Here is a 65,693-nt window from a genome sequence, read left to right on the forward strand (position 1 = left end):
TGCTCCCACTCTCTGCTCCTGCAAAAGGTCACATGGAAACTGGAGTCTTCAAGGATCCATCCTTCCTAGGCAAGCAGTTCCAGCGAAGACGGACAGCAAATTCAGACATCAGCTGAGCTTAGTACTGCCAGCCAGCTTCCCCCCTCCTCCATGCCCCACAACCTTTCCCTAATTCCCCTAACAGAAAGCAAGTTCTAGGGACTGCCCATCAGAATATGTGCAATTGAGTCACCTGCATTGTCCCTACCACACCTCTCGTGCAAGAAATTAGTACAGGACTGAGTGTCTTGATAATCTTCATAGGCTACCACCATTTTAAAAGTTACCTGGCTAAACAATATTGTGGGGAGAGGGAGAAGAAAGGTGCATAAAACAAAGCTGTTCCACTCACACTGGATATTCTACGTTTGGTGCACGATTTCAAAACATGAGGTGGGAGGAACTGGGAATGAACAACCCTGGGGTATGTGAAGGTGTGTGCTCAAAAAACAACAAAAACAGAAGTTCATTTAGGTCATGAGGACTAGCAGCATCCATCAGCAATTGATTAATTTAAGCACTGCCTGCAACATCAGGAAAAAAAGAGTTCATATTTTAGAACAAATGAATAAGCAGGGAGGCATCTGCGGAAACAGGACCAACACCAGTGAATACTGGGAAAGGGGTAAATGATTCCTTGTGGGGGGGAAAATTAATGGACATTAACCTTGGAGTTACATTTACCTACAGATTAAAGTAGATAAGGGTCCCTGCAGCTCAGGTTTGCTAGCAAAACATCTTGTGTGCAATTATATCATTTCTGCAGCAAAGGGCCCAGGCATCTGGGCTCAGCAGCACCCACAGCTGCAGCTGATTGCCTAGATTTGGGGCAGATCTTCTGTTTCAGCAGCTCCACCTGAAGAAGAGAGAGAGAGGGATCCTGGCTCCAAATATGACCAGAGGGGCCTCCTCTTCTCTAGCTACTCTTCCCACAAGAGAAACATGTCCAGACAGCTCCAGGGAGATCATCCATCAGATCCTAAGGCAATGAAACAAATGAGAGAACATGCACCAGGCAGGAACACAGACAATGGAGGCACCTCTGCCACTGCTAGGTTGCTGGGAACTCTGCACTGCCCCCCCCCCCACACGCTCCAATGTCACATTGAGTGCTGCCACCTGTACTGAGGTCCCAAGGGTTGACCTGGCCAGGTGGGCCCTCCAATGCCACTCCTGATACTGGCTCAGCCAACATAGCCACCCAAGACCACTCGGTGCTCTGTGAAAACAAGAACCATATCTAGAAAAGGAGGGTGAGGTTGAGGGAGGATGCCTGGCATAACCCAAGGAGTTGCCTCTGGTAACAACTTTGCCAGTTTGGGCTGGAAAGCAGTGTATGAATTTAACACACAATTCATACAAATGTGAGCAAATAGCGATGGGGTCACTGCTGAGTAACCTCTTGTTACAACAGTCTGCTTTCTTAATTGTTCAGGTACCATTTGTGTAAGACACTCACAACTCCTCCCCTTTCAGGACACTGAGGAGTCATAGATTCATTTAGGATTCACTTGAGTGATGTGTATTCAGTAAATCCCCAAGCTGCATCCTAGAGGTTTCTCTGGAAATTGGAATGGCTCTGCTATCGCAACTGTGTGAAAGCACCAGAACAGCCAGATTGCACCAGATTATAAATTAGATGTCCATAAATTGGGGACCCAAGTCTACTTCTTCCAGTCTCAAAGCATTTCATTTTCATCTATATGTTATGGAGTTAGAGGGCAGGAGGTCTGGAGTTATGTCAAAGAGTTAGAGGGCAGGAGCTCTTAGACACCAAGAGGGCAGGAGGTCTGGTCTAGAGGGTAGAGCCTCCGTTAGCCCGAAGATAACATCAGAAGGTTGCCAATTCGAGGACACCAGCAGCTCCCTGAAGGGCTGAGAATGGTGAGACCTTGAAGCAGCTGACAAGCCCAGCTGAGTGATTCCACCTGTTCTTGGTGTGAGCAAGAAGCGTCTTGGCTGCCCTCCATGTGCCCTCCATGTGCCAGCCTGCGTGGGAGAACTGGAGGCCAGAAGTGAGACCAAACCAGGAAGATCCATTCTGAAATGTTGTTGGTTCTTGAAAGAGAGAACCTCTACGATTGTAAAAATCCCCTTGAGGGATTCAGAAACGCCTGCCTATGTAAACCACCTTGAATAAGGTCAGAGGAGTAATCCAATGACCAGAAAGGTGGTCTATAAATACTGACTTTATTATTATTATTATTATTATTATTATTTATTAGCTGAAATGGCCTCTTGGCACTAGGAGGCTTCTTTGCTAGGTTACTCACATAACAAAGGCTCCTGACTAGGGTTGCCATATTACCTGGCTTGGCAGATGGATTTTAGGCATCCCACCTGGTGCACATTTTGCTCAGGATTGCCAGCTTCCATTCTTATATTAAAAAAAACAAACCAAGCTTCTCTAGCTACTCTGGAAGCTGAGATTCAAGCCAGCACAAGCAGGCAATATTCTGCAAACACCACCTGCTTCCTGCTGCAGTATCTGCCCACTTCTTCCCTCCTCCAAAAACGTAGTTAAAAGGATAGGAGTTTAATGCTCTTTTCAATTCTGGTCTTATTTCATACTTTAAAATCTGATATTTTAAAGTTAGTTCTCGAACATCCCAAAGTGCATGTGATGTCCTGTATGTGTGCCAGGCAGCAGAGCACAAGGTTTCTGCACGCAGCCTGAAAAGGGGCAGGAGGGGGCACTGGAAGCAGAAGGAGCTTTGCTGCAACTTGGAAGGGGTTCTGTGGGGCTTATTTAGGACTCATGGGGGCCCATCAACAGGGATGGTGACTCGACTGTGATGGCACTTCCAGGTTTGTGCCACTGCTGACTAAGTAAAGGGAGTTTGGACTTACCCGTTTGCGGTGGTGCCGAGAACCTGGGTTTTGAGGGGTCTCCAGCTGCTGCTGCTGCAGGCAGGCAAGTCTGAACACCCCCTTTTTATTTAGTTGACAGTGGTGCAAACCCAGAAGTCACCACTGTCCTACCCACCGCAGCCAGGTAGCTCCTTGAATACAGTGTCTCCTGCTGTGCTGGGGGGTTCTGACCCCCAGGTTGGGAAAAACTGGCTAAGGAAAACCTACAGGAATAACCTTCACTTCCCCCCCTTCTAACCCCAGAGCTTAGTGTGATCCTGAACCCAAGCCCACCCTTTTCTGTAGTCCTCAGTCTTAGCTCTTCATTCCCAGTGTATGAGGGAGAACAAACAGGCTCCAGAGTGGGGAGAGAACATTTGTGTGAAATTTACTGGTGTTTGTGTTTACAACAGTGTCAGCGCATACATCTAACAGTTGCTGTTTACACCAAGGACAGTCCCTGTTTTCTATCTCCTCACCCTGGAAAATCAGTGTCCCTATTGCTATTTCTTGAGGACACCTGGTTAATGCTTGTTGCCGGTAGAGGTGCTGTTCTCTGGAAGTGAAACCTGTGACAATGCAATCCTGTGCTTGCTTATCCAGAAGCAGGAGACTATGGGATTCATTACTGTGTTAAGTGCGCACAGCCTGAGCAGGGAAGGAATGTGCTCTGTCCAGTGAACATGCAGGTAAATGCAGGCACAGGAACAGCAAGGCAGTATGCCAGTGTTTCTCAAACTGTGAATCGGGACCCATTAGGTGGGTCACAAACCAATTTCAGGTGGGTCCCCATTCATTTCAATATTTTATTTTTAATGTATTAGACTTGATGCTACCATAGTATGGACTGCATTTGGGGAAATGTTACAGACCTGTACTTTTAACAAGCTACTATGTATATTCTTTTAGCAATTGTAGTAAATGGGTCTTACTCCTGGGTAAGTGTGAGTAGGATTGCAGCCTAGGATTGTTAACAATTGTCCTGCTTGATGATGTCACTTCCGGTCATGACATCACTTCCGGTGGGTCCTGACAGATTCTCATTCAAAAAGTGGGTCCCGCTGCTAAATGTGTGAGAACCACTGCACTATGCTATTTCACACAATGCTGCTGCTATATTTTCAAACTGTCGATAATACATTTATTCATATGTTTTTTGTAGCATTGCCCCTGGGTTTTAAACAGACTATGGCAGGAAGATGGACTACTGCGGGGTAAATGAACAATAGTCCAGAATAGGGGAAGGAGTGGGCTTGCAAACATAAGAACATAAGAACAGCCCCACTGGATCAGGCCATAGGCCCATCTAGTCCAGCTTCCTGTATCTCGCAGCGGCCCACCAAATGTCCCAGGGAGCACACCAGATAACAAGAGACCTCATCCTGGTGCCCTCCTTTGCATCTGGCATTCTGACATAACCCATTTCTAAAATCAGGAGGTTGCGCATACACATCATGGCTTGTACCCCATAATGGATTTTTCCTCCAGAAACTTGTCCAATCCCCTTTTAAAGGCGTCTAGGCTAGACGCCAGCACCACATCCTGTGGCAAGGAGTTCCACAGACCGACCACACGCTGAGTAAAGAAATATTTTCTTTTGTCTGTCCTAACCTGCCCAACACTCAATTTTAGTGGATGTCCCCTGGTTCTGGTATTATGTGAGAGTGTAAAGAGCATCTCCCTATCCACTCTGTCCATCCCCTGCATAATTTTGTATGTCTCAATCATGTCCCCCCTCAGGTGTCTCTTTTCTAGGCTGAAGAGGCCCAAACGCCATAGCCTTTCCTCATAAGGAAGGTGCCCCAGCCCCGAAATCATCTTAGTCGCTCTAAAGTGGGCATGAGTTTAAGAACAGGGGTATTACAAACATCTTTGAAATGGAGAAGGGTACAGGTATAACATAATTATCCGTGGCTTTTTCACTCAATATGGGGAGAAGCATCCTTTAACAAATAGCCTTGCTTAACATTGTAATGCAGGAGACTGGCAGGAGGCAGACAATCAATCAGTCTCTCTCCAAGTACTTAGAATGGCAAGTGACCCCCTGGAGCACATGAAAGAATGCAAAGGGAAGTGATTATCCCCTCTGATTAGCATTCTATTTGCATTCTTTCCCTGCCTTGGAGTGAAACCTTTCTAAGCCCCTGGGGAGAGATTGATTTATTGTCTGCCTGCTGCTGTCCCATATGAAGTTAAATGAAATCCATTTAAAAACCAATGTCCCTTTGCTCAGCAGTTCAAAAATAGCCTGCTGTAAGCAAGACAATTTTTAAATCACTGAGCAAAGGGACATTATTTTCTAAGGGTACAATCTTAATCAACTTTCCAGCAGTGAGGTGAGGGCAGTGCAGCTCCGAGGTAAGGGAACAAACATCCCCTTACCTTGAGGAGGCCTCCATGACTGCCCCCCAAATGCAGAATGCAGCACATGCCCCATTGGTACAGAAGTCAGGGAGGGAACGTTGGTTAGGATTTGACCTAAACAGATTTCATTTAATGTGATTTTTTACATCCGCGGGGGTTCTGGGAACCGAACCCTTGTACATTCCGAGATAAAAGTGCCACTTAAAAGTATTTGCACGAAACTGGACACAGCAATAAACTAGTTGTAATGGCAATTCCTTACAAAATGGGTAAAAAAAACAAAAGCAGGATGTGAGGCATACCATGAGTAAATTGAGTTAAAAGTTAAATTACAGCACAATTGTATGCATTAAATTCAATAGGCTTACTTCCAGGGAAGTGTAAATAAAACTGCAGCCCTTGCCTGCAATCCTATACACTGGGTTACCTGAGAATGTGTCCCCCTGAACTCAGTGGAACTTACTGCTGAGTAGACATGCCTAGGACTGCGCTGTAAGATAGTGTCCCTGTAGTTTTTTATTTAGCCTTTGACGATTCAACTTCTATTGCAAATTGCCTTGAAGTCATTTGATGGCAAAAGGCTAGATCAAAATGCCACAGTAAACAAGTTTACATGCAGCATCATGCAAACCAGCCAACCAAATAAAAAAACCGAATGGATCATTGTGTCTTGCCACAAAGCACCATTGGGAGGTGGCAATTTGGAAAGGAAAAGCAGCAGTGATGCTTAACCTCTTCTAATCTGCCATTCAATTTACAAATGATTTGCATGGTAGTCAAATTACAGCTGGATGGCAGATGGCAACCCTACCCCAGGCTGCTATTGCCAAAGTGCACCAAAATTATTCTGAGATATTGCAATAAGGGAACCTACATGGCAAGCCCAAGACCTCCTGAAGCTTGAGGTGGCCTGCCCAATGCTGCTTCTTAACCCAATGCTGTACCAGCCACTTCTCCTCCCACTCTGAAATGTTGTAGCTGAGCACTCTCCTCTCCTCTAGAATTCCTCTCTGTCCCCCTCCTTTTTACAATCCAGGGAGTGGCAGGAGGAGAAACCGTATTGGAGGAAGGTAGCTGCTGGACAGAGATAGGCACCCATCCTTCCCATCAATCTGCTGCTTGATGCAACAGTTTCAGTTGGCCTCATGGGTGGGCTAGCACTGGTGACCTCAACAGATGATACTTAAATATGTAACTTCTTTTTCTCCCATTTAAATGCACCCAACACCAGGTCACTGAACTGGCTAGGAATCTTGCCTCTCCTCCCCACCACTACTTAAACTCTGACATTCAGACTTCAGTAGAGGCGGCCATTTCCTGTCTAGACGGAACACATTCTGCAAACATCCAGAGTGCTCCTCAACTCTGTTTATCACAGCACAAGCAGCTGTATGCTGTGGGGTGGACCTGGAGAAGGGGAAGGAGGAGCATTGCTCTTTAGCACAGGAGCAAGGTCTAAATTTGCCCCCATCAGCAATAAGGCAGAAGGTGATTTTTTGCACTACCTACATCCCAGGAGATGGAAGGCAGGCTTGCAGCAAGTTTTCTGCATAAACACCTTGTTTTTCCCATTGATTTCAATGGAAGCCCACTCCACCTTCTGTTGTCTATGTCTTTGGCGCTTTCCACCAATTGCATTGCTATTTCAGGTCCTGTATCACACTCTTAAGGCAAAATATCTGAATAGTTTCAGAGAGATTAGAGCAAGGAATTCATTTTACAGGGCATTTTAACAGGTGCACACAGGTGTTTCATTGATTTCAGTGAAACAGGTCAGTAGTTATTGAGCTGCTTGCAATTTCCCATCTTATTACCGTGAGATGTCCAGGTTTTCTACTACTCCCTTAAGGCATTATATCTGACAACTATACAGAGCAAAGGTCTTACAGGCAATCAAAATAAAGCACACAGCCAGAATATGCTTTTCGCCGATTTCCATGGGAAAGACCACACATCTGCGGCTTCCCACGCCTGTGCTACGTGTGGTACTAGCATGGCACTTCTATATTTGTAGACCTTACTCATTGCAGATGGTAGCAAAACATTTTTGGCACCACGGCTCTCATGTACTGCCTGGTATTTTCACACAGATGAATAGCACGGGAGTTCTAAGTTTGAATTTTATGCGTACATTTTTCCTTTTTGTGCACCAACAAACTGCAGAACAAGGAAAGCTGTCTTCTGTCTACTAAGTAGACCTGCATGATTTTTCCTCACTTTGTATGCTTATAGTGTGACCCTGGTATCCAGAATCAGCGGATCTGACTCACCACAGATACCCAGGGAAAGCCAGTACCGGTTTGCTTGTCAAACTGGAAGTGGTTTTCCAAGGCCTCCGGCATGCCTTCTGAGGCCTGCAAAACCCCATGGAGGCCTGCTGGAGGCCCCCCAAAACTACTTCCAGTTTGCTCATCAGTCACAAATGTGCAGAAGAGAATGACCAAAATGATAACTGGGTGGGGACATCTCCCTTACGAGGAAAGGCTACAGCGTTTGGGGCTCTTCAGTCTAGAAAAAAAGTGCCTGAGGGGGGACATGACTGAGATGTACAAAATTATGCAGGACATGGATAGAGCGGATAGAGGGATATTCTTTTCCCTCTCACCAGATCCAGGGGACATCCACTAAAATTGAGTGGCAGGAGAGTTAGAACAGGCAAAAGAATACATTTGTTCTGGGTAATGACCCAAAAGTTTATCCAGCATATCATTAATCAGTGGAACCCCTTGCCACAGGATGCCATGATGGCATCTGGCCTAGATGCCTTTAAAAAGGTATTGGACAGATTTCCGGAGGAAAAGTTCATCACAGGTTACAAGCCATGATGGGTATGTGCAACCTCCTGATTTTGGAAGTAGGCTACCTCAGACTGACAGGTGCAAGGGACTGGCAATAGGATACAGGAGTCTTGTACCCACCCTGAGGCATCTGCTGGACCATTGTGAGACACAGGAAGCCGGATAAGATGGGCCTTTGTTCTGATCCAGTGGAGATTTGTTCTTAGAGATTAGTTTAGTGCTCCCTTTGCATTTAGGAGCTACTGGAGAGGAAGTTGGAATGCTGAGAATAGGCAGATACCCATCCAATATCTCTTCATGCACTCACAGGCCTCGTGCGCAGCAAACTTCTAAGCAGCTGGCAAATGGCTCCCAAAGGCAAGAATCCACCCCCTCCATGCTACAGCTTTTGGCAGTCACCACCAGGATAAATCAGACTGCCTCATCCTTGCCCCAAGCAGACACCCCACACACAGCTCATCTGGCCCACGCCTGTAAAGATGCATCACTGTTTTGCTGGAATCCCTGGCCAGGAGAGTCTCAAACCTCTCACTGAGTTCCAACCAACAAAATCACACTGCACAAGGAATTGCCCGACAGCACCATCATCCCTGGAGGAATCAAACTCCTGCAAGCTTTAATAGAGAATTCAGGATCAGAAGTTTTTGCCCCACACGGTATACAGCATTCATCTAGCCTCCACCCCCCCCCCCATCCCCAGGAAGGCTCCAGAACCACAAAAACCACACTGCAACACAAGAGAGGCACAGCAAGAACACAGCAAGAATTCATTCTTCAGCTGGTGGGAGCAAAAAACATAACTAGATGGCTAGCACCCACTGCTTCACTGGGGGCGTGTGGGCTTTAGCATTGGTGGGGAGGGGGAAGAGGAGATTGAGGAGAACAAGAAGAGACAGGGAAGGATTGCCACTCTCTCAGGCTTGCCTACTGCCAGATTCTCCAGTTGGCACTTCTGCCAGGCGGTGAGGAAGGAACTGATAGCTGCTCACTTGGACAGACAAATGCAAAAGGTTTCATGGCTCACTTTCTAAGGCACACTCAGACAGGTGGGCAAAAAAACACTGCCTGCTGTGCTGGCATGCTTGGAAGCAACAGTGCCACTCAAATGAGTTAGGCTGCAATCCTATAAGCACTTACCTGGGAGCAAGTTCCACTGAGCTCATGGGACTTACTTCTGAGCAGACATGCCCAAGACTGCACTGGAACTAAGGGAGTTTGAAATGGCTATTTTCCCCGTTCAGGTTGATGTCAGTCTCCCACGTGGTGACCCCATACCCTATTCCCAGTCCCACTATTAGACCAAACCAAATAGTTGTTTGCGGTGAGGTTGGGGAAGGAAACCCTTTTGCTTCTGGAAAATTTGAAGGTCAAGAGGTAGCACAAGATGAAAATGCACCTCTTGGGCAGTAGTCAGAGGGGGCAAAAAGCTACGCTTTGCAGAGAGCCTCCCTGCAGTGTGCAAGTGGCCCCTCCCCCTCGCGGCCATTCTGGGCGGTGGGAGCAAAATGGAGGTATTTGTCTCCAAAGGGGAGGGGCCACTCGCATGCTGCAGTGAGGCTCCCTGCAAAACTTGGCACTTCATACCCCCTCTAGCTATGCCACTGCTCTTGGGTATTAAGCAGGATGCAAAAGATGGAACCAGGGGGGGGGAACTGGCCATTTTCTAATAAATGCTGTGAACAGAGGGTTGAGAACCCCTTTTCTTAGTCACTGATAGACGTCATTAGAGGCTGATGAATGTTTGACTCATTCTTGACATCATAAATTTGGCCTTAAGAGTCTATTCCACAGAGCTTCACCAGTTAAAAAGATACATTTGCCAGGACTCCAAATATACTGTGGATTAGATACAGGAGCTTCTCAAATTCCCATCAATTTAAGAACATGGGGTTGTAAAAAAGGCTGTCATGATAAAGCAATGCTGAATCAATGAGATAAGTCAGTTGTGATGAACTTAAGTCCCTTTACAGCAATTTCAATGGACTGAGGAATCTTGACCTTCTAACAACCAATGTTTTCCTTTTTCTTTTTTAAAAATTTTTTTAACAGGGCTTGTGCGGAGCCTGATTGGGGGCAGTTCCAGAGCACTCAGCGATGACATCATTATAATTGCGAGCTCTGGAGTCCCTGATTCATTCTTTTGCAAAACACTGCAGTGTTTTGCTCAAGTTTGTTTTTGCTCAATGCTCAATGAACTAAAATAGAATGCCATCTTGGAGTTGAGTTAAGCTGGTGCAAGTCCCTTGAGCCCACTTCTGGGTGCTGTGAATGTGCTGAAAAGCATGTTTGAACCATCGTCGGAGTCAGGAAGGCCGGCACAAGGATGCATGCTGGCATTCCTATGCCAGCTCCGGCAGAGGCAAGTTTGCACTGGCAGAAGGCAAGCAGCACAGGGGTTTGGGGAGGACCTGGAAGGGTGGGCCACTAGGTGGAGTGGGACCTGCTTCTGGCACTTAGGCCAGATCTGAACCTCCCTCCCGAGCAGTCCAGCCTTACATCAGGCTGCATGGATCTGTGCCAGAGATTTAGCTGGCGCAGATCTGAATAGTTCCATGGAAGTGGCTGGGGCATTACTCGGGGTAAGGGGATTTAAGTCCAGCTGGCCTGCCTGTTCCAGCGCAGGTTAGGATTGGGCTGCCCATGTATCATCCTTCTTTACCTTCTGCTACAGCTGGGGGGCGGGGGTCATAGGGCCCAATCCTATCCAACTTTCCAGCACCGGTACAGCCACAATACAGCTCTGAGGAAAGGGAACAAATGCTCACATATCTTGAGGAGGCATCTGGACTGTCGTGCACTGCACGATGCAGCGCAGGCCCCATTGATACAGCTGCACCGACCCTAGAAAATTGGATAGAATTGGGCCTACTACTTTTCTCCTAAAGCAGCTATTTCTCAGTTGACAGCTATTAAAAACCAAGCACAGAGAAAGAGTGAGAGAGCGGCAAAGCCAGCCGGGAACAGAATTTGGGAGTTGCCATGGTGACCCTGCAGCACTGTAGTTGTATCAGTCTATGGAAAACTTACTTTCTCAGCCAAGTCACAGGGAAACTAGACTAAGGGTGCAGTCCTAACCAACTTTCCAGCACTGACCTAACTGTGCCAATGTGGCTTGCATTGTATCCTGCAGTGGGGAGGCAGTCAAGGGGGTCTGCTCAAGGTGAGGGCATGTTTGATCCCTTACCTGGGGACTGCATTTTGGCTAGGTCAGTGCTGGAAAGCTGGTTAGGATTGCATCATAAGGTTTAGATGGAGTGCCATTCCAGGAGGAGAGGGGCCTCGTCTGAGAGCAAGGGTGCAAAAAGGGCACTTTATAGGACTGGGAATCTCACTGCACATCACATCCTCCTGTTCTGAATTCTATCCACTTCCCCAACAGGCAAAGAGAGCCAGAGAGAAAAGCATGGAGACGAAACAGCCAGCTGATACTTGCAGTCTGTTCTGTCGTTTCACCGTCTCCTAGCTATCAGGAGAACTGATCCCTGCATCTCTCTAGTAGACAGAGAAAGGCAGGCTTGCAAGTTCCCTTCTGCTGCGTGTCTAATTTTTGTCCCCTCTCGCTTTTGCTGCCTGTTGGAAGACCTTCAGCATTTTCAACAGGCTACACTTGCAAGTGGCAGGGCAGCCCCTCATGGAAGTAAGACAGGTAACCAGGCTCCCAAGGCAGCACATGGAGTGGAGATGGTCCCCAGCCATGCCTGCATAGCTCATCTCCAGTCCTCATCCCTGCGCTTGGGGAGGCTGGCCATTTTGCTTAACCAAAAACACACACGGAAAGGATAAGGGTACAGCACATTGTTCACAGTTGTTGCCAACTCAGAACGAACACCAGAGGGAAGGAGAAGGATAGAGTTAAGCCTAGACAAAGGGTCAGTTTATGCATCCACGAGTGGATCCATAAGCGGTGAGGGTTTTCTTGGAGTGCACCCCTTCGGGTTGCAGAAGAATGTTGCATGTTTGAACATTGTTCCCCCTTCCCCCTCCCAAGAAATAATCCTTGCACATGGAAGCATCAAGGAGTTCAGTCTTGCTTTCTCCTATGACATGCCATCTCTCCAAGTGCAGGGAAGAATATTCAAAAATGCAACACCTTGAACCTGCAAGTCAATATTCTGTAGTTCAGAAAGGAAAGGGCCACAGGGGAGGCCACTGCATGTATGAGGACTAGCCCACAGTCCTTCCCGAATCCAAGGAAAGAACACCACTTGGGGGAAAAAAAAAGATCAGAGGTTTTCCTTGGTTCAAAGGCAGCCCATTACTGTCCGCTGCTTTCTCACACAGAGCTACACCTACTGGTTCTCCTCTCTGTCGACAGGCAGCGTCCAAGGGAGATACAAAAAACAAGAGGCGGGGAATTGGGAACATGACATTAGTGACAATATTAGACACACAACCATCCCTCTTAAAACACCACAAAATACATGTCTTTTTGGCTGTGGGTGGGGAAGCCCCCCTTGCTCTAGGAGGGAAGATTTGCCTTGATAATGGTGGCAGAAAAGGAATGGAAATAGGGTCAGAAAAGCAAGATTAAGAGTCTAGGAGAGGAGGCAGGATTATGACCACAAGAGGAGGACTATAGGTAGAGTTAGAATCAAGGGATCAGGTTCATGCATATTGGGCCTGACTGGGACTAAATGAGAATGGTTCAAAACTGAAAGAGCTTCCTTGTTACTGCAACACTGATGGGGAAAGCTGCACCTGTTGAATACCTGTCTCCCTCCAAATTCTGAAGCAAATCCTTTTTGGAATATGGTCCACCCAGACTTAAGAGTGTCCACCCAACACAAAAACAGGGAGACAAAGCCGGACTGCTAGAGAACAGACTTGGCAGAGAGCAGGGGCTGCCTGGTTGACATCAACCCACACTGGCCCCATGCAGTTGCTCTCCCCACTGGCAGGCTGCCTGCCCAAGCTCCCCTGAAGCCAGTGCGCAGTTCTGATCTAGGACTCAGCATGAATGTGCACACATGTGGTAGCAGTTGAAATCTCAGTTGGGGTTTTTGCACGACTGTAGCTAGTGCAGTTAAGCCCTGGCAGTCCTCAATAGCTAGGCTCATGGGCCAGTTCTGCCAGATTGCATTTGGAGAAGAGCCATCTGCTCAAGGAGATCTGAAAAACTGGGAAGGCAGGCCAGCAGGCCTCAAATTCGACATCTCATGCAGTTAAAAAAGAAAGCACATTTCATGATTTGGATAAAGGCTTACACTTATTTATCTTGTCTCAATTTAATCCTCTGTGCTCCTAGATAGCCCATTCCCAGAAGTCCCACTGGTCTCTCTGGGATAAACCAAGTAAGACCAGGGCAATGGAACTCACTAAGACACAGACAGCAGTTTGCAGAGGGAAATTTGACCATTTTCCTGCTCTGATATATTTTTCTTTAAGTATAGTTGGCCCTCATTATCCATAGGGTCCTATTTCAGGAACTGCCTATGGATAAGGAAAACAGTGGATAAACATAGGGAATCCATGGTTTTCCAGCTAAAACCAAACCCTAGAAGACTGCAGAGGCTACACGTGTACACCTGCTGCCTCTGCGGGCTTCTGAATGAAGCCTGGAGGCCTTTAAACTTCAGGTTTTCGGTAAAAACCAGAAGTCGCATTTAAAGACCTCTGGCTTCATTCTAAAGTCCACAAAGGCCATGGGTGGATTCGTGTGGCCTAAGCGGGCTTCAGAAATCCTCCAGACCCAACCAGAGCACAGAGCTGCAGACCCCGGGCTCAGAGTGCTTGGGGGCCCCGATTTGGCACCCACGGAGGATGAAATCCACAGATGCCAAATTTGGGGGTAACTGGGGCCACAAAGTTTTTTGCACTTCAGAAAAAAATGAATCTTTTAGGGCCCACGGCAATCTATTAAATTTTGCCAAAAACAGAAAAAAATAAAATAAAATGTTGACCTATTTCAAGTTATATCAAAAATAAATTTTTATATTGATATTATTATGGTGGGAGGGGCCCAAGAAGTCAAAAGTGCCCAGGGCCCACGGAAGTCATAATGCGGAAGGAAAAGGAGAAAGAGCAGATTGATAGAAAGAGGAGCCAGCAGGTGACTGAGAAGACCCACTGGAGAGATAGAGGAGAAGAAGCAACAGCAGCTGCAGAGGTCCAGATGATAAACCCAATGATTGCTGCACCCATGAGAAGACAGCGGACCCTTCCAGAACGCTTAAAATGGCCTTCACATTGACACAACCCTGCACATAGCAGGGATGTCAAGCTCTTGGGTTTATGGATGGCTATATATATATATACACACACACACACACACACACACACACACACACACACACACACACACACACAATGTGTTTGCAACAGGAAGGAAGAAAGGTACAAGTCCTGTTGAGATGGACATTCAACACAGATTGGTAGCAGATGCACACCTCCTGTTCTGGGGGAGGAATTCAAAGCTACAATTTGCTCCAAAGTAGCAGGCAGTATAAATTTACCCCCTGAACCTTTTTTTGTTTTTAAACACCCCACTACCAAGCATCCAACTCATGGTACTCTTTTAAAGTTCCTGAGACCTGGTTCATGTGAACCATGCTTTTTGTGACATGGGGTGGGAGTAGGAAGGAGGAGAAAAGCATAGAAAATAAAGAGTTACAGACAAGTTTTGAAAGGAAGGAAGGTGTGGAGCTCTACAAAAGACGGCAAATCTCTCCTCAGAGGAAAGGAGCCTTGGAATGATCAATACCGAGCATCGTATGGTTGTAAAATGCAAAGAAGAGATGGAAACTGAGTGTGGGGACAAACGTCTAATGTATGTGAGAATTGCATGTAGTTCTATTTCTGTGTTTTGGGTGTGAAGGTTGACCTGACTTGCTTCATCCCCCATACACAAAAACAACAGCTGTGTTAAAAAGGCACAGCCTGAACAGTCATTTTGAGAAGACGCCATTCAAGATGTGTCATGAAGTCAGAATGTTCGTGCCCTACAGCAGTGGTTCCCAAACTGTGGGTTGATTTTTGGTGGGTTGCCAAAGGGTGATGGAAAAATCAGATAACCAATTGCCTCAAGCCCCTGAGGTTACTGAAAAATCAGATACGGTAGCTGCTGACTGCTCTGCTAAGAGCTCAGCTCCTGCAGTTTGCAAGATAGGCGCTGACTGTCCTGCAAAGAGCTCAGCTCCTGCAGTTTGCAAGGTAGGCGCTGATGTTTGTAAGCATGTGCAAATATAGAGAGATACAGTTTGAGGGTTTTTTTCTGGTTATTATTACTTAAAATAAATAAATCTCTCTCTCTCTCTTTTAAATTCTCATAAAGCTAGTTGGGTCCTGACAGAGCGATGTTTTAAAAAGTGGGTCCTAGTGCTAAAATGTTTGGGAACCACTGCCCTACATAATTCTGGGTGAAGCCAGCCATGGCTCCCCTTCTCCTCAGCCACAAGATAGCTCCTTAACTGCCATGGTCCAGGCAACTCTTTTTGGCACCAATTGAATTGTTGCCACTCCCCTTTCCCATTCTCAGAGGTCACCCCCTCCCCCTCCCATCTTTCTTTCCAGCAGCCTAGGCAAGGAACTTACAGTGTCTGGTAGGTGCTGTCCTTTGATCGGAGAAACTTCACAACGAAAAATATGACAGTCTGGATGCTGAGAACAAGGACAATCCCACCAATGAAGCTGGCTGAATCAAAGCCTGGAGGGTGGAACTCAGGAGAGGCAGTGAGTGGAGGGCTGGCTGTTGTACCTACCCGGACAGAAAGCAGAGGAATTGCAATGGTGTCAGACAAAAGCTTCTCTCCCTCTCTCTCTCCCCCCACCTCTCCATTAATTCACAATATCTGCCCTTTCTTAAACACACACACACACACACACACACACACACACACACACACACACACACACACACACAGAGTACAGCCCACATCACCACTCTTAGATTTTTACACTGAAGTAACACAAGTTGTGGCAAGTAAAGCCAAACACATATTCAGCACCTTGAATAAAAGTATAGACTATATCCATCATCTAGCAACCTGCATTCACCTCCAGACTCTTGCAGCTCCTACCGTAATGAAACCAATGGTCAGGAAACCAATGGTCAGCTCCTGATTTTGATGAGCTCTGGGCACCACACTCCATGGGCATCCCATAACAAGGAAATAAGGTGAAGCCTTTGGAAGGAATTAATTCCTAATTCCCGTCTTAAATTGTAAGCAAGTCAAGTATAGACAAGGGCATCTCTTCATACTCAGCCTTTGATTTTTGGGGGTTTTTTTTTTTTGCTTTTTAAATTTTTTTCTCTCCCAATGCGATTGGACAGCCACTATAGCATACAGCAGTGGTTCCCAAATTCTCCAAAAGTTTAGGAACTGGATAAGTGCTTGCAAGGAAGGGGTGAAGGCAGCAATGTGATAGCTGCAATTGCATCATTGCTGGGGACAAAAGAATTTTTTTTTTTATTGACTTACCCAGGCAGTGCCAGCCTTCCAGATGGTGCAGGGAGCCTGCAGACCCCTCTGCAGAGCTCATCATGTCTCAGAACAACAACAAAAAAAAGGGATCACGACCCACATCAGGTTTGCTATCACTATTTTTAGCTTTTTTGAAGCCTGGGGAGCCCTAAAAAGGAGTGTGAGGACTCCCTGCATTGTGTGGACGGAAGATGCTGTCAGGAATAAGTTTTAAAAAATGAAACCATTTTGACCCCAGCAATCATGGTGATCAAGTCACTGTCTTCACCACTGCCTCACCCCCTAAGGGGGCAGAGCTTCCCTGGCTGAGGTGCCATGACACCCCAGTCTGGGAATTTCTGGCGTAAAGAGTAGGACAGAGGACAGGCAAGTTCAAACCCTACTCATCAATGATGTCCGCTGGGTGAATTTGGCAGCCAATCATTACTTCTGAGCCTAACGGGGAGAACCTTGTGCCCTAAGCTCCTTAGAGGAAGAATAGTGCAGGATAAAAATGCAATAATTTTCTTTGTAATGTTGGTAATATAGTACTCTCTCTGTATCCACGGGGATCCATTCCCTGACCCCCCACGGATACGGACAGCTGTGGATATAGGGGTCTGTGTTAAAAACATTTTTTAACAGTTTAAAAAGAATGTTCCTTTGTCATGAATATGTGCCGTTCAGGCCTAGTAGCATTGCAAAGCCTGAACCAAAGTAACCCAGTAACATAGAAGTGGCTTGCATCCTAGCTGCAAGGAATTTACAACTCATGGAAGGTGATAAATGTAGCACCTCAGTAGCCAGAGAGGCGCCCAGGAGTCTCCAGTGGGGAGGGGGAGAACTAGGAGGACTAGCATCCAGCCCCACTTCGAGAAGATTCTGACCTCAAGGGTTTCTCATTGGACAGTTTAAAATGAGTACAGAGTCAACCCATCCTGGTAGCCTGTGAAGTATAAAAAACAAAGCCCAAAGGGGTGTCTTTTTTTCTCTTCATCTTGGGTCTTTGTCTCTTGGTGAGATAGGTGGTGGGTGCACATCCTGCCCCACCAGGACCATGTGGCCCATAGGTAACTGGGGCTGAGGATCTACAAAAGAAGCTGACCCAGGTGAGAGTTAGAGAATAATAGTTAGCCAGTTAGCTTTATTATTTTATGCTGATATGTTTCCTAGAAGTTTTTATGCCTCTAGCATTTGCTGCCTTTTGTAACTTTTTGTAACCCTATGTACTTAATAAAGTAAAAATCTTTTTACCATGTTGGTTCATTGTCTGTTGGGGACAAAGGTTCAAGCTACCAAAAATCCTCATTGTGGACTAGTAACTTGAGGACTGAGACTTTAAGTAAAGAAAGTGCTCAGTGCCTACAAGGGATATAGTTAAGCCTAGAGGGTCTCAGTGTCCCTGGACTGAGACACTGGCTCTTACAGCGTGGTGGCAGTACTACTGAACAGGGATCTTTGAGGGCTCTAGGGTTCAGAACCAACAACTCTGAGCACCCCAAAACCCTGGGAGTGTGATGAAGTATACAACATCCTTGTCTTAGCACCACAAACCATGCCAGCTGCATGGTAGTGTATGGAACTCCCAGAAGCCACTTCCAGGTCAGGCTGAGGCCCACAACCCTCTGCCTTGGTGCTCCTCAGAATGAATGAAGTGTTTCCCAAATGCTTCCACAATGCATTCTTGCGCCAGTGCCAAGAGACAGGTTATGGGCCTCGGCATGACCCAGAAGTGGCTTCTGGGGGCTCCACATACTGCCCCAAGGCCGGCATTGTTTGCAGCGTTAACGTAAGGAATGCTTTTAATCAACTTTTAAAATTTTTTTAAAGGGAATACTTTTGGGGGGGGATCTGGCGTGACCTAGAAGTGGCATCTGGGAGAGCTAGAGACTGCCCTCTCCATCTGCAGATGGTCAAATCCGTAGATGGCAAGGGACCACTGTTGCACAAACCAAGCTTATTCTGTTCCTGACCGCCCCACCCAGGGCAACCATATGTCATAACCACAAAAGAGGACAAGGCACCCCAAAATATAGGACATCCAAGAAAAACGTAGGACATGACAAAATAAAAGCTAAAATCACTTGTATATTGATTTTATGTGCTTAAACAATATATTACTTATTAAATTTAAAACTACATTATGTATACTGTAGTTTATTAATTATAAGAAGACTATGCGCTGCCTGCAAAAGGAGGGCATTTAAGTTCTTGGGAAATGAGGCTAAAAAAGAGAACATGTCCCGAAAGAAGAGGACATCTGGTCACCCTGTCCCTATCCCAACTAAGCCCCATAAGAGACCAAAACCCACATTCATCCCTTGTTAGCTTTGTCTCCCTTCCCTTCTTTGTCTTTCCCACCCATAGAACCTCCTTCTAAGAAGCTGTCATTTTTTTTTTTTTGGCCTGGGAAATCCTTGCATAACACACATGGATGGTGCTACTTAAGTCATTAGCATCCTCCTCCCCATCATCATCTGGTACCCAGAAACCCCACCTACATAAGCAGGCTCCATTTCTTGCTTTCAGTTCTGAATCCTCATTCCCTGTATGAACAACAGCCCCCCAAGGAACCACTCCAGCCCTCCAGTGGTGGAAGGGTCCGGGGGCGGGCAGGCAGCAAGCAAAAAGCCTGACACACTGCTTCCTGGCCAAACAACTGCTTCGGTAAAGATCATTACAAAGACTCTACTAGAAATTAACCCTTTTCGGTACTCTGGCATGCTCAACATCCAGCCCATTCTCTCCCCTCCCCCTTCAGAAGACCAGCTATTCAATGCAGTAGCTAAAGGCTGCTCTTGGAAAAAGCAGAGGGGGCAAGGACTTGTACTGGATAGTGTGTGTGTGTGTGGGGGGGTGCACTCACAAGCAAAGTTGGGGGGGAGAGCAACCAGAGAGGAAGAGCTGAAGCAATTAAATACAGGACAGGAAGGCTGGTGTGGAAGCAAAGAGAAACCTTCGCTTGCAGAGATAAACAAGCACGCCACTGCCCATCGGGAGCCTGTGCCGGATCAATAATTCAGAAGCCTTTGGGATAGAGTTACTCACTTTAATTAGCCCACAGCTCTTCAATTCCTGGTCGTCTTTTCCGCAGGCAGATTCATTCTTCCCCAGAGCAAAACACACGCATCTCTCTCGTTCTCATTCCCCAGCTTCTTTATTAACCAGACTTTGCCCTCCACATTCCTCTGGCCTACCTTGTTAAGCTTTTACACTTGAGCAGCACAGGTTCAGCAAAGCTTACCATGCCACTTCTATTTAAGTCCCTTCATTTCCTTCTTAGAAAGACCAGAAGTGTATTTCTAGGGCGTCTGGCAAAACTTCTGAGACCTGGGGAAGCCTCCCCATGCCTCAGACCACCTCCTGCACGCTCCCAGTGGGAGTTATGGGCATCTGCCTGCTGGTAGGAGGGTGTTAAAATTCTTTATTGCCCCAAGGTGGCAATTCTTTATTGCCCCTTAGCTACGCTACTGTCCAGAGGAAGCTGGAGAAAGCGGCTTAAGGAGAGGGACCCAAGGGGACATTAACCCCCTTTTCCTCAAGCAGAGGAAAGTTGAGCAGTTTGGGAGATGGACACTCCCACCCCCAAAAGCGAGTGCCATTCTGTCAAAGGAGGGCAATTTCCATATTTGGGGGGGGGGCTACCAAGGGCACCTTGCCAGAAGACACTCCCTACAAAAGCTGGAGCCAGCACTCTTCAGCAACTAGATTTAAAACGCTGGAAAAATGCAAGCATTTGCCGCACTGGGAGGGCTTGTGAAAGGGAACAACATCAAGCAGACTGGTCTCCTCCCCTCTCAGTGGCTATACAACCACAAACTTAGTGAGGAGGAGGAGGAGAAAAAAAGAAGCACTATTCTCCTTCCCTCTTCTGTTTTAATTATTTCCCATTGTTTGATTTTTATGTCACCTGCTCTGAAAGCTTTCTTGGTCGGAGTGGGAGAGTGACAGGCAAACACGACCTTTCTTTCTCTTTCATGCTTTCACTAATAAAAGTCTTGTGGACTATGCACCCACTCATCAGCTTCAAGAGGACTTTGCATTTCCTGTACAGCACATGCATTGTCTTCAGAGGTGCTCGTTACACAGCGACGGTGAAGCACCACCCACCTTTCCTACGCCAGGTCCCTTGAGACATCCGCTCCTTCCAGCGCTCCCTCCCCTCTGCTCTGACGTGCCAAAAACAACCAAGGCCACTTACCAGGTGTGTGTATCTCTGGCTCCTTAGTGGACAGCCTGGGAGGCTCCTTGGTGGTTGGGTGTGTTGGTTCTTTGGTGGTCATTTTTGGTGCTAGGAAAAGGACAACAAGCAACTAAACACTTGATTGCACAGCCGAGAAATTGCCTGACATATCCGAATAAGGCAGGATAACTAAGAAAGTTTGCAAATGTACGTGCAGTCTCTCTCTTTGCCAGGCAGTGATGGGGGTGTGGACCGCAACGGGTGACATGCACAGGTGGGGGGAGGGGGGAATGATTAACTAACATTTTTAAAATATTGATACTTTCAAATAATATCATCATGTTTTATATAATTCGATGCATATTTTCATGCTGAATGCAACAAACTGCATTGCGAAGTCTCTATTCTATCAAAAGTTATAGCCAAAAAACCAGCAGGTGGCAGGGTGGTGGCACATCACCATACCCACTGCCCAGGGCATTGCCCCATCCACTGCATGGGAGGAGATCCATCTTGGGGTGACGAATTGGCCTCCTACCCTAGTGACACCACTGTGGCAGGATCCATGCAATATCCATCCAGGAGCATCATTAAAGCTGAAGCAAATAAAGAAACATTATACCCTTTTCTACTATTAGTAATTATAATATTCTCTTGATTACACAGCAGAAACACAGATCATTTCACCTGCAAATCCCAGAAGTCTCATTGACGCACTGCGAAGCTCCACATTACATGGGTCCCTTTGATCAAAGGGGTTGCTCTCATGCTTGCATTGCACCTCTGTAGGAAGCACTGATGCTGGCACAGGAAGCATGGATGGGATCCCAGCAACAGCATAATGTGAAGCATCAGGCCGCGCTACGGCAAACATGGGAGCAAAACCCAGAAGAACAGCACTCCCATGCCACAATGGCAATTCATACATTAGACCTCAGAAGGGGGCAAGATAGTAACTTGCAAATGATGCCGAGACTGGAAAGAGCACAGTCATTCTCTCTGGAGGCAATCAATGAAACAGAAAGGAAGCCAGTTCAGGGCATCCTAATGTAAGTGTTTCTTCACACAATGGGTTAAACTAGCTTGTCCAGGTCCTTGCCACAATATACGATGACGATCACTAGCAAATATGGTTTTAAATGAAGATAACTCTATCTGGCTGTTAACCTCAGCAGAATGAAAGCTCCATGATTCTAGGCAGTATCCCCCAATTATTAGATGCTGGGGATGACCTGCCAGTGGACTCCAAGACAGACTTAGGGCGCAATCCTAACCCCTTATGTCAGTGCTTTCCAGCACTGACTTCAGGGCAATGCAGCTCTGAGGTATGGAAACAAACATTCCCTTACTTTGAGGAGGCCTCTGCGAGTGCCACCGAACTGCAGGATGCAGCACACGGCCCATTAGCACCACTATGCCAGTGCTGGAAAGTACTGACATAAGGGGTTAGGATTGCACCCTTAACTCAGTTACCTTGACCAAACAAGGTAATTCTTGCCTCCTTATAATTTATTAGGATGTTGATGATGTTTTAAGAGGATTAGACAGGGTTCATACTAGGCAGGCAGGGGCCAATCCCCAACATTGCCATTTAAAATGTCTCAGGTGGCAGTGATGGAAGAGCCACTGCAGAGCCCCAGTCTGAGACCCGGGACTGGGAGCAGCCTTCCAGACTAAACAATCCTGGGCTATTTGCAGAGCTGACCCATCCATGTGGCCGACTGCCATGTGGTTAGCAGGTTGGCCCACCTCAATCTGCCCACTTGCCCCCAGCTCTTTTTTCATGGTTCCCTGGTTCAGAAAAGAAAAAAGAACAGACCAGAAGAGGAAGCATGGAGGAGAGTGATGCTCTAGGGCACTCTTCTAGTCTAGTGGTCTAGTGGGCCACTTTTCTCTCCTTCACATATCCTCTTCTGCTCTGTCCTCTTCTTTCTTTTCCAATCCAGGAAGTGGGTGAAGCAGAGGTTGGGGCAGACGAAGTAAGGAAGGGGCAGCATTTGGCATGCCATCCAAGGAGGTCATGGGCTAGTACTGGCCTTTCGGACAAGAGGTCTAGTCCCTTTGAATAAGGGACAAAGGAAAATAGCCACCTCTCTATAAGGCCTCCTCAGCCTTCAGCATCCTGGGGAGCCATCAGCCACTCTACAAACTAAACACTGTGCCCCAAGGAAGACAATAATGACTTTTGCAAGATCTTCTGTCGAAGTTTTTTAGAAGTAAAGATTTACCTTTACACATGGCAGAGGTATTGTAAAAGGAACACTTCTCCTTGCTATGTTCTCCTTTCCCCACACAGCTTCCAGCACCTAAACATGAGAGGACAGGAAGCAACAAAGTTTTAAAGCAAGGCATGCAGATGGAGAACACTTCCTTCAAGTTCTTTACCCTTAGATCGGTTACACAATCAGGGTCTATGGAAGAATCACAATGCATATCATATAACACAGGAATACAAAATAGGCCGGCTTGTTTAACCAGGAAAGAGCATGGGGGGGCAGGGACATGAACTGGATCCTTTTTTACAAGAGGACTCAACATGGAGCTTAGTGGCCAGGAGATATTGGTGTTCTATAAAACCCTTCCCCTAAAGGCATCTAATTTGAAAAGCAGTAGTTTGGAAGTAGGAGGTGTATTTGCCAAATCAAAGCTCCCTCTCTGATTCAATTCCTTGCAATTCACCAAGAGCATTAAATTCTCCCAGTCTCAGAGATTCAGTCTTTGATAGGTTCCTATGGCATCTCCGAGGACTTCAAGAGTTCCAAGAGGCCTTCTTTGGGAGAGGAGAAATGAAACAATTGAGGAAGACAACACAGGAAGTCAGGAGACCACCATAGGTTCCCCCCTTCCAGGAGCTGCTTTTCTGCGCATGCTCAGTGCCTAGTATGGAAGGGGGATAAAGAGGGGGCCTGTTATTGAGCTATGGTTCTCTTTAAATGATTCTCTAATGTGAGTGAGCCAAATGGCACTGTAGTCCTGCATGCTGGAGCAGCACAGTCCCTGTCCCCCCATACACTTACTGCATATGATTGACCCAAACTGGAAGGAGGTGATCTGCTGAATGTGCATTGTGTACAGCCAGGACAAACACGAGGCTTCCTTTCCAGGTGTGTTTCAGTGCCCAGGGAATTCTACCCTCTGCAAATAAACACCACCTCAAAAATGAGGCCACAAAATTTTGCGACGAAAGGAAGCCAAGCTGGAGAATGGCAATTAAAATAACTGGTTCTGTTGGTCAACAGGCCATTTGGTTCATTGGACCAGCCCAAGCCAACACGGCACCCAAATCCTACCCCCTTTTTATGGTTTTGGTCATTTGACCTCCATATCAACAAGAGTGTGCCTCGTCCCACCCTCGCCACCACTTCCTTCTCATCTTCGCCTCTGCTTCTCCAATACAGACTGGGCAGGGAGAATTCTTACAGCAGAGCTTCTACCACTCCCAGAATCCTCCCAGCCTGGCCTGTTTTGAAGTAGGGACAGACAGCAGGAGGTCACGATCACGCTGTCTCTGAATGCTTTCCTTCCAGGAGAACTATCAGAAATAAGAACATAGTAACTGCTACCTCCTCCACTAGCTGCAGAACCTTCCTTAAAGGCACTGGAGGAAGAGGCAGGACCAGTGGCATCGCTAGGGGAGTGCAGGGGGTGCGAGCTGCACTGGGTCACATGCACAGGGTGTGTGTGATACCACTATACTGTACTTGCCAAATTTTTAAAAATCTTGGTATTTTCAAATAATACCATCATGTTATACATCAATTTATGTGTAATTCCATGCAGAATGCAATGAAACAAACCATGTTGAAATATTTCTATTCTATTAAAAGTTATAGCCAAAAAACCATTAGGTGAGTTGATGCTCTTCATGCCCACCGTGTGGGGCACTGCCCCGCCCCCTGCATGAGAAGAGGTCCATCATAGGGGTGACACGCTGGCATCCCGCACCAGGTGGCACAAACCCTAGTGACGACACTGGGTTGGACACGGTCTCCCCTCCTCTTGCACACCAGGAGCCGAGCTGTGCTCATTCTCCAAGCAAGAGAAGAGGATGGTGCAGTAGCAGAGTAGAGAAGCTGGGGGCAGTGGACAGGTGTAGGGCAGACCACAGCCACTCAAAACAGCTGATTCACCTGGCCCCATGGGTGAGCTGGTCATGCATAGGACATTGGCCTTTTCCTGGGAACATTTGCATAGGGATGTTGCAAACTCCCCCCTGCTGTGCTACCAATGCTACAGAGGTCCCTCGGGATAACTGCCTCTCTCTACAATTAAGTTGCCACGCACAGGCAGCTTAATTGTGTTGAGCAGGCTGGAGTGGCATTCATTAGAGGTCACGCCTTATACCTGTTTATCATGCAACTCCCCAGCGCTTTCCCCTGAAAAGGTCAAGTGTGATATGAAAACATGAACATGCCTCCACCCTTAAGGACTTGCTGGTTTCTGGAGGGCAAAACAGAACCCACCACAGAACAAGTCAAATATCAGTACCAGGATGGTACAGTGGTTTGGGAGTTGGACTTAGATCTGCAAGATCCAGGTTCAAATCCCGACTCGACCACGAAGCCTCCTGGGTAACTTTGGGCCAGTCACTATCTCACAGCCTCACCTACCTCACAAGGTTGTTGTGAGAACAGAAGGTGGGAAGAAGCCATGTACACCACCTGAGCTCTTTGGAGGAAGGGAGGTATAAAAATGTGATAAATAAAATAATTATTATTTTCAAATAGGATATGTTTTTATTTTAGGACCAATCTGTGTTTAGGTGCTTACCACTGTCCCTCTTGCTCCAAGAAGCATGGAAATTGCAAAGTGTGGTGGTCACAATTTCCATGCCATTTTACACAGCAAAAGATTTTATAAGGTTCTTCTCTGATGCTGGATTTACAGATTAGGCTTCATGCACCCAAACTTTGCTTTGGTCTTCCGGGTCAACCCTGGGCTGGAGATGGATATGTGCATGCAGAAATTTCAACTGATGAAGCTTCCCCACTCACTTGCTAGAGACATGCCGGATTAATACCTGCCTGATGCACCCTTTTTTTAGTGTGAATTTTGAATTGTCCTGGGTGGGGTTAAAAAATTGTCAGGCAACCAGTTACAAATTTCTCTCCAAAACCCTAGAGTTAAAAAAGACCAGGAAAGGCCATTTTGTTCACAATTCCCTCCAAAAAGGGTAACTGAAAGGGAGAAGAGTTAAGTAGCCCTAAAGGGCATATAAAAATCATCTCCTAGCCATTCTGGGTGGGATGCTGGAATCAGAAGCGCTAAATCACTGCTGGAATGTCATGTAAAAGAAATCCAGTTTCTTTTCGAAGAGCCGCATTGAGTCTGCTTTCATTCCTGGTTGGCTGTTCTCACCAAAGGATAAGCTGAACTAGGGTACTAAGAACCCAAAAGGGAGACACCCCTACGCCCTCTTGGAAAGTGGAGCCCTGTCACGCCAAGGACTGGCGACAACAGTAACAACAGAATGACCAGGCAGGCTGGGCTCAGCATCTCAGGATCCCATTGGTGACAGCACTATGCTTGGTTTTCCGACACACTTATCTCTATTATTCATGTATTACAAATATTTATATGCTGCATTTCAACAAAGGAAAAGTTCACAAGGAAAACTTTAAATAAATGAATGAATGAATGAATGAATGAATGAATGAATGAATAGGGCCCTCCTTATCTGCAGGTTCAGCATGGATTTGACTCAAAGGCACTTCTAGTTTGCCAGCAGGCCACCCCTGCTGCATGTGCCCGCCCGCCCCCCCACTGGGCGGGGATTTTACTATCCACTGATTTTGGTATCCACAAGCTGGATCCTGGAACAGATCCCCTGGGAATATCGAGGGCCTGGTGTCAGGGCCTCTGAGAGGAATTTTATCAGGGGGTGCAGAGTTTCTTTGGGACCCCTTTGCAAAGGGGGAAGGGTGAAACAGAGCGGGGGAGAGTGGTGATGGGCGAGCAGAATGCGGACAGGGAGGTGCAAAACAGGGTGGGGGAAGAGTAGAGATAGCTGGAAAAGTCTTTGGAGCTCAGGTCTACCCAACCATGTGGCATCAGCAGCTAGATACAGTAATATGGAAAATCAAACACACTCCTAAGCATATATGGCTTGCCAGTAGCTGCAGCTGCATGCTTGTGATACTGTCCCCAACATCCCATGCAGACAACAAGTCTGAACAGGTAGGAAAATGTCAGATACTGGGAAATTTCTGGGCCCCCTCCTTTGGCTCCTGGGCCCCCTTTTTGACCCTGGACACAAATTACCCCCCTTCCCCCCCTCTCCTAGGCCCTGCCTGATGTACTCCTTTTCAAATAAAATAGAAAAACACAAAGTGGAAATCTTCAGGAGATGTCCTGTCTGTGTTGAACAGCTAATCGCCGTCACTGCCACTCCTTCAAAGTGCTTTTTTTTGGGGTGTTCACATACATCATCTCTGCAACTGCTACAACTGCTTTGTGAAGTAGGTTGCAATGCTGAAGACTCCCCAAGATGCCACCCCCCACCCCCGGACACACATTGATCTGTCGTGTTACCCTAATGTACCCCTTTCCAAACGTAAAGTGCCCTTTTGCTGTTCTCCGATCTCCACAATGCTTTCACCAGCCACATGGGGAGAAACATCACTTGTTGCCAGAACCAGTTAGTTTTCTTTGAATTTGTTCCTGCCACAAAAGTAGAGATCTCCTGCCATCTAATCAGAAAAAGCGTGGATATCATTAATTGGGGGAGAGGAAACAATGAGAAAGACAGACAGGGCACGAATTTGAACTTAACACATTAAAAATATTTGTATAATATTTGTTTTACACACCAAGTTTGCTTTCCTTACTGATGTGTTTAGAACTAATTGAGCCCTAGGATTCTTAATGCATGTTTTCCTACAGTAATGAATTTTAGAGTTACATACCAATAGATATGTAGCCAAAATGGGTCCGCTCTCCCACAAACTAAATGTTTTGCCATGGGGGTGGAGAAGAGGTAGGACCCAAGGCACATTACTTGCAGTGTTAACCTCCCACAGTAAGCAAACTCCCCTCCAAAAGGTTTTTAACTGAGTACACTTTTCCATGTGCATTCTGCTCAGGTGGGCACGGAGAAGGAGAAAGGCCTGACGAGTTTCTTTAAAGATTTTTTTAAACACAGATTGAAAAATATGAAGATGCAAACAGAGGGAAGATGGCATGTCACCTTTCAGCTCCAACTGAATCCTTCTCTGTCTGACCTGGAGACTGATCTCCAAGAAGTGAGCAAACCAGAGAAACAAGCTGATTTGCTCATCAGTCAAGAGATGAGCCACAAGTTAAGACAATTTCTCCACCTTTTCTCCAAGCAAGGCGAAGGAAGGAGACAGAATAAGAGTACAGGTGTACACCACTTAAAGATGGGGATAAGTTCTCCTGTCCCCAATGTTATGCAATTAGGTCATTAAGTGAACATTCAGCCCAATCCATTGCCTTTGTTATGTAAATAGACACTCCCTGCCAGATAATAACTGGCTGCATAGGCTACTGCAGACAGTTTGCCTCTTCTTAGTTTGTGGGAGAGGGGACCCAACAGAGCCTCTCTGTTGTGTAAACAGACATTCTGCTGCAGGCTAAGGGAGACCGGATTGCCTCATTAAGAGCATCTTTATTGTGCTTTGACCACCATCATATATGTGGTCCATGATTAAGTGAATGGTTGTTAAGCGGCGCATATCTGTACAAGCATGCCAACCTTTCCTGAGCAAAGCAAGTAATGAGAGAGAAGAGCTTCAGAAGTCAGTCAAAGGTGATGCTTCTCACCTGTCACCCCATGGCCTCTGCAACTCAAAGCAAAACAGAAACAGGGAGCCCTCTCGCTCAGGTGGGGGGGAATACACAACCCACAGCAACATGTGGTTGCTGGTTCCACTTGCAGAGGTACCACTACCCAAGACAGAGCCATCATGCCTCCATCCACAACTTACATTATCGCTGCCACTGCTAATCAAAGCAGAGGCTTAAACGATGGAACGGTATTCGCTTGTGATGGACTGGCCAAAGGCTTTAAAGATCCAGGCAGAATGGCCTCTCTGACCCAAGCAAATACCCAGCTACAGCCAAGAGAACAAAGAATCTGCAAGGCTTCCAAAAATTTCCACCCAGTATAATGCAGACTCATGCCAAAAATGAGACCAGAGAAAGAACGCATGACTCAGAGAAAGGGACACAGGCGGTGGGGGGAGGGTGGAATAGTCACAGGGTCATCAGTCTATTTGCCACTGATTTCAGGCTGCAGTTTTCACCAGGGAGTCAAACTGAACCCTAATCCACACCCCAAAGCTGGGTGGATTACAGAAAATCACACACAGAAAGAGTGAGTTTACATAAAATGTGCTCATGGAGCAGAGACCCTGTAAAGCTTCTCCCTTCTTTGTAAAAGCCAGGCAGCCGTTTTTGGTAATTGCCGGTTTCTCACTCACCAGACTGCCCCTCCAGCTCTTTGCAGGACATCCACACACAGTCTGTGATGTTCAGGGTATAATTCCCTTCAACGCATTTCTCACAGGTTCCCAGTTCTTTGCACTCTCCTGTGGGGGAGAAAAAAAAAAAAGGAGCTGAGTTTTCCAGGTCCCAAGTACAGCACCGATACTGACACACTTGGACAGACAACAAAAAGTTGGGCAATAACACTGCAACGAATGACACCGTCACCCCGGCAACCTGGCACCTTTTGCTCAGCAATTTCCATTCTGTTCCCTTCTCCGCTTTTCCAACAGTCTGCTTGCACTCCAGCTGTGTGCACCAGCAGCCACTGTGGCCGGAACTAACTTTGTAAGACACCAAGAAGCTCAAAACCATCACCTGAGCTCAAGTACCCCTCAACATGGTAATGAGTAAGAACTAAAACACACACAGCTGCCAGCACACACCCCCTGCAAGCCTGTTCTTCTGCACTCCATAGTTCTTTGATCAGGACCCACCAGAATTCCAGGAATACAATCACCAAACCAAGCTTGTCCTACAGAGCTCTTCGTCAGGCTCGATCAGGCGGAGGAAGGGGAGCGTGCTGGCTGTGCCCCAACAACCTGCTATTTCCAAACTCCAAAAGGTGGACTTTAATGCAGATTTGGATCAGCCTCTAAAAAGTACGAGGCAGTTTCAATACATCGTTGAGGACACAGTGGCAGACCTCCCATTAAAGTCTATGGGGCAAATACCTTGGGCTTGATGCTTCGCACACACTTAGGACCCTACGGAAGCCTCTGAGGCTCCCAACTGGGTCAAAAAGTGTGCTTCTGTTTTTCTGGAAGTATAGTTTAAAGCATTGGGGAAGACTCAAGAAGGTTCCCCGACGCAGTCTGCAGTCGTCCGAGGCTCCGTGAACTTCTGGTAAGTGAGGGGAGTGAAATTGCGTGCGGGGTGTGTGTGTGGCAGCAGCCTATAGGGGGCGCCATCGCAGACCTTTGCTCCAGAGCGCAGGCCGGGGAGGTCTGCCACTGGGTTGACAGTTTGGGGGGAGTGTGCGTGGACTGAGTAAACATTCAGATTCTGTGGGTTCCAAAACATGGTCATACTGTCATATACAGGTCCAACCTATTTATACACTGATTTTTTATACACGGATTTGACTCAACACAAATGGCCACTGCAAAAGGGAAGGAATGTGCTGATCCCTGGAGAAGGGGAAAAATGCATCCCTTTAAAATCAGTTTAAAAAAGGGAACAGTCCTTTAACAATAGCCTCCTTAATAAGAGAGAGAGAGAGAGGGCAGCTGGCTGACAATCCATCAATCCTTCTCTCTCCATGGGACCCCTCCCTTGCCCCTGAGCACACTTTGCATTGGTGAAGGGAGGGGCTGAGTGTAGCACCTTTGTAAGAGCTGGAGGACGACTGCTTGATGGATTGTCTTCTTAATGACTCTTATCTTACATCAAAGGTCAGCAAGGCTGTTTTAAATCACCTGAGCAAAGAAACTTTGTTTTTTAAATTGATTTGCTATAGTGCGTTTTTTTTTGCCATCCACCTGAGCGCTTGTAAGGGAACCCACTTGAATAATGAGGCTCAGCCTGTATGTGCATGCCCATATTTTGGAACCACAGAATCCAAATGTTTACTCAGTCCAGTTTCTAGCACTTATTTGAAACTCACAGGTTCTTTCCAAAGTAGAGATCAGAGGAAAGCAGTGAAACAAACGAGACCTTGTATTCTCAAAGGAGAAGATACATCTTAGGTATTGAACTAGGCCAGTGGTTCCCAAACTTTGCCAGTAGGTATTTGCCAGGTATTTGCCAGGTATTGAACTAGGCCAGTGGTTCCCAAACAGTGGGTCCCAAACTACTGGGACCCAGTTTTTAAAACAACACTATCAGGACCCACCTAGGTTTACCAAACCTACAAGATCTAGAAAGACATAATATATTTATAAATAATAACAACCAGGGAAAAGACCCTCAAACATTTATCTCTATATACTTTACCCATGCTTGTAAACTGTAGGAGCTAAGCTCTTTGTGCGGTAATAAGCAGCTACAGTATCTGATTTTTGAATAGACTCAAGGCTTGAGGCAATTTGTTACCTGATCTTTCCATCACACTTTGGCAAGCAACCAAAAATGAGGTCACAACCCACCAGTGGGTCCCAACCCACAGTTTGGGAACCACTGAACTAGGCTGAAACTCAACCAATGCCAAGTCTAGGCAGGAGGTCTGGTCTAGCCTCCGTCTGCCTGAAGATAACATCCACAAGGTCGCCAGTTCGAGGCCACCGGCACTGTGCGACCTTGAAGCAGCTGACAAGCTGAAGTCGAGCTATTCCATCTGCTCTGAGCGTGGGAGGATGCAGGCCAGAATGTGAAGCCAGATTGGAATGAAACACCTGAATGTAGTGGTTCTTGAAAGAAAGAACCTTCTTTCAAATTGTAAAAATCCCTATTTAATAAGGGATTTAAATAAAGCCTGCCTATGTAAACCGCTTTGAATAAAGTCTTGAATAAAGACCAAGAAAGGCGGTATATAAATACCTGTTATTATTATTATTAAGTCAGTTTTACCTAGCATCACCGGACACTTCAGACTTAAGTTTCATTCTCCTATTTCCGCAGTGGCTCTACTCTTGAGCCAAGAGACTGTCCTGGGACAAGGCTAGATGGGATGGAGAAAGTCACTGGATCTAGGCTGATCACCTCTTAGCACCATGGCATAGGCTTCCTCATGAGGAAGCGGTTGGAACCATTCACTGAGGCTATGCTGTATCTTCGAAACTAGACATGATAGGGCAAAACTAATGCCACTTTTGGACTCTGCTCCCCAAATATACCCAGGAATAGAGCTCCAACTTTTAAAACAGCAAAATATGCGTTGGCCTGTGTTATTAAGCATAATATGGTACACATTTTAAAAAAAAAAGTATGTTGGAATGGTACCACATTGTTCCAGAAGGTGTCAAACTGAACACTGCATACTCTTCCTAAGCAAGAGACTCACATACACTGCTGAATTGCAAACGGTGGAGCTGCCCAGGGTCTCCTCATGTTCAAACACAGATAAGGCCACAGCGCCTGGAAGCTTATTCAACATTTATTAAAGCCGCAAGTGTTGGATTGCATTTGTCTGTGACCATCAGAAAGACTACTGGCCTCAAATTCAAAGAGTGGGGTTGAGCATCAGAGTAACAGAAGCCAGTTACACCCCTTTCGCCTTTCTGGTCAGTAAAATTAGGTAATTCCTGCTCCCTCTCTTAAGAGCTCTCCATTCAGCTGACACACAGCCCATTCTAGCTTCAAGCCAAGCTAAAGAGGCCTCTCAAAGCACAGCACAGATACAAAACAAACCACAAATTCTGCCTTTGCTTCTCAGGCCCAGGTACACCAGCCCAAGAATTTGTGGGGGCAGGATCATCAAGAAGGATGATACAGAAGGACGGATGCAGAGCCTGATGCCAACCTCACCTAATGGACAGCTTGAGATGATCACCAACTGCATTTCTGCCTAGTAGTAGATGCAGCTATCGCCTCCGACACAAGTAGGTGTCCAGAAGGAACTCAAAATGCGTCATCCACCACTTTGCCTTGGTTAGCACGGCCTGACAGGGGTCTAAAGGATGCAACGCATACATTGGAATGAAGGTTATGCACAGACAGACCTGCTGAAGATTAACATGAAGAACTTCCTCCCTACCACCAGTGGTGTTGCTAGGAGGCTGCGGGGGGTTTGGGCCGCACTGGGTGACACACGTGGGGGGGCTGACATCACTACTAACCAAAATTTTTAAAATCTTGGTATTTTTGAATAATACCATCATGTTATATATCAAGTGATGTGTTATATGTAGAATGTAAAAAAAAAAAAAACCCGTGTTGAAATATCTCTATTCTATCAAAAGTTGTAGCCAAAAAAACCAGCAGAGGTGGGGCAATGGTGCATCACCACGCCCACTGCCTGGGATGTTGCCCTGCCCAATGCATGGGAGGAGGTCCATCATGGGGAGACCTGCTGGCCTCCCGCATTGGATGACGTGAATCCTGCTGATGCCACTGCCTACCATCATCATAATGCTAGACAAGATGCATCTCCAACACTCTAGTGCAGGACTGCCCAAACCCCGGCCCAGGGGCCACATGCGGCCCTCGAGGCCTCTCAATGCGGCCCTCAGGGAGCCCCCAGTCTCCAATGAGCCTCTGGCCCTCTAGAGATTTGTTGAAGCCCGCACTGGCCCAACGCAACTTCTCTCAGTGTGAGGGCGACTGTTTGACCTCTCGTGTGAGCTGTGGGATGAGAGTTCCCTCCACTGCTTGCTCTTTCACATCTGTGATGCAGCAGCGGCAGCAAAGGAAAGGCCAGCCTTGCTTTGTGCAAGGCCTTAGTTTTAGTGCACCCACTACCCTTTCCTCCTGGTTTCCACTCCATTCTCCTCTTCCTTTTCCAATCCAGGGAGCTGGAGAGGCAGAGGTCAGAGCATCACTAAGGCACAGGGGCCAGCATTTAGCACCCAACTTCAGGTGCCAGGAGGTCTTGGGCAAGGCCTGGCCAGAGCCCACCTGGTTACAAGCGAATGCCAAAGCTCATTTCTTAAGTCTGAGTCACAGCACACAAATCTTTAAAAAAAATTAGAAAAAAGTCAGTGATCTTTCCCCTACCAGAAATCCCTGCAGCCACTTGCAGAAGTTTCCTAAAGCCAACCTAACCCAATGAGCAACACAATCCTAAACGTGTCTACTCAGGAGCAAGTCCCTTTTAAGTCAATGGGACTTACTCAGGCAGTTGCATAAAGCCTTGCACCCTAAATCCACACACCACCCCATTTCATAGGGTTATTATAGTCAGCAGGTCGAGTATCCCCACAGCAGCTTTTTCTCTTTTCCCACCTCCCACCGCTTTTGGGGGTCTTAATAACCAGCCCAATTAAGAGTTTTGATTAGCACAAAAAGTTTGCTCACTTCTTTTAATTGCTCCCAATAAAAGAGATCACCTTACTGTTACTGGGAAGCAGGAGATGTGGGGTATGAGAATGAGTGGTTTAATCCTCCCTGCGTACCCTCATCCCCATCTGGGTATACTTTAATCCTAATACTACTTGTAGGGAACCTAATCTCCAAAGGGCTGCTCTCCCTCCTCTCCTTCTCCCCCCCCCCCAAGTCTCCTTGCAGACTTTCAATATTAAACCCATTTCTACCCAGCTCACAGGTGTACACATTTGATCCCTGTTGCGTTTATGCAACGTTGGGCAGAAATGGCTTAAGAAAAAAAAATGAGTCATGCTTATTAACAGCAAATCCTGAGCTCTGCTTTATGAGATCTTCACACCCCCCCCCCCCATAAAGATTACACTTTAACTAGAAACAGAGAATGCCAATAGAACAGGAATTTAAAGGAGGTGTTATGGGCAAGCTCCCCCCCCCAAGGCCCCCCAGCTGCTAAAATTTACAAAGAAAACAACCACCACAGAAACTAATGATTTGAACTCATTCAGGGAAGGGGAGCCGAGTTGTGGGGGGTGGGGGGCGGGAAGCGAATGGAAAAACTTTGAAGATCTTGGAAGGTGGAGTGGGCCTTTTACAATTCTCCTTCTTTGCCTACAAACAGAATGGAAGAAAAAGACAGAAGGCACAATATTTTGCGATGCAAGGGTTTGCACACCAATGCAATGTATTAGGTTTAATAATATTATGTTTAATGAATACACTTCATAGGCCTGTTTATTTGAATGCCAACCTGTCATCACAGAATTATGTAATCAGAGAATTAACCTTGATGGGCATTGATGGAGGGCCTGCTCTGGATCCTGTCCCACCCCATTGCATCCCGTCCCCACCTTCTAAAGTGAGACAAGTAAAAACTAGGGACGGTCTTTCCAGTGATGCCACCCAAACAGTGACATTCTCCCTTCTAAAGGCAAATGACAACCTTGGGCAGCCCAATCTTAAACCAAGTGGCCAGCATTGTACCCAGATTAGGAGGTGGCTGGAGTGCAAGTCAGAGCAAGGGGATATTTATCCCCTTACCCCGTGCCGTGTGCCAGCCACCCCTAGCAAATCTGAGCAGCCCAGTGTAATTCTGGGCTGGCTGGGAGTTAGGATCTGGCCGAAGGTGCCAAGGCTGGTCTCACCAGCTCCCAGGGTTGACCCACTCGCCCCCCACCTTCCCCACCCAAAAACACCCCTGTCCCACCTTCCTGCCACCCTCTTCCACCCCCCACGCTGGCTATCATTGGCTGGTGCAAACTCACCCTCTCTGCCAGGGAATCCAGCAGTGGCAAGCCAGTGCATATCCTTGAGCTTAATGCCATGCTTAATGGCATGCTTAATGGCATATTTGCGAATACTCATAGGCTGGTGCGGGGGACATGCACTGGCACAAAGGAAGGTCAGGATTGCTCTCCAAGATTTTTTGAGGCTGGGAATTCTCTCTTAAATTGTTCTAAATATGATGCTATTGTGGGGTTGATAGCAACTTGTTTTGTTTTACTACAATTCTACGAGGCATAAAATTGTGGTATATCGTAATGTTCAGTTTCGCTGGCCACTCTGCATGCCAGAAATCAAAATGGGGCAGAGGCACTTAAGTCACTGAATACAACGCTACTTGGCTGGGTGCCATTTTTTAATTAAAACACTTTCCTGCATGTGTGGTGTGGTGGGGGGGGAGGGAATTAAGACACTATTCAATATAGAACTACTAAGTAAAGTACTAACTTTAGAAGGAACATTGGAAAGGGGGGAAAGGCTGTGTGGTTGGAGAAGTCTGCCTTCTGCTTTGACTTCCAAGCTGGAATGTTTGAATTCTGAGCTGTGCAAAATAACAGCACCAGTGTGCTGGGTAACGGGCCTTTTGGCTGACAGCAGCTTAGGTTTGACGCCTAAATTAATGGTGCAGCTTTTGGCCATGACATCACTTCCAGGTTAATGACATCACTTCTGGTGGGTCCTGACAGACTGTCATTCTAAGAAGTGGGCCCCAGTGCTAAAACGTTGGAGAACCATGGGCTACAGCAGTGGTTCTCACACATTTAACACCGGGACCCACTTTTTAGAATGAGACTCTGTCGGGACCCCCCGGAACTGAAGCCATGACCGGAAGTGACATCATCAAGCAGGAAAATTTGTAACAATCCTAGGCTGCAATCCTACTTTCTCATACCCAGGAGTAAGTTCCATTTATTATCATTGTTAAAAGATCATACATAGTAGTTTGTTAAAAGTACAGGTCTGAAACATTTCCCAAAGTGCAGTCACATACCATGGTAGCATCAAATCTAATATATTAAAAATAAAATATCGAAATGAATGGGGACCCACCTGAAATTGGCTCATGACCCACCTAGTGGTTCGAAACCCACAGTTTGAGAAACACTGGGTTGCAGTGTTTGGGGCTTTTCAGTCTAGAAGGAAGGCATATGAGGGAGGACATGATTGAGTCATACAAAATTATGCATGGGATAGAGATGGAGAGAGGGGGGGACTTGTTTTCTCTCTTACACAAGACTAGAGCCATGGGACATCAACTAAAATGGGCTGGCAGGAAAGTCAGAACAGGCAGAAGGAATATGTCTTTATCCAGTAATTAAACTGTGGAACTCCTTGGCTCAGGATGTGGTGGTGGCATCTGCCCAGATGCCTTTAATTGGACAGATTTATGAAGGAAAAGTTCATCACAGTTTCACAGTCATGATGTAACCTCCAGTTCTGAGAAGTAGCCAATCTCTGAATGCCAGGTGCAAGGGAGTAGCTACAGGATACATGTTCCTCGTTGTCTTGTGTGCTCCCTGAGGCATCTGTTGGATCACTTCGACATACAGGAAGCTGGACTAAATGTGCCCTGGGCCTGATCCAGCAGGGCTCTTCTTATGTTCTTATGTGCAGGCACACAAAGGAAATGAGACCTCCGGAGAGGAACTCGTGTAGTGTTGCATGTCCTGCTCACCAGCAGACTGGGGGCACTCTGCTGAGCAGATTCACTGATTCATGTGTGTGCACAGGTCTTCACTCTCGCCTGCCAGAAGAGGACAAACACTTCACACATACGATGCAGTGGGTTGTAGCCCACAAAAGCTTATCCTTCAACAAAGATTGAATGCGATCCAAGAGGTTTCCTTCCTCCAGAAGAAGCTCCTTCCCCTTGAGGAAGAGAACCCTTAGTTGCAACTCTCAGTTGTTTCCAGGTGCCACAAGACTGTGCTTTTACAGAGAGCTGGAGGTTGAAATGGTGTTTGCGGTATGGCTTGAACTGCTTGCCTGCATCTTCCAGTGCCACAGATGAATCAGGATGAATCAGTACCTCCTGTGGTCAGGACTGATCCTGGGGAATGCATTGGGGGGGAGGGGAGAAGAGACACATTCCTGTGTTTGCAAGTTGTTCCACAGCACCACAAAACACAGCTCCAAATAAGAGAGAGAGAAAAAGAGTCAGCAAGAGAGAGAGAATACAAGTTAAAGAACACCCTTTAATCTACAAAGCTAAGATTTGAAGGGGGCTACAGCTGTGGTAGAGGCCTGACTTTGTGTGCCCCTATGTCCAGAAGTGTGTCTTTCTTATCTCCAGAGTTGTAAGATTCTGGCCATGGATCTTAAGTCTTCCAGAGCAGAGTAATGATTTTTTTTTTTGAATGGGGTTTTTTTAGGCCACGCACCATAACAAGCTTTGACAGCCTGCTGTGTGAGTGCCGCAATCTCCCTGCAAGAGCTTCTTTGCAAGCTAGAGAGGGATGGGTTCTGCCCCACCCCACCCCATTTACATTCATCAGATACTGGTGGAGAAGGTTCCCTGTTGTGCAAGGTGCTGGAAGAGGCCTGCTGTGCGGCTCCATCCTAGCCATGTTTACTCAGAAGAAAACTCTGGGTGTGTTCAACGCCATTGACTCCAAAGCAGGCACACCAAAGCCCGGGAAAGGATTTCAGAGTGGGACGTCACTGTCAGTAGGCAGCACGCATTTCTCTTTGAGGCAACCTGTCAGCAAGCTACGGGCAAGGAGCCAACAGAGTGTGGGAGTTTTTTTTTCTGTTAACAGGAACTTTTTCTTCACTTTTTTTTATTTTTAAAGTTAACCAATTACCTCTCCATGTTGAAAAGCAGTTGGGTCTATTGCCATGGATACAGAGCTCCAGCACTTTGCCTAGCAGTGAGAGACTTGTACAGTAACCAATGAGAAAGTAGGACTTTGTGCTCAAGATTTGCAGCAGGTTCTTTCTTTTCTCTTTTTAATGAGTCGAGTTATTTTTATCACGGCACAGGCACAGATACTTGCGCTTCACCCGATGAGCCCCAAACCCTGGCATGCGACACTGGACCACAGGAGGGGGAAAATAAGCACCCAACTGTTCCAGCTTGCTACCAATCTGTTACTGCTGCCCCATAGATGGGTCCAACATCCAACAATGTGGGAGGCAACAAACCTCGTGCTAAGCCAATCCCTATGGGGGGAGGCAATGTATAGCAAAGGGTCCCCTCTTTACCATTTATGGGACTGCAAATTATCAGTGTTGGTACTGCACAAATGACTGCTGCAAACCCAGGCACATTTGTGTGGGAGAAACTCCCATTCCTAGCAAAGTCAACTGGGTCTGAACTGCGCTGCAAAAGTTATTTGCAAGCCTGACCGTTCACTCGGACATGGCTGTTCCGCCTGTGGGCTCATGGGCTGTACTGGTCCTACACAATCTCACCCTACTGTGTTTTCAGGGTGATTGAAGGCAGAAGATGGCAGGGTCTCCTACCTTCCACAGCTGTGCGGAAGAGGAATGCAGGAAGGTGCCAGCTTGTCTCACCCCTGCAGGGCAAGCTGCTCCTGGCAAATCTCCCCTTCCACAGAGCTGTTAAGAAGTTCAGGCTTGCAGGGAAAGCAGCCTTCCAGTTGTCCCACCTCTTGTAATCCTTCCAAGAAACGCTGCTGCGGTTGAAAACATTTGATTTGTAATTTTGGATTTTAAAAGTTAAAGTTTAGCACCCATGGAATGAGGTTTTTTACAGCAGGGTAAGCAAGCTCTTGCTCACATTTGTCCAGAGCTTTGGAACTCCCTTCCTGTGTCTGAGCTACAAACTGAATCTTCTCTGGTACCCTTTCAGCATGGCCTGAAAAACAATCATTATTATCAAGAATATTTATATACCACTTTTCAACAGGCGTAGTTCACAAAGCAGTTTACCCAGCAAAATAAACCAATAAATTGTTACTCTGTTGTGCTTTTTTCTCTGCTTGTTTACTTTTTATATTTTAGCATGTGATGATTATTTAAAACATTTATATCCTGCCTTTTCAACTAAAAGGCTCCAGGCAACTAACAATGAACATAAAATGTTCTAATCTAAAGCAAAGAGCATAACTCCCATTAGCTTTTCCCAGTAATCTCAGTCAAGAAGTTTGCAATTCTGCGGGTGAAGTCATTAAAGCTGTGGTTCTCAAACTTTTAGCCCCGGATTCACTTTTTAGAATGTGAATCTGTTGGGACCCACTGGAAGTGATGACATGACCAGAAGTGACATCATCAGGCAGAAAAGTTTTTAACAATCCTAGGCAGCAATCCTACCCACACTTACCCAGAAGTAAGTCCTGTTTACTATCATTGGTAAAAGCATATACTGTACATAGTAGCCTTTAAAAGTACAGATCTGTAACATTTCCCCAATGCAATACATACCATAGTAGCATCAAGTCTCATATAATAAAAATAAAATATTGAAATGAATGGGGAACCACCTGAAATTGGCTCATGACCCACCGAGTGGGTCCTGACTCACAGTTTGAGAAACACTGCATTAAATGATGTGCCTTTGCCCCCAAGAAAGGCAAATGTCCCCTTCCTGTGTTTCATATGCCTAGCGCTCTCTCTCTTTCAGGAGATCATGTCCACCTTGACATACATGCACTTATTCTCCAAGACCTTACTTTGCCCACTGCCACCCTAGGAGATCCAAGAACAACATACCAGCTGGAATTCTGACCAAAAGAAGGAGGCACACAACTAAGCAAATCATGTATGACTATTGGGCATGAACAACTATGGGGTGGGCAGAGAGACAAGCCATGTGAATTCAGCCTTAGACTGAATCAGGCTTTTGATCTGTCTGACTGACCTGCAGGGGCTTTTCAATGGGGGCTTTTCCCACTCAGAGATGGAAACTGGGACCTTCTGCATGCAAAAGAAGTGTTCTACCACTGAGCTGTCAACTCCTCCTCTCTCCCACATCAGCCTCTCCTATGTGGTTGTTACAAAACCAGGAAGGGAGAAACAATCACAGTTTCTTCCCCCAGTCAACCAGCATTCAGGAAAGAATCCACACCCAAATGGAACTCACCAGTCCAATAACTGAAAACACCTGTCCAAAGCAGAAGGAGACATAGAAATTCATGTACTGTTTTTCCCCAAGTGATAAGGAAGCAATGTTTAAAACAGCCTAATCAGCGGTTCCCAAACATTTTAGCACCGGGACCCACTTTTAAAAACAACGCTCTATCGAAACCTACCTGGGTTTACCAGAGTTTTAAAAAAAGAAGGTCTAGAAATAAATAATATTTTACTTATTAATGAATAAGTAATAATAAACAGGAAAAAGACCCTCAAGCATTTATCTCCCTATATTTACACATGCTTGCAAACTGCAGGAGCTGAGCTCTTTGCAGGGCAGTCAGCAGCTACAGTGTCTGATTTTTGAACAGCCTCAGGGCTTGAGGCAATTAGGGCCCTGGTGAGGAGGCAGTCACAGAGGCCTCCTCAAGTTATGGGAACATTTGTTCCTTTACCTCAGGGCTGCATTGATGCTGCACCGGAGCTGGAAAGTTGGATACGATCAGGCCCTTAGTTATCTGATCTTTCCATCACCCCTTGGCAACCTACCAAAAATCAGGTAACAACCCACCAGTGGGTCCCAACACACACTTTGGGAACCACTGGCCTAGACTGAATGCTGGGGACTGGGTACTTAAAAGTGTTAACTAAAGAACTGAACTGAGCCCAACTCCACCCTTCAAGTCTCCCGCATGCGAGAATTAACACGCTACCTGCATGCTGAACATATTTTAAAATCATGTCACGGGCATGTAAACTGATACTCATATTCACAGGAGAAGGGCAGTAGGTGTGCATGCATGCGAAGTGAAATTTGCACATGTTGCAGTAGTTCTGCAGGAACTGTTCACAGTTTGAAGGACATGACTGGATTCCAAACCACTTAGGGCTGATCCAGGTATTTGGACCAGTTTTAACTGAAGACAATACACCTGGTAGAGAGTAGGCATAGCCCCAGTGGCATAGCTAGAGGGGGTGCAAAGCACTACGTTTTGGAGGGAGCCTCACTACAGCGTGTAACAGCCTCACTACAGGCCCCTTCAGAGCAATATCCGGTGGGGAGGGTCGGAATGGCTCAAAAGGGGAGAGAGAGAGGCTGCTTGCATGCTGTGGTGAGACTCCCTGCAAAACTGAATACTTTGCACCCCCTCTAATTATGCTACTGGGTTGCCCTATGGGAACATGTTCATGTAGCCACACATAAATGAGCTCAAGGATGCCCACATAGAAATGGATGAATAATTTGCATAACCCCATCATCCTAAGAGAAGTATGGTTAGATCACAGATATTGGTCTAATTCAGATGACAAGTTGCACCTGCTGCAATTCTCTCTTCTATACACTTGTTAAAGGTCCAGCATCCCTAAAGTTGAAAGTTTGAGTACCCCTGGTCTAATTACACAGCCATTGGCATGTGTGAATTCTCAGCTCACTCATGGTCATTTTCACAGTGGTAAACGCATGCATTCCCAAGCATATCCCACTACCACACGTAGAGCCATAATGCTGGACCATGTGCCTGAATCAGCCCTTGGTGAATAGGAGCCGAATGAACAACTGACTTCATTGAAAGGCAGCACATCAAGTGACAAGCAATTCAAAGCAACAGAATGATGTGGGTGGAACTCATCAAGTGTTAATGTTCAAGGGGGGGGTGGACTGGGTTCAAAGCCTTGCTGAACTGAGTGACAAGGTCCATCACCATCTTTTTGCCTAGCCTATGCTCCTAATTCTGTTGTGAAGATTAAGAGGTAGCAATGCATACTGTCCCGAAGTCTGTGGAGGAAGGAGGGGTAAGAGTAAATTCGCAGCCCAGTGGGAAGACACCTACTTTTAGGGTCCTGCCCTGCTGGCATCTCCACACAGGGCTAGGAAAGGCCCTAGCCAGAAACACAGGAGAGCCTCCATCAGCCAGTGCAGGCTATACTGACCTAGAAGAATCAACAGTCGACCTTAACACAATGCTAAACAATCACAGTTTGAGCAGGCACCTCAGTGCCAGCTTGGAGGGGGCTCCCCTGTAAAAGTACACAGCAGAGAGAAAGGGCAAGAAAGAGAGATGACAAAGGGGCTGCTCTTTGGACTGGTGAATAGAAGGGCAAAAAAAGAACTTTAGTAAAACCATCTACCAAAGCAGTGTCCTTCAGCCTGCGGGATGAAACCCCAATGGGGTCGTAAAGCCTCCTTTGGGGAGTCGTGGCACACTTGCAAAGCCTGCGCTTGGATCCAGTCCAGTCATGACACTGCCTTCTCAAAACTGAGTTCTTGGCATAATCCTGCACAGATTATTCCAGCTGTCTTGCCCTGGAGCTCCTAAGGCTGACCCTCGCAGGGTTGTTGTGATGGCACCAGAGGTAGGAGGAGGCCCGGGCACAGCATGGGCAGCAACGGGGGGCGGATCAGGTCCTGGGAGGGGTGAGGACAGGACTGGCAGTGGGCCCCTAGTCTCCTACTTTATTTATTGGGGTCTTGGCATGAAACAGGTTGGACCCCCGTGCTGAAGAGCCACGAGAGTGGTCCAGATCCCCGGCAGCAGACCTGAGCAAGGCTGCCCTGCCCGGAAAGAGGCTCTCCTCCCCCTCCCTGGGTGGATCATATAGTTGCAAAGGCAGATCTGGGCAGGCACCCAACTCCAAGGCAAGGCCCGGGGTCAGAGTCGGTCAAAACTTTGCACACACACACACACCCCCGGGAAGCGAAAGAGAGCCCAATCGAGGCATGTCTACTCAGAAGTAAGCCCCATTATAGTCAATGGGGCTTACTTCCCGGAAAGTCCTGGGAAGTCTGGCTGCTACACTCTGGCTACCTAGGAGTGTAGCCAGAGCGGGGAGGGGGGAGGTAAGGCACCCTGTTCTCGCTCCACGCAGAGTGGGAGGGGACGGTTCGGACGGGCGGGGGCGATGGCGGAGGCGCCCGCGGAGCTGACCCACCTGCCTGGCTCAGGACCACGCCGTGCGCGTAGAGCAGGGCGCAGAGGACCGCGGCGCGGAGCTCCCGGGCGTGCGCTGCAGCAGGCATGGCTCGGCCGTCCCTCCTGGGCAGAGGCGCTCGCCCGGCCCGGCTGCTCGCTTGGGGAAGGGCGAGCCACTGAAAAGTGATCCGCGGCTCCGGGGAAACAGCAGGCAGGCAGGCAGGCACCAGCGCGGGGAGGGGGGGAGGGATCCCAGAGAGGTGGGGCAGGCAGGTGTGCTGCCAGGGGCGGGGCCCCACAAGCCCCACCCCCTGCAGAAAGAGCATGGCCATTGCCAAACTCATCTTTTGTTCTCTGCGCATCCGCGCACTATGCGCGGGGACTTGCCCACCGCCTCCAGCAGCTCCCAGGCTTCATGTGAGCCCCTGCTCTGCCTTGAGATTTCCTGGGCCAGGTCCCACCCTGGAGCGGAATACGGAAGAGGAATTCATGCAAGCAAGAATGGTCTCTTGAGCATGTGCAGAGTGCTTCTTTTTTTCTCTCCACTGCCCTCTCAGAGTCCACTGGAAAGGGCAGGAATGACTGTGGTGCAAATATAGGCACATGTGATGTACGTTTCCTGTGCAGGTATGGGCTGCACAATTGGTCTGCAGAACTCCTTGCCACAAGGTGTGGTGATGGCATCTGGCCTCGATGCCTTTCAAAGGGGGTTGGACAAATTTCTGGAGGAAAAATCCATCACTGGTTACAAGCCATGATGGGTATGTGCGGCCTCCTGGTTTTAGAAGTAGGCTGCCTCAGAATGCTGGGTGTGAGAGAGGGCGCCAGGAGCAGGGCCTCTGAGAGGAATTTTATCAGGTGGTACAAAGTTTTTTGGGGGGCCCTTTGCAAAGGGGGAGGGGTGAAAGAGCAGGGGGGTGGAGACAGACCAGCAGAATAGGGCAGGGAGGGGCGAAACAGGGTGACAGGAGGGTAGAGACAGCTGGAAAAGTCTTTGGAGCCCAGGTCTACCCAGCCATGTGGCATCCATAGTGTCCCCAGTATCCCCAATCATGGTAGTGTCCCCAGCAGATTCAGATCCCAGGAAAGTTCTGGGCCCCCTTCTTTGGCTCCTGGGCCTGGGTACAAATTACCCCCTTTACCCCCCCCTCCCCTAGGCCCTGACCAGGAGGCAGGTCTCTTGTTGTCTTGTGTGCTCCCTGAGGCATCTGGTGGGCCACTAAGAGAGGCAGGAAGCTGGACTGGATCAGGGTTACCAGATCCAATGGAGGACAGAGTGCCTATACCTGTAACCCTTGTATAGAAGAGGGAATTTTGGCAGGTGCAGCTTTTTGAACCCTTCCATGCTGAGCTGCATCTGTTAAAATTTCCTCTTCTATGCAGTGTTTAAGGTAAAGGCATTCTGTCCTCCATTGTATCTGGTCACCCTGGACTGGATGGACCTTTCGCCTGATCCTTCAGGCTCTTCTTATTTGTGGAGCAACAGCACAATCCAATGCATGTTTACTCAGAAGTAAGTCCCATTATAGTCAATAGGGCTTTCTCCCAGGTAAATGTACATAGGATTGTAGCCTAAGGTGCTGAGAAGCCCATGGCAGACTGGAGCATCGATCCATTTCAAATGTTTTTTGCTCTACAACCTCTCCATAAAATCAATGCAGCTTATAACAAATGCAATTTAAAATAAAAAGTTATATACAAAACCACAAGCAGCACCTATACATGTTATCTTGCAAAACTTACAATCCAAAAGCCTCCTTTTCGGGTGTACATGTGATTTTTAAAATCCCATGTGTGCCATTGTCACGTATGATCATCTACTGTACTTGCATTTGCTTCGGCATGGGAAAGGCAGGATATAATTTTTTCAAATAATAAAATAATTGGACAGGAATTCTGTGTAGCTATTTTGTCCCATCTGGACTGCCATTTTTGAGATAAGGTAAAGTGGTTTAAGGATAACGCCCAGGTCATTTTGGAATCCTAGGATAATTCACACATTTATCCAGGGCTGGCCCAAGACCTCCTGGCAAATACTGCCCCCCCTTACCCCATGAAGTGCCAGCCTCTGCTCCTTCCACTCTCTAATGTACTAACTCAGTGTTTATCAACCAGTGCTACTTGAGATGGTGTCTGTTGGTACTTTTGGGACTCCTGGACACCTGCTGCCTGGCAGCGAAACCAGGGAGTGGATGAAGGAGGAACATTGGAGGCAAGTCAGAAACAAGCACTCCCCACCAACCTGCTGCCTGAGGCAACTGTCTCAGTAGGCCTCATGGATGGGCCAGCCTTGTGTGTGCTTTTTATTTATTTCATTTGATTTAATTTCCATCTGGCCTTTATTCTATTATGAAGGCAGAATAAGGTTGGAATGGGACCGTGTATCTTTGGGTCCCATTTTTAGCCTTCAAGAGGGGAGCATAGATCAGGGAAATGGCGGCTGCTTAGCATTTTAAAAGTCTCACATTCAGTCCCTGGGATTTCCAAGTAGGACTGGGACAGATCCCTCACTGTCTGAATTCCTAGAGAGCCACCACTAGCGAGTGTAAGCGATACTGATTTAGATACCTTTTCAAGAAGCTTTTCAAGGTTCTTGATTTTTATAGCCTGGGAAGCGCCAACGCTGCCCTTGGAAAGGATTATGTGACATGAAATTTGATCACTAATAGCTCTGTCATGTATGCAAGTCATCAATTGATGTTGCAGTCCTCAAGAGAGGAGGAGGGGGAGAGGAAGAGGAGGAGGGGGAGGAGGAGGAGAATGCTTTCATCAGGGGTGAAAAGCCCTCCCCACTAGGTCTGCTCCTAATTTGACTTGAGTTGATTCTCCTCCTTTGAGAATAAAAGTCCCTCTTCAGGGCTGGCCCAATGCAAAACATTTCTTCGGGGTCTCCCACCCCTGTGGGACCCTCCCTATTCACCTATGTGGCAGTGGTGAAGCACCTGGCCATGGTGTCACTGTCAATTGCTTGGGGGGTGGATGGGTGTGATTTCAAGCCAATCAGACCCAGGGGTGGGCCATTCAGAGGCAATGTTTTAAGAAACCATAGTCCAGGGGTGTCAAATGCGTTTCATACAGAGGGCCAAAGTTAGCATTCATGGTGCCTTCTGAAGGCCTAAAATGACATCATAAAGCAGAAAGTGACATCATTAAGCAGATGTTGGCCAGAAATAAGTTTCTGTCACAGAAACTCATGAGCTGCAAATGACGGATGAGAAAATGTGCAAACCTTGTTTATATTTTCAAGATATGAGAGAGCCCAATTATCATGCTGGGAGAACCCAGTTACAATGAGGGCTGGATAAATAGCTTCTGGGGGCCTCATTCGGCCTGTGGGCCTTATGTTTGACACCCCTGACATAGACTACTGGGGAACCTACAACATGATGCTGTAATTTTGCCCTTCTCTTCTTTTGCTTGACACTTACCCTGATGAGGAATCCTATAGGGTTCAAAGCCTTGCTGTTTGACACCCTCTGTCCAGACCTTTCTGCACCTGCTGCTCCTCTGTTGGGGCTATCACCAAACAACAAGCTAATAGCTGCACCTCCAGAAAACTGACACAACAGTGTAAATTGCAATGATTCAAATGGTAGAATTGGTAATGCTTGTAAAATCTCTCTTCTCGGGCCAGGTAGTGTTTCTCAAACTGTGGGTTGTGAGCTAATGTCAGGTGGGTCACACAGCACGTTGCTCAGCCACCATTGAAAATACAGAACTGAAAATACAGGGTACAGAGCTGCTGGGCAGTGCAGGCTCCAGGTGGGAGAGAGGCCTGGTGCTTTGCCCTGAATAAATTTGAAGATGGGACGCTGGAAAGGGAGGAGGGCTGCGTGCTTGGAGAAGGATCCAAGTCTGCCCTCTGCTTTGACTTCCAAGCTGGAATGTTTGAATTCCAAGCTAAGTAAAATAACCGCACAGGCGCACTATATAATGGGACCTTTGGCTGATCACAGCTTAGGTTTGAAGCCTAAACTGATGATGCCACTTCTGGCCATCACATTGCATCCAGGTTAACGACATCACTTCTGGTGGGCTCTGACAGATTGTCATTCTAAAAAGTGGGCACCGGTGCTAAAAAATTTGTGGCCCACAGGGGTAGCTACACAAAGTCTGAGACAACCTTAGCTGCTCCTTTAGCTATTGTTGTCTCTTGCTTTGCATTCCTTTGCACACTTCACTCACTTGCAAAATAACAAACAGCTGCCCTCAGAGTAATGTTCACTAACTCACAGTGTAGGGGGGGCAGGGGAGGGACACCCAAGGGAGGGACACCCAAGGGAGTGTAGTGACATCGCGGAAGATATTACCGAGGAGATAGGATGTGGTGTCCACAGTGCCCCTTGCTCTAAGTGAATGCAGGATTAAGGCCCAGGTGGTAGCTGGAGGTGTGCTGCACAGCTGCAGTCACTAGAGGCTAAAGGAGATCCCTCAGGATATAAGGAGCATCTGAGATAGAAAGGATTGTGGGAGGAGTGAATGTGGGGAGGGACTGGCCTTGGACTGTGACTTGGCACCTTTGACTGGTTGGACTGGCTGACAAACTGACCTTGGACTGCGACTTGACTTACTGACTTTGGACTCTGACTTTTGTGTGCTGTACTGGTGAGTCAACCAAGGAAAACTAATTGGCCTTAAGCGGGCACAAGGCCCAGTGGGGAGGAGCTGTGACAAGACAGGGAGGGACACCAAAATTATTATATTTGCTACTGTTGGTGTGAAAAGTGATAGAAAATGGTAAAAAACATTGAGGTCCTGATCCTGAGATGCAGTGTCAGCCCTCCACTGGAACTGAGTGTCGCAAAGGTAGGATTACCCATGGCATGGTACTAGGTTATCTGTGTCCTGGACAATTGTTTCCTTGTCAAATGCATTCTGGTCATTGGTGTCCCTGGAGATTTAGCACTGGGTCAGTGGTGGCATGGGCTCAGCACCAGTCCATGCTGAGCCAGCGTGAGCCAGAGGCCCACTATGTGCTGCCTGGAGCAAGAGCCAAGCTCTGGGTGACAGAGAGGTGAGTCAGGGCAGGGGTGAAGCATTCCAGGGGAGGGGGAGGGCAGAGGAAGGTGGGGCAGGCCTGGCAGAGCTCAGCTGGATCCGGAACCCTGCATTCGGCCTCCCAGCCCAACACAGAGCCACTGAACTCTGTAGTGGCTAAATAGCTGGTGCAGACTTGAGTAACCCCATTGCAGGGCTTCGGCCTTCCTCCATGGGAAGGGAATGGATATCCCCTTCCCCTGAGAAGCTGGCGGTGGCTGCCTGAAGCCCTGAGGATGCCATTTTGGTGCCACTGCTCTTCTGGGTACCAGGCAGCTCAGGACAGGGCTGTGAGTTAGTAAATCAATATTTAAAATCAATGATTAAAAGCATAGAATAGTTTATAACAATTTTTTTTAAAATGTAGCAAATGATTTGCATCACTGAATATGCAAGAGCTGTTTTCTCAAAGCAATCCTTGGGTAATAGATATGTGAAATAAACGTAGCAAGGAAACCATTCATTTCACAAGTCAGAATAAAGTGAAAGATGCCATGCATCTTCTTGCAAGTGCAGCTTATGACCAAATGTGTATAATACTGTGATTTAAAGGTGTCATTTTAATTTTGCTAGTTTGTCACTACTATTGCCATTTCATTCAAAGATAGGCGGGGATTACGATTATGGGAAACATTTGTATAAAAAACATTACTAAGGATTCTATATGGAGGAGGTGCAATGGGGGTGACATCATGATTTCTCACTCTGGGTGACACCAACCCTAGTGATGTCTCTGACAGTGTGTACTGGCCAGGGAATTTGTACCATCTGAGAGTGGACACTTGTTTATGGATGGCAATGGGGGCAATTAACTGGGCCAGCGGAAAGCCTTAGCATCCACAGAGGCTGAATTCATCTCAACATCTGAAGCCTGCAGAGAAATGATTCAATTTTGTCAGTTTTTAAATGACATGGACTTCGATGAAGCAAAGTTAGTCCACACCTTTGAAGATAACCAGAGTTGGCACAGTCCAGTTGGCACAATCACAGAGCCACAACACACTAACCAAGCACGATTCTGTGCGTGACATGATCAAGTAAGGGTTTATCAGGATGGACTATTATTATTATTAAGCCATTTCTGCCCAACGTTGCATGTATGCAACAGCGATCATATATGCACACCTGTGGGCTGGGCAGAAATGGGTTTTAATTATTAATTGTTGAGGATGATGATGATGATGAACAAACAACCTAGCAGCTCCCTCGAATCAGAAAAAACTGGGTTTGGTTTCCACTCTGCCAGAGAGTTGTTTAGTGAAACCCATTCCGAGATGGCTTTGGGAAGGAGCACCACATTTTTCACTAGTGCCCCTTGTCTCCAGAAAAGGTCCAGGCTGTAAGACACCCAAGGACAGACCCATCGATCCACTTTGCATAAAATATAAAAGAACATACTGTACAAGATTATTTTTGCTGGGGGTAGGAGGAAGATGCACCTGCTGTCTATAATGCACATCGCACATTCAACTTCCCAGAGAAATAAACTCTTGCTCTGCTATTCAGGCATTACGTTATGTGTTTTCCCCAGTACTGTTCTAATATTGCACATGAAGCTGCACTAACCAAAGCTCTGTCTGGGGAAAATCCTTACATTGAATAGAGGAGAACAATGTTGACCAGAATTGCCCCCTAGTGGAATACTGGGGTATAACTGCAAGCCCCAAAATGTTATGAACATAAGATCATTGGATGCACACCTCAAGATGCATTTATTGATGACAATTGCATGTGCCTACTTGCAAGTAAGCCCCATCATACACAGTGGAACTTACTTCTGAGTTCCAATGCATAGGCTTGTCCTTAAAAGGTATTTCTATCTTGCATTTCTGTACAGAACACAAAGTGGCTAACAAAATCAACTCAACAGCAATAAAAAATATATTAATAATGACTCCTACTAACTGGGCAAAGAGGCACCTTTTAAAGTAGTGACTCTTTTAAGTTTAGTAGGGGGAGAACAGGGTTGCAATATTCATTTACCTGGAAGTAAGCCCCATAGAACACAGTAGTACTTACTTCTGAGTAAACATGTGTTGGATTACTCTGCAAATGTTCTAAATTCAACCCAGTGGGAACCATATTTTTGATCCTTTTGCTATGTAAACTGTTTTGGCAATATTATTCTTGTCCTAAATATTCCAAGTAATTTTTAATGACAGAATTGGTGGTTGGTGGTCTGCACCTACTTGCCACCTCCACCAGCCCAATGCCCTCCAGCTGCATCTTGCCACTGTGTTGATCTCCTTCTTTCTCTTTCAAGAAGAGGGAGCGAGAAGAGAATTTGCTCTACCTCTTCCAGCTTTACCTCCTCCAGTGCTAGCCTGGTGCTATGGTGGCAGGGTTGCAAGGGGAGGCAGGGAGTTTCCTGTGATCCTATTCTGGGGTCCACAGTAACATGCATGAAAAAAATAAAAAAATGGCTGAAACTTCAGGCACCACTTCAGCTTGACCTGGGTCAAACCACAAAAGAGGTCCTCACATGGCTTTAGAAGGCAAGAACATGGAGCATGACCTTGATGATGATTTTGCTCAAGCAAGCTCATGTTGGAGAAGAGCGTTCTCCACATCCCTTGAATTTTGCTCATCACTTTCACCATGGTGAGTGGTGCAGCATTCTCTGGCAAATGCAGTGATAGAAGTCCCAGGACAATTGCAAGCAAGTAGGGGATTGTCCCTGTTCTCACACAGTGTCTCATGCAACCTCAAGACTAAGGCTGCAACACTATTTGCGCTTACTCTGGGAGTAAGCAACACAGAATTCTGTTGCACTGAAGGTCTGTACTGAACAGGAAGGGCAGAGTCCTCCTGGCAATCACAAGTTTTGACCTGACCACCAATGCTAACCATAATCTGTGGAAAAATTTGGAACAAGATCACCAAGGACATTAACAGTCAGGACTGGCTCTTTAGAGCATTGAAACTGCAATACAGAAAGAGGGACAACAACTTGCATTTGTTGTCAACTCTGTGGAGTGTGTTGAGTGTTACTGCACCTGGGACTGGCGTTGCTGTGCCAACATCCACAGAGACTTCAGAGCAATGCTGGCATCAGACTCCCCTGCATGCCAATGTTTCACATTTCAGATCAACTTCACGTATTCCAAGATGTCTACACTGAGAACATTTGGGTGTAGGAATTGGATACCAGAAGCTTGGGACTGTGTGCCCCTCTCAAAGTGTCTGTGAGCTCTGTGACCAGGTCCTGCTGCTGCTATGAGCACAGCTGGGCTCTTGCTGCCAGCTGATGCGGTCACCGAAGAAGTTCAGGAGCAGATCTGGTGATGCGGTCTCAGACTTCCTACAGGGTTGGGAGCAGGGGATGGGAGTGAGCAGCTGCCACGCATTGGTTCTGCTCTGCCTGCCTTTTGTTGCCCAGCTGCGGCCCAAACTCTCCACATGGGAGCAATAAATCACTTGGTGACTGTTCCTATGGCAACCTGACTTCTAGAAGTGTGAAAGCATGTTTGAAAATCCAGGCTAAAATGATGCTTAAGAGGTGCGCGTCAGTGTGCTTCCTGTTAGAGTCCGGGCTTTCCTCCAACCATATCACAATTTTGGAGAAAACAGGGTGGGCGATGGCAGCCCTCTTAAAATTTGATTTATGATATTAACCAATCAGTAACAGCAACTCTGGGGATGTTCAACTGTATCTCAGTACATCTGCAATATTCAGGGACAGCAGTGGCATAGCCAGAGGGGGTGAAAAGAACTAAGTTTTACAGTTGCCTAAATGAGCCCTTCCCCCCCCTCTTTGGAGCCATTCTGGGTATTCACCTGTTTTGCTCCCACCACCTGGAAGGGCTCTGAAGGGGAGGGGCTACTTGCATGGCACGTTCAAGTGCCTGCAAAACATAGTGCTTTGCACCCTCTCTAGCTATGCCACTGAGGAACAGTTATCCACACAGATGAACCCAGGTACAATCACTCACTTAGAAATGTGTACCTGTGGTAGCATAGCTGGAGGGGGTGGAGCACTCGGGCTGGCAGGGAGGTGAGTGAGCGGCCCCTCCCTTCGGAGCCATTCCTGGTGGAGGGGGCAAAACAGAGCCATTCTCCCCCCATCAGGAATGGCTCCAAAGGGAGGGGTTGCTCGCCCACCATTCCTGGTTTTATTCTAAAGAGTTTATGGTGCTCGGCCACACAAGGATGTGCGCCCAGAGGTTTCTAAGCCAGGCCCAGATAGGAATGACCTTGAGAAACAGCAGCAGGAATTGGGAATGATCAGATGGCTAAATAAATAAATGGACTCCTCAGTGGGGCTTGCTCCTTCTCTTTCCCAGGAGATCCCACCAGGATCCAGGTGGATCCTGACACTGACTTAAGATACACCCTTGGACTGGACTGGGTACTGACGTTGTGTGTGGGGTGGAATGAGGACAGGGGATATTTTGTTGCTGTCTCCCAGTGGCATCACTAGGGTTTGCACCACCCTCATGATGAACTTCCTCCTATGCAGTGGGTGGGGCAATGCCTTGAGCATTGGGTATGGTGATGCACTGTCCCCCCCCCCCACCCCACAGGGTTTTTTGGCTATAACTTTTGATGGAGTTGAGATATTTCAACATGATTTGTTTCATTGCATTCTGCATGAAATTACACATCGATTGATATCTAACACCATTTCATTATTCAAAAATACCAAGATTTTACAAATTTTGGCCAGTAGTGGTATCACCCCCCTGTGCGTGTCACCTACTGCGGCCCACACCCCCCTCACTCCCCTAGCAACGCCACTGCTATCCCCTTACACCCACACAAGTTGGAAGAGAGATAATTATTTGCCTTTACCATTCATGAGGTGGCAACTTGCAGCACCATCTAGTGCTGTTTTGAGGACAAAGCTATCCACCAGATCATTGACAGTTCTGTTTGATATTCAAGGCCTAAAATCAGTGGCAGGCTGCCTTTCTGCGACCCTGAGATTAGCAGCAGGCTCTGGATTGTTTCTGTTGGCATCTTCTGACAATTAGTAGAACAAGAGTCCACCGTCTTGGATGCTAGTTTTGTTTTGGTCCACACGCCTTCCAGTGAGAGAGAGAGAGAGAGAGAGAGAGAGAGAGAGAGAGAGAGAGAGAGAGAGGATTCATTGCGTCCTTCTGTCTATTTTTCATCCCAGTTGCTCTGGCTGCTGTTCTCCTCCATTCCACGGCCAAAATGGATTTGCCCACTGAGGTTGATTGGGGGAAACGCCAATGACTGCAAGCACAACAACCACTGAGCTGGTAGGTGTGACGTGGGAAGGCCATTATTGCTGGATTGGGAATCGGTGTGTAAACCAGACAAGCAAGGAGGGAGCATTGCTGTGACGGGGTCCTTGCATCCTCCCCTGGTGATGCTCATCCCCGGGAAGGGAAAAATCCACTGCAGCAACAACACATGATGTTTCCTGACTGCCAGCTTGGTCCTGACAGCTCATCCGAGGGAGGAGGCAAGGTGCTGCGTAGAATCCTAATCGCAGCTGGCAGCAGACTGGGCCCAGGGGGAACAAGCCACCCTTAATTTGCTTTGTAGTGTGACTCAGGGAGGAGTGGGGAGGGCTGATGAGTCTTCAGGAGGCGGCTGGGAGTGGGAAAAGTGTGACCTGACAAGGTTTCCTTTGAACAAAGGTTCTGCTGCTGCATTCCACCTTGGAGCCCGCTGTTAAACATGGGGCATTGGCTCTGAAATGTGTGCAGTAACAATAGAAAGAGTGTACCTGAGCATGTGCTGATGAATTCACTTCCTTCACCACCGCCCCAACAGAAACAGAAGGTCAGAGGACAGAGGTCAGGAGGTTGAGTGTATCTTGCAAATAGGTGTAAGCAGGGCTTTTTTTCTAATGGAACGCGGGGGGACGGAGTTCCGGCACCTTTTTGCAGGGGCCCCTCCCCTTTGGAGGCATTCCAGGAGGGTGGAGCAAAATAGAGGCATTTGCTGGGTGGGTGCTGGGGGGTGCAGGGTGAGCGAGCGCCTGGCCCCTGCCTGACCGCACAACGATCCCCTCCTGCCCCATCTCCAAGCTCTTGCCTGAGCCCAGCCCGCCTCCCCTCGCCCCACGCTCTGCTTTCCAGCGCAGCTTCCAAGCTGGTGGAGGGCGCAGGGGACATGCACCGACACCGAGGAGGACGGACAGCCAGCCAGGGAGACGGGCTGTGGCACCCACGGAATGCCCAGGTACTGGATTGGTGAAGGAGGAGGGAAAGGAAGCTGGCTGGTGCAGCCCCCGTGCCAATCTGCAGCACGAGCCTAGGCGTGTCTACTCAGAAGTATGTCTCATTGTGCTCAGTGGGGCTTGCTCCTGGGAAAGGGTGCATAGCCTTGCAGCCTGAGAGCCCAAGCATGTCTACTCAGAAGTAAGTTCCATTGTGTTCAATGGGGCTTACTCCCAGGAAAGTGTCATAGCCTTGCAGCCTGAGTAGACAGGCAGAGAAAGAGCTCTGAGGCTGCAGTCCTCTCCACACTTTCCTGGGAGGAAGCCCCACTGCCTCTAGTGGGACTGACTTCTGAGTAGACAGGCACAGGATTGGGCCCTGAGGCTGCCATCCTATCCACAGTAAGCCCCATTCACTAAAGTGGCCTTCTGAGTAGACATGCATAGGATTGGGCTCTTAGGCTGCAATCCTAGGGACTTTCCTGGGAGTAAGCTCCATTGACTAGACTTACTTCAGAGTAGACATACCTAGGATTGGGCTCTTAATCCTGGCAGAGATATATATCTGCACCCGTTTTCACATGCTAAGGGCAGGTGAAAAAGGGATTCTACGTGTGTACAACGTGCTGTCCAGCCTTGCCAGAGATCCTCCTCATCCTTCCCCCACAAGCATGCCCTCTGCCAGCCAGCGTTTGCAGCTCCTCTCCAGCAATGCACAGCAGCTGGTCAGGGCAGCAGAGAACATACAATTGCATGCCAAGTGCCTTCCCAAAGACACAGAGTATTCTGATACCTGAATTAAACCATATTTAATCGCTTGTTTGCAAATGTAGCTGTTTCTATGTGCACCTCAGGACCCCTCTCGTGTAAGAATTCCTTTTTTGTTCTTACTCCCACAGTTGCTTAGAGTAATTTTACTACATGGAACTCATGTAAGCCATTTTTCAGAATCCATTCACTGCTTCCTCTCCTCGAAGTAGTGCCACACTACATACTACACGCTACAAGTGCACCTGTACAGTATTTTTCCCCAGTATTTTTTTGTGTAGAAAAAATAGCTAGGGGGAAGGGGATGTAGAGATTGACAGCCCAATCCTATGCATGTCTACTCAGAAGTAAGTTCATCTTTAGGGGGAAGCACATAAAAAATATTTTATTTCTCCAATAAAAAATGGTTTAAAAATAAATAAATAAAAGATTAACAAGTTGTGAGTTCCTGCACCTTTTTATTTACAAAAAAAGCACTGGGTGTAATACTTGGTGCGTCTCTTCTTAGACGTGAGCCTTGTAGCTAGCAGCTTGCCAAGAAAGGAGAGTTGGTGGAACTGCTGTCCCATGGAGGTTCACAACTGTTGCAGTTGGGGAAAATAAAAAAGACACCATTGTTCCTGAAAATGCTTGAAATTTCAAAAATTTTTCAAAAATTTTTCAAAAATTCAGGTTTTTTCAAAAATTGGAATAATTGAATAAGGTGCCCAATACTATAGAACTTGCCTGATGTGGTTGTGCACTGCATCCAGTGGTAGGGGGGCAGTCACAGAAGCCTCCTTGGGGCTGCATTGGCACTGGAAAGCTGGATAGGATTGGGGCCTAAACTAGTATTTTTCAGCAGCCAGCTTTGCCCCTTCTTCTTTTGGCTTATATTGGAGTTATTTCTACTCCCTCCCCCACTTGAGAAATAAGTGTCATGTGTGAAGACTAAACATGTTTGCTGGGATGGGGATGGGTATGTACAGTCTGAGATTAGCTGGTCGCTCATCATGAGGGCCAGACAGGAATTTTTTTGTCATCCGATCTGGTTGTGGATGGCAGGTTTTGTTTTTTTTGCTTACCCCAGAGTGGTGAGGGAGAGAAAATGTGTTCAGTAGATTTCATGCATTAAAAATTAATAAAGTGGTCCAAGTGCACTCTTGTTGCACCCAAGTGCACTCTTGTTAAACCCAAGTGCAGTCTTCTTTGGGGGTTGCAAGGGTAAATAGAATGCCAGATGCAGGGGGGGAGGGTGGCATTGAGATGCAAATATCTTGTGGTCTTATGTGCTCCCTGAGGCATCTGGTGGGCTACAGTGAGATACAGGAAGCTGGCCTAGATGGGCCCTGGGCCTGATCCAGCAGGGCTCTTCTTAGTGGACAGAGCTGTTGACTGCAACATCCACACAACCTCTGCAATCCTGGGCCCTTTTGGGACATTATGGTCCTGCTCCCCCATGCATTCAGAGAGAGTGTACAAGGGGGAGATGCATATTCATTGAATGTCTAGACAGGGCCCCTGCATGTACAACAAAATGTCTGTACGTGGCTACCAATCAGACAGGCAGAGTCCCGTGTGCATACAGCTCAATGCGCAGAGCTGTGTTCTGGTGTTCAATGAATGTATGCCAGTCAGGGACAAAACCTGCTGCCAAGATGATTCTTCCCCAGTACAATCAGCAGAACAACATCTGACAAGTGCTCTTGTTTGCTTTCCACTATGGAAGGGAGACCAGACTTAAGTACTGGATGCAGAGTCTTTACCAATTGGGTGTTCCAGACAGCATCGTCTGGCCCTATATTTTTCCTGGAAGGAAGCCATTGCATAGGAGGAATGTGGCAGTGAGATAAGAGATTCAATTTTAAAATAAATCTGGCAGGGCTGTTGTGAAATTCAACAGATGCAACGGTGTCCTGCCACAAAGATACAAAAACAGGGACCTTCACCTGTTGAACTCCACCTGTCTCTTCTGCCTCTGTTGATGCAACAGGAATGCTACCAGAAAGGTGGCAACTCAGGCATGGGTCATAGGTGGGAGATATACTATATGGTGATGCTGTCTGGTTCCGAGCACACTTATTTGATGTACAGTGCAATCCTAACCCCCGGGTTAAGCCAGCACAAGGCACTTGTGCCAACCTGGGGGTGCTGCAAACATGCCATAAAGCATGTTTGTGTTGAATTTAGAGACAGGGAGGAGAACGCAAGGAGTTGCGCTGGCCTCCCTGAGCCGGATCTGGGCCCACGCTGGATCCTGGGTAAGTTTGCATCAGCTGAGCTCGGCCGACGCAGGGGTCTGGGGGGGGGGGAGGCGGCAGGGAGGAGAAGGGAGGAGGCATTTCAGGGTGGGGGGAGGGCAGGCAATGGGTGTTCCTGGAGTGGCGGGTGGGAAGTGGGGCGAAGATCCTTATCCCCGTTCCTGAGAGACGCAGAGCAGCTTCTGGTTGCTCCGGTGTACTCAGATTTGTACTGAGATGATGCAGATCCAAGTAGACCCATTGGAACCAGTGCAGTGCAACACGGGGTAAGGGGAGAGTTTTCCCCTTGTCTTGAGTTGTCCTGATTCTGGCCCCAAACTTGCGCTGGATGACTGCTGTCCTGCCTGCTACAGTGCAAGTTAGGATTGCGCCCTTAGGCTGCAATCCTATGCACACTTTCCTGAGAGTAAGCTCCTCTGCATTCAATGAGACTTAGGTAGAGTGATATATAAAAACCAAATCTAAATACCTCTGTCAATTTTTTCAACAACAGATTCCTTCCTGAATGAATTTAAAACAAATGGAATTGTAAACCTGGCAGCACAGAGCTTTGGGATGCCACCCTACCCTCTGATGATTCTCCATCGTTTGTGCCGAGATCTCCGTACAGGCACTTCACAACATCTCTGCGTAGGTGCCTAGAATATTAATTGTCACTTTAATGGGCTTGCTTTCCCTCCCATATTTATGAGCTCTGGAAATTAACAGGGTAATAATGATGGAAGGATGGAAGGAGCCCAGCTGACTGCAAGAAGGCCTGCTCTTGAAGGCGGTAAAAGGGGTTTGTGCGCACTCATGATTCATGCACCTCCCAGCCCTGTTTACTTCAGGGAATTGCATGCAGCTATCTAGGTGAGCAGGATTCGGGGGAGGAAGGTGCTCCCTCGCTTTTACACAGCTTCAGAAAACAACCCACTTGGGAAACTTGAGAAGGCTTGTTTGTCGTGGGAAGGCATCATGAGCAAATCGTAATGGGAATGGAACCAAAGGGAAGGCGAGGAGGAGCTCCCCAAACAGCTGAAGTGATGGACTATCACAAATGGGCACCCAAGGCAATGGCAGTACTGGCCCCTGTGCTGCCCCGGGCCAGGACCCCAGAATGTCATCCCCTCCGCTGTTGCATCCAGGGACCTGAGAACTCTAGAAGGCCTTGAAACATCACTTCTGGTTTTCTTCTGAAAAAATAGGAGATGATATTTAAATGCCCTTCAGGTGCCTCCAGAGGGCCTTTAAACATCACTTCCAGAAGTGATGTTTTAAGGACTTCAGAAGGCCTCTGGATGGGGAGGCCGGGGGGGGGGAGCCAGTGGGGGGATCAGTGATGGCAGCGGCAACGGAGCATTTGCCCCCCTCATCCCTCCCTAGGTATGCCAGTGACCCAGGATTTAAGTCTCTTTCTCCCACTCTCACAAAAACTCACATTCCAAGGAATACCTTTTTGAGCAGAGCAAGGTTAGAGAGAGAGAGTTGCCTTGGAGGGCAGCCATGTGAAACAAACACACAAACCTCTCCGTGGGAAGGGTTTGAGTCTGTGCAGAGACATCTGCCACCTATGGCAGGGGAAGGAACTGGAAGAAGTCACAAGAGCAGCCCCCAACAGCAGCCAGGTGCACAAAGACACAGGCTGGGAGCCAGGTAAGATGATTTTGAACCCAGCCAAGGGATTTACCGTCATTTGCAAGGCACTCACCTTTTGCATGACTGTCCAAAAGCACCCATGGGCACACCAGCCACTCCAGAATGCTGTCCCCAACCAACACAGGAGACAAACAAAGAGCTCCCCAACCAGCATTTAACAACTTGCATTATTGCAAGCAGGCACACCTGGCTGGGAGGCTGTCACACATGGACCTATCAGAGGGAGCACTGCATGGGCCAATCGCTGCATAGGTTGGCATATGGAACAGGGCACTTACTGCAGCAGCCTGCCCAACTAACCACACCCCATGCTCTTTGCTGCATCACTGGCACCTGAAGGCCAGATTGTCAGTATGCTCCCTCCCCCCCCCCAATCCCCTTGACATTGCCCAACATATATCATGGCAAAGAGGATTTGAAAAAGGGGATTCGGGGTGTTAGATGAGAGAAAGGGAGCAAATGCTTGCTGGGAGGGAGGGGCATGGAAGCCCTCTCTTGCCTTGCCCTGCCCACCTCCATCCCTCACTAAAGTGGCTTTATTCATGGGTCTTTTCTGAGAATCATCCAGAGCTAAGAGGTAGCCTTCATGGTCCTTGAGTCCTACCCTGTCCATCATTGTTGATTCATAGGTTTGCGGGGGCAGAAGAAGCATCAAAGGTCAACTAACTCATGGCACATATAGTGGATTGAGATTCCATCCATCTGCATGATGAATCACTGTGCACAGGAACACCCCTTTGTGATCTTTATTATTTTTCACATTTTTATACCGGCTGCTTTATAATGGCTGCTGGTCAGTCAGTTCTTTGTTAGAGAGATGCCTGGCTAATCATCCAGGAGGCCCACAGATGACTCAGGTCAGCCCAATCCTATCTACGGCTAAGAACATAAGAACAGCCCCACTGGATCAGGCCATAGGCCCATCTAGTCCAGCTTCCTGCATCTCACAGCGGCCCATCAAATGCCCCAAGGAGCACACCAGATAACAAGAGATCTCATCCTGGTGCCTTCCCTTGCATCTGGCATTCTGACATAGCCCATTTCTAAAATCAGGAGGTTGCACATACACGTCATGGCTTGTAACCCGTACAAACGTGCCCTAAAGTACATTTGCACCTCCTTGGGAGTCAACTGGGCTGGCGCAAGGACACTCACTGGCCCATGAAGGCTGTATCCAGCCTCCGTGTTGACTTGGGGAAGGAGGATTGTGTTGTCCGAGCTTGGCTGACACAGGGGTCTGGGAAGGGTGGGGAGGAGGCAGGGAGGAGGTGGGAGGGAGGCGTTCTGGGGTGGGGGAGAGTGGTCCTGGAAGCAGGCAGGTGGGCAGGGAGCAGGAGTGGGGCTGGGACCCAGCTGTAAAGCCGGATCCCAACCCCATTCTTTGAGCAGTGCGGAGCAGCTTGAAGTCACTCTGTTCTCCTCAGATTTATGCCAGCTCCTGAGGTGGCGCAAGTCCAAGGACACCCATTGGGGTCATGGTGGCTTATCTGGGGGTAAGGGGAAGAGTGTCCCCTTGCTTGCAGCTAAGCCACTTCTGCCACAATCTTGCGCTGGATACAGCACAGCCCTCCTGGTATGCCTGTTCCAGTGCAAGATACGGTTGCACTGTACCTGTTACAAAGGTACCATAAGTGATCTCTCCCCTAAAGGAAATCAAAATCCAGGTAGCCTTTCTCCTTTACTCAAGGATGTGAGACAATTGCAATGAAACACTATGGGCACAATCCTACTCTGTGCTGGAACAAGCAAGCCAAGAGGCATGCGCTGTAGCCAGTGCAGGATAGGGGCCCAAGGCAACTCAGCCAGAGGCAAGGGGAAACTTTTCTCCTTACCTCCGGGTAAGGCACCTTTGCCCCAATGGGTCTCCTTGGAACGAGGGTTGGGGTCCAGCATAAGTGCTGGATCCCAGCCCTGCCTCCTGTTCCCCCCTCCCCAGGGGCCGCCCACCACCCGCCCTTCCCCCGCCCAGGAACGCCTCCCTCCCACCTCCTCCCCACCCACCCCAGAGCCAAGGAAGCTTGTGTCAGCTTCCACAGGCTGGCACAGGTCTGAGTGCCGGGCTGGCACAAGGGACTTGCACTGGCCCAGGGGTGCCTCAGGATTGCACCCTATGGCTCATTTTAAAACCAGGGGATTTTTGACTGTTATGTTGTGTCAATGGAAATATTACCATCTCTTCTTATTTGCATCAGTTCATTCTTCACCAATTTGGCGCTGACAGTATAGCCAGCAAGTGCCCCCTTGTCATTTATCATAGAACACACTAGAGGATCAAAACTCAACCAAACTGAGAGAGGCTGACAGCAATTCCAGGAAGCCCCTCCTCACTCTCACACTCATCAAAGCTATTTTCTCTGTTGCTATGAAACTGCAGACAAGTCTTCAAGAGGATCAGGCCTTGGTGAAGTAGCTTTTCGATAAATCATGCAGGTTCCCAGGCCTCAGTGGTTCTGCTGTGGTTGATTAACACCTTGGTTCGGTATAATTTGAACCTTGTTGTCCCCAGTCCTAGACCACCACTCTGATCGCTACACTACCAAGACCTAGGAGAGGGGGGTAAAGAGGGTAATTTGTGCCCAGGCCCAGGGTCAGAAAGTGGGTCCAGGAGCCAAAGGAGGGGCCCAGAAATTTCCTGGGATCTTCTATTTTCCAATCTCACCCAGACTCACTGCCCACACCGGATGCTGGGGACACTACCACGGGCGTGTGGCTGCAACTACTGGCAAGCCATATCTGCTGGGCCGCGGAATGCATCCATGACCCTCCTTAACACAGTGTCGAATCTGGGAGGAAACTGGCCTGCGGTGTAACTCTTTGGCTTGTGGATCTGTTTAGCATGAAGGAGCGTACAGGACAGGGACACAGCTGTGGGACTACAGAAGGATGTTTTGGTGCATACAGAACACTTTCCATTCCAGTGTGAGCCTAAATATGATGATGCTCATTTTCTGCATGATTTTCTATATTGAAGTGTGTTTGGTTTTCTGTATTACTGTATCTAGTTGCCAATGCCACAGGGGTAGGTAGTCCTGGGCTCCAAAAACTTTTCCAGCAGTCTGCACCCTCCCTCCACCCTGCTTTGCCCCCCTGCCCCATTCCGCTTGCCCGTCACCACACTTCTCTGCTGTTTCACCCCTCCCCCTTAGCAAAAGGGCCCAAAAGAAACTTTGTACCCCCTGATAAAATTCTTTTCAGAGGCCCTGTACTCTACACCCACCTCCCTTTGTTCCATGTTAATTGCCATTATCCTGCTAATGCTAGGTGTCATTAGGGAGTGGGGGGGGGGGGGTTTGCAGGCTGTACCAGGTGATGCGCATGGGGTGTGTGTGACACCACTAAAAGCCAAAACCTTTTAAATCTTGATATTTTATAATAATACCATCATGTTATAGATTGTTCAATGCGTAATTAATAAGGAATGCAATGAAACAAACTGTGTTGAAATATCTCTATTCTATCAAAAGTTAGAGCCGAAAAACCAGTGGAGCGGGGCAATGGTGCATCACCAAGCACATTTTCCAGAGCACTGCCCTGCCCACTGCATGGGAGGAGATCCATCACAGAGGTGACACTCTGGCCTCCCGCATCAGGTGATGCAAACCCCTAGTGGCGCCACTGCTGCTATATGTCCTCATCATTCTCGCCACAGGTTCCATGAACTGTTCTACAAATGGTACTAGGGCATTTGTGTCCTAGACTATTGTGTCCTGGTCAAATGCATTCCAGTCATTGGCGTCCCAGGACATTCAAATCTGGGTGTATGTGTGTGTGTGTATCTCCTAGTCATTTACATCCTACTGTAACCAGGCAACAAACAAACTATAACTGGGCAACAAAACCCATGTCGTACATCCTAAGCCTCTTATCTTAGCCCTAACCCTACCTTTTCATTTTAAAAATAAAAATATATAAATATTTATAATATAAATATAAAAATAATATAAATATACATATATTGGGACACAAATGTTCAGGATGGTGAGGGAGGGAAAGGGGAGATAAAAGGAGACTTAGAAATGGCAGAGAAATTAAATTTCTTTGCATCTGTCTTCACGGCAGAAGACCTCGGGCAGATACCGTTGCCCGAATGGCCCCTCCTGACCGAGGAGTTAAGTCACATAGAGGTTAAAAGAGAAGATGTTTCAGACCTCATTGATAAATTAAAGATCAATAAGTCACCGGGCCCTGATGGCATCCACCCAAGGGTTATTAAGGAATTGAAGAATGAAGTTGCAGATCTCTTGACTAAGGTATGCAACTTGTCCCTCAAAACGGCCACGGTACCAGAAGATTGGAGGATAGCAAATGTCACGCCTATTTTTAAAAAGGGAAAGAGGGGGGACCCGGGAAACTATAGGCCGGTCAGCCTAACATCCATACTAGGTAAGATGGTGGAATGCCTCATCAAAGATAGGATCTCAAAACACATAGACGAACAGGCCTTGCTGAGGGAGAGTCAGCATGGCTTCTGTAAGGGTAAGTCTTGCCTCACGAACCTTATAGAATTCTTTGAAAAGGTCAACAGGCATGTGGATGCGGGAGAACCCGTGGTCATTATATATCTGGACTTTCAGAAGGCGTTTGACACGGTCCCTCACCAAAGGCTACTGAAAAAACTCCACAGTCAGGGAATTAGAGGACAGGTCCTCTCGTGGATTGAGAACTGGTTGGAGGCCAGGAAGCAGAGAGTGGGTGTCAATGGGCAATTTTCACAATGGAGAGAGGTGAAAAGTGGTGTGCCCCAAGGATCTGTCCTGGGACCGGTGCTTTTCAACCTCTTCATAAATGACCTGGAGACAGGGTTGAGCAGTGAAGTGGCTAAGTTTGCAGACGACACCAAGCTTTTCCGAGTGGTAAAGACCAGAAGTGATTGTGAGGAGCTCCAGAAGGATCTCTCCAGACTGGCAGAATGGGCAGCAAAATGGCAGATGCGCTTCAATGTCTGTAAGTGTAAAGTCATGCACATTGGGGCAAAAAATCAAAACTTTAGATATAGGCTGATGGGTTCTGAGCTGTCTGTGACAGATCAGGAGAGAGATCTTGGGGTGGTGGTGGACAGGTCGATGAAAGTGTCGACCCAATGTGCGGCGGCAGTGAAGAAGGCCAATTCTATGCTTGGGATCATTAGGAAGGGTATTGAGAACAAAACGGCTAGTATTATAACGCCGTTGTACAAATCGATGGTAAGGCCACACCTGGAGTATTGTGTCCAGTAATGGTCGCCGCATCTCAAAAAAGACATAGTGGAAATGGAAAAGGTGCAAAAGAGAGCGACTAAGATGATTACGGGGCTGGGGCGCCTTCCTTATGAGGAAAGGCTACGGCGTTTGGGCCTCTTCACCCTAGAAAAGAGACGCTTGAGGGGGGACATGATTGAGACATACAAAATTATGCAGGGAATGGACAGAGTGGATAGGGAGATGCTCTTTACACTCTCACATAATACCAGAACCAGGGGACATCCACTAAAATTGAGTGTTGGGCGGGTTAGGACAGACAAAAGAAAATATTTCTTTACTCAGCGTGTGGTCGGTCTGTGGAACTCCTTGCCACAGGATGTGGTGCTGGCGTCTAGCCTAGACGCCTTTAAAAGGGGATTGGACAAGTTTCTGGAGGAAAAATCTATTATGGGTTACAAGGCATGATGTGTATGTGCAACCTCCTGATTTTAGAAATGGGCTATGTCAGAATGCCAATGCAAGGGAGGGCACCAGGATGAGGTCTCTTGTTATCTGGTGTGCTCCCTGGGGCATTTGGTGGGCCGCTGTGAGATACGGGAAGCTGGACTAGATGGGCCTATGGCCTGATCCAGTGGGGCTGTTCTTATGTTCTTATGATGCAAAAGTTCCATCACTGTGCCTATTGCATGATCAAGGCTAGGGCTTCTGATTTTTTAAATCATTCGGATTTAAAAGGATCATAAACAATATGGGGTTCCAATCCAGATTGGGACTGTCTAAAGGGGGTTTTGTCCTTTTGCCCTCACCATGGTCCCAATCCAGTTTGGCCCTGTGGTGCAAATTTTCCTGGACTGTACCACATCATCAGCCAAGGGGAAATCTTTTGAATACACCCTGCAGATGGAAAACTAGCCTATCAAGGAGAAACGTTTTAAATTGGAATTCATTCTATGCTTGTTTTCTATCAAAAGGTCTGGGTGTTTTTTTTCCCATGAGTGAGCATCAAAAAATGTTCCATACACAAAGGCCTGCAATCTGAAGAATTAAAAGTCCAGTTAAGGCACAATGCCTGCTATTTATCTGTGTGTGGATCAGCTCTCAATGGAGAAGCTCCCTAATCACTGGATTGCCCTGGTTTCATATGAGAAGGCCTTGGAAATAAAGGAGACATGCATCTCTCACATGCACTTTCAAGGGTGTGTTCTCTAAGTTTGGGGATAAAAGAATTCTAATTGGTCTTTTAAAAAAAAAATATGACAAACTTAACAGCCAGGCTTCCATATCTTTTCCCTTTTCACTTCTTTGAGACAGGAAAATGGGCTGCATGCCTCCAGGGAATGCACCAACAAAAGCAAAACTTGACAGTGTGTAAAAGTTATTGTGTTCTTGGGAACATGAAAAAAGATTGTTCC

The 65,693-nt window shown here is 47.5% G+C and overlaps 1 protein-coding gene across 1 annotated transcript; it reads right to left on the reverse strand.

Moving 5' to 3' along the window:
* Window positions 1-939: 939 nt before the first annotated feature.
* On the reverse strand, window positions 940-43,647 carry CD164L2 (CD164 molecule like 2). The gene is made up of 6 exons (XM_066638763.1): window positions 43,305-43,647; window positions 29,075-29,182; window positions 22,862-22,939; window positions 20,652-20,741; window positions 15,582-15,744; window positions 940-1,018 (listed from the first exon to the last, which is right to left on the reverse strand). The coding sequence occupies exons 1-6, from the start codon at window positions 43,645-43,647 to the stop codon at window positions 1,012-1,014; spliced, it is 789 nt and encodes a 262-aa protein (XP_066494860.1). The 3' UTR covers window positions 940-1,011.
* Window positions 43,648-65,693: the final 22,046 nt, after the last annotated feature.

The sequence above is a fragment of the Tiliqua scincoides genome, chromosome 10 (assembly GCF_035046505.1).
Source record: "Tiliqua scincoides isolate rTilSci1 chromosome 10, rTilSci1.hap2, whole genome shotgun sequence".
NCBI lineage: Eukaryota > Metazoa > Chordata > Lepidosauria > Squamata > Scincidae > Tiliqua > Tiliqua scincoides.

Excerpts from the sequence above, each read along its gene's own strand:
- CD164L2 (XM_066638763.1), bottom strand. The coding sequence starts at position 43,647 with ATGCGCAGAGAACAAAAGATGAGTTTGGCAATGGCCATGCTCTTTCTG. Across the intron at positions 22,940-29,074 it reads AGAGCTGGAGGGGCAGTCTG|GTGCTGGAAGCTGTGTGGGG; the intron begins GTGAGTGAGAAA and ends TCTCATGTTTAG. Across the intron at positions 15,745-20,651 it reads GCCAGAGATACACACACCTG|GTACAACAGCCAGCCCTCCA; the intron begins GTAAGTGGCCTT and ends CTGTCCGGGTAG.